Source organism: Lissotriton helveticus, chromosome 4_1 (assembly GCF_964261635.1).
Source record: "Lissotriton helveticus chromosome 4_1, aLisHel1.1, whole genome shotgun sequence".
NCBI lineage: Eukaryota > Metazoa > Chordata > Amphibia > Caudata > Salamandridae > Lissotriton > Lissotriton helveticus.
Window position 1 is genome coordinate 2,081,581,115 of NC_136063.1, and position 72,089 is coordinate 2,081,653,203.

Below are 72,089 nucleotides of genomic sequence, written 5' to 3' on the forward strand. Positions count from 1 at the left end.
TTACAGGAAGCCCAGTGCAGGGAACACTATTTTACATTCTAATAGCCAACATCCGGCTCACTTGATTCGGAGCATTCCGTTTGGAGAAATGCTCCGAATCAAAAGAATCTGCAGCACGGATGCCGAATGTGCGGCTGCACAGGAGGCATGCAGGTTACGTTTCCTGGCTAGGGGCTATTCAACTGAAAATCTCACCAAAGCGAACAGGCATTCTAACTCAGTTAGCAGACAGGAGGCATTGATTCCTAAAACTAGAAACATCCATTTGGAAGTTTCCTTGGCAGGGGAGGTTCAAACCAGTTCCCCACGTGTCATTTTGACATATAATCGCCAACATGGGGCTCTTCGGAAAATCCTAAACAATAACTGGAATCTGGTTCGAAGTGACCCAGTGATTGGTCACAAGATGGACATCAAACCAGTACTGACATTTAGAAGATCCCCTTCGATGTCCAAGGCCCTAGTTAGCAATACCTTGGAGCCTAAAGCCTCAACCACTTGGTCGGCATTAAAGAGGGATTTCAAGGCGTGTCCACAATGTAAAGCCTGTCGTTTTGGCAGCAATAGGACGCACTTTAGAAGTCCCTTTCATGAACATCCTATTGCCATTTGCAAGTGGCTTACCTGCAAAACTGATTATGCCATTTATGTGTTGGAGTGTCCGTGTGGGCTTCAATACGTGGGCAGTACCAAACTGCCCGCCCACAAACGGACACTCCAACACATACGCGCAATATCAGGGCACGATCAGAATTATCCGGTTGCCAGGCATTTTCAAGACAAACATCTAGGCATAGCTGATAAGCTCCAATATTTTTTAATTGATTGTGTTGAAGTCTCAAGGAGAGGAGGTGACCGTGAGGCCAAACTCCGTCTTCTTCAGACGAGATACATTTTGGAGCTCAATACAAAAAATCCTAATGGTCTTAATGACAGGGAAGATCTCTATACTTGTCTCTAGGATTAATCAGTATGCCCATAAGACCTGTCCGGATTTATTAAGTAATTTCTGTTCCCCGTATGTTGTTTCCATTCTGTATATAGTATTGAATAATTTTTAAACAACAATAGTATGAACTTTTATGAGAAAAATCTTTTTTTAAGATTGTATTTTGGAATCATCTGTCTCAACACTTGCACTTTATTGCTAATTTTGCACCATCACTATATGCACTTTCTATATTTTTGGCAGACATTGTGACTGGCCCACTTGGGCTCTATTCAGACTCTCTGTACATGCTGTCTCATGAATTTGGACTGACGCTGCTGTTTTGAATATGAGCATATTATTTTGATTATCTACACAAACTGGATATCTAGATTATGGGCCAACGCTCTTGTACATAGATGAAATTATTTGTCGTGTATATACATTGTTTTTTCAACCGGTTTGTGTCTTGTCAATATGCTCTTTTATTCATCAATTATATATCTGATTTTATTAATTCTGAAACATTATTGAACAAAAACTTGATGTTTTCATTATAGGCATTCTTTGTTGATTGCATAAACGCAGCGTTTCAATGCAAAGTATTTTTTCCATTTTCATGATACGTTTCCATGCACTGTCACTTTAAAAACTCTGCTCACTGTCATGCAGCTTGTCATGTGATCAAGCCTTCTCGAAGGCGAAACGCGTTATGGCGGCAGCGCTGGCTTTATTGAATTAAACCACCCTTGCACCAGCACTATTGGGTCGACTCTCTGTTGCTGTTTATTCGACATTCTTTGTCTTATAAGTGACAAGCTTCGCTATATATATATATATATATATATATATATTCACTGAAAAAACCATAGGTTATAGACCATATATAGTTAGGAATTAGCATTTAGAAAACCTTATTTTACTCACACAAAACCATTGAAATTCCATATATAGTTAGTTGCACTAACTATATATCGCGCACCCGCAATCCACTGCTGATGATGTCACATATTACATCATTCATGACATGGTCAGTGACATCACTGATGACATCACTGATGACATCTCAAATGACATCACTGATGACATCACTGATGACATCTCATTTGACATCATTCTTGTGCTAATACGATAAACCTCTTCAGACTCTAATATAACCTTAGATACACTCAGTGTATACAGACACTCACACACTGTCACTCATCCATGGAGTTACTCACACACCTAGTCAGTCATGCAAAGAAACAATCTCACCTCCATTTCCTCAACTATACAGTTATACACACCTTACTTATTCAAACATATACTAACACATATTTACTCTCTTATACAATCCCTGATACAAGTTCACAATGATCCATACAGCCACTCACACATTCAGTGGCTCTCATGCACAGTTATTTATATATGCCAACTCTCACATGTACTGTGTTTTACATATGTACTTACTATGACATGTAGCATTGAGATATCCATTCACTCATCAATACACTCATGCACACAGTCAACCGCCCATGTAGCTTTTTCCACATGCACTCTTGAACTCATACACCTAGTGAATCAACTGCTCACACATCTATGCACAGAGTCACACACCTCCCAGCCACCCCCACACAAACTCAATCTCCCATAGAAATACTTGGGCAACCAATTAATAACACATATAGCCTCTCGTATAGCTAATGATCAACACATGCAGCAGTTTACATCACAACAGACATAATGATGCACAAATTAAGACAGTTTAGTCACTAACCCATGCATTCAGTGAGACACATTTAATCACTCACTCATACAGTCAGTCACGCACCTACTAAATCCTTCATCCAGACACTTATACATCCACTCATTCTTCAATATCTAAGACATATTTTAACTTTACAGAAACATACAGTCACTGGATGTTGTCATCAGTGATGTCATTTGAGATGTCATCAGTGATGTCATCAGTGATGTCACTGACCATGTCATGAATGATGTAATATGTGACATCATCAGCAGTGGATTGCGGGTGCGCGATATATAGTTAGTGCAACTAACTATATATGGAATTTCAATGGTTTTGTGTGAGTAAAATAAGGTTTTCTAAATGCTAATTCCTAACTATATATGGTCTATAACCTATGGTTTTTTCAGTGAATTTTCAAGGTTTTGTAAATGCTAATTCCTAACTATATATGGTCTATAACCTATGGTTTTTTCTGTGAATTTCATTGGTTTTTTAACAGCTAATATCTGTAGCTGTAAAATGTATTCTTCTTTAAATCCAAAAATATATTTTATATGTTTATGAATAATTTTTTTTTTAAATATTTTTTTTTCTTCGTTCCCGCTTCGCGAATCGGGAAGCTTCCCGTTAGCTGACCTTGATGCCGCGAAATAGACCGCGAGCCGGTAAACGTTTCTTTACCGCAAGTGCCGCGTTAGAAAACAACATCGTGACGCCTCCCGTCCGCATGACGTTCCACGTTGTCGCGTGATACGTCATATGACGTGCTACGTTAGCGAACTGGTACGCGAAGCGAGTGCCAAAGCGCAGGTTTCTGGAAGCAAACCGGGAGGCCCTGCAAAGCGCTTAACGTAAACACAGCAAGTCATGTGACTTGGTAATAACACTTTTCATTGGTTCATTTCACTTTTGGTTTCCTAATGATGTAAGACTAGGTCATATAATCTAAAATGAACACTTTTGATTGGTTGAGAACTCTTGTTTTTCCCAAATGATGAAAATCCCTCCTTCTTTCCTCACTCTGACTTTCATCATTGTGAGAGAAAGACCCTTTGTGATCACTGAGCAATGGCTTCTTTAGTAGCTTCAGCTGGTGCTTCCCCACCACCTCCACCACCTCCAAGGAAGAGAGGACCACCTGCTCAAGTTGTAATTCAACAAGAAGAAGAAGAAGAGGAACAGGAGGACGAGCACGAAGAGAGGCAGTTTTTGCCTGAGCAGCCCAAGACGTCTCACCGGAAAGAAAACTTCATTTGGCAATTTTTTAAAATTCCCAAAGGTCAGAAAAAAGTAAATGCAAGATACGTAACTTGCCTTATATGTCAAGATAGACTGTCCAGAGGGACCGACAAAAAATACAGTTTCGGAAACTACACAATGCATCGCCATATGACTAGGTGGCATCCTAACAACTACAGTGCTGCACAGTTTCGGAACGACCTAGATAATCTCCCTATTATGGCCAGAAGATCTGTTGTACCGGAAGTAACGGGACCAGAGGGCAGGGAGATGGTGCCAAATATACAAATGAGATTTGGTGAAGTAAAACACACCTGCGTATTTTGCGATGGATTCATTTCCTACGGAGAAAGAAGCATCACTCTGATCAACAGAGCTATTGACTATCATATGCAAGTTTGTCCGAAACGCCCAAAATAATAAATACTTCTTTTTTTTGTTTTGTTGCTCCTGTTGAGCCCTTTACAATGAATCGTTTTCATTGCCCCCTCCAAGAAAAACCCAAAAAAATATAAAACTGTTCCGAAAAATTCAAAAACATTAAAAAAATGTTCAGAAAAATAAAAAAAAAAGTTCTTTTCAGAACTACCTCCCCGTTATTAAAAAATTGGTACAATATTTGGAACTGTGCCAACCTCTATTTCTCTTAGTTCGCTTCCTAGTTCGCTCGCTGGTACGCGAACTGGAAGCGAACCAAAAACAGTAAGTATAAGGGAAGGAAACACACACTTATGTTAAAAGAAAGACAGCTATAGGGGAGTAAACTAGAGATACTATTACCCATAATCCACTACTGATGATGTCACATATTACATCATTCATGACATGCTCAGTGACATCATCAGCAGAGGATTGCGGGTTTTTTGGCAACATGCCTTATCCACGGTTTAATAACGCTGCCTTTTGCTTTATATAAGTTTTCAAATTGTATGAAATATATACCAATAGGTCTTTATGAACCTTTAGGTAGTGCTTTTGTTCATGAGGTCTGGTCGCTTCCATACACATACAGATGTTTCAAAGATGATCAAGAAGTTTATCTGAATGGAGAGGAATGCACTGAGACGCCAGATCATTCACTAATGTGTAGGCACATACAGTTACACGATTCATGCAACAAACACCGACCAAATATGGCTTGCGTGTTGCAAGGCACGCCAGTTCCTGCTATCATCCCCACGTTCAAGTTGTTGGAAAATGGTAGTTATTTGATGCTCAATAATGAAGATTGTTCTGAGTTAATTAAAAGTATTCCTTTTATCGTAACAGTAAGTGAACGGGTTATTTGCTGCAGAAATGTTCTATTTCCTCCCACACATGAACATAGGGAGTTTTCAATCTGGCCACAAATACCAACCTTGGGACACGTTTCAACGGCATGACAAGAATAAGAGCTCTTTTGTCTCAGAGAGAGGTGGCCTTGAGTTCGGCCCGTGAAACTTTCGTACTTCACATAGCGAACACCCGTACACAGGTTTGCCTTTCAATTTCAGCAACATGTTTCCGACTATCTTTAACGCATCCTCCACAAAATCCCTGGCACACTTTTTTAAAGTTGTTACCAGTGGTCTCGTGACTTCATTTGAGAAAATCTTTGGAGTCATCCCTGCTCCCTTTCATTCCATTTTCTCCACTCTGGTTCGTGGATTGCATTTTTACTTGCATTACCAGCGGACGCTCTTGTGCTTTTTTACATTTTTAAATATGGATGTCCCTCCTATGCAACCTCCGACCCTGCAGCTGCTGACACTGTTCCGCAATCGCATGCTAGAATATTATGGCACAATGCCGTTGGCGATATTAAGCACGGCATATGGATTATCTTTTCGGTTCTCCTACTTCACCTGTGTCCAGCCTGTATTTCACTGCCTGACCTGTGATTTCGATTGGGCCATTGATTTGTGTCTCTGCGGACCGGTTTCTCCTGACGTCGACTTTAATCAGCTGATGACTCCTATCATTACTCACGAGTTGGTTTGTCCTGGCGAAAGGATTATGGCTGTGGCATTGATGCATGGACTACTTGGTCCCTGGAATTTACTGGCGGCAGCACAGTCTTTCTTGGAACACAGCTTTCTTGAAAACCCACCGAGCTGTCCTCTGATGGTGATAGAGGATCCGGTGCTGGGAGAGCACGTATGTTCTTTTCCGCTTTTAAATTGGATGGCTGAACTGTTTTCGGATGAAGACGGTGACTTCCTGTTGGAGGCTGTTGCAGCTTATTTTGCATACACAGTTATGTCATAGACCTTTTTCATGTTTCATATGCTGAGTACTAGCATTTCATTGACAATTCATTGACTTAATTGTCAAGTTTTTATTATTTACCTTGCCTATTGGCTTAAGACTCGATAAAGTACTTGGCTGTTTTATTTTTCTTTAGCATTGAATTTTCCTAGTTTTTAATGCTTTACCTTGCGGACCGTCCACATATAAACTTGCAATCTGCTCTCATGAGATGGCACTTCTATTATCTTATTCAGTTCGTTTCCGGATCATGGGGAGGTGTCATCTAGGTCCTGGATATCTTTACACCGTGTTAAGTTAGCATGGGCTCATTACCGGTTTAAACGCCATTTTTCCTTTTTTGCAACTTCTGCACACGACATTTAGTTGTTGCTTTAGCTTTCCACCTAGTAGTTCATCGTGGTTTACATGAGAATAATATGTTATTGGTCTACTATCTGCTTTACTTGTTAAACTATATCTGTACAGCGAGTGCTAAAGTTTCAAGAACAACACGATACAGAATTGTTATGAGGTCTGATCTCCACGACTTCATACTCATAACATAAGTGCAACTTCTGCCAATTCTGGGCATGAGGCGGGTTTTATATTGCTTTGCCGAACACACATACACAACAGTTGATGCGGTTCACATGAAGAGAGAGCTGGTGTATGCTGATGTGATTCCTTCAAATCTAAGACACTAAAGTATGGGCACGCCCTAAACCAACACAAAGAGACCTTCTTAGCAAATAATATAATATGTGTATTAGGGAGGGTGAGATATAAGCAGCCGCGGGCCGTGGAGGGAGTTACGGTGAGGCAGGGAGGCGGGGAGGGGGAGAAGCAGGGTGGAGCCCTCTCTACCTTGCCCCTCCCCCTCCCCGCCTCCCTGCCCCACCGTAACTCCCTCCACGGCCCGCGGCTGCTTATAAGTGTTGCTAACTCTTATTCATTTACAGCATGTTAACATACTGTCACCATTCGCTTTTTATGTACTAGTAACTATGCTGGTAATTTTGCTACTGATAATATGTGTACTTGTATTCTCCACCCTGCTTCTCCCCCTCCCCGCCTCCCTGCCTCACCGTAACTCCCTCCACGGCCCGCGGCTGCTTATAAGTGTTGCTAACTCTTATTCATTTACAGCATGTTAACATACTATCACCATTCACTTTTTATGTACTAGTAACTATGCTGGTAATTTTGCTACTGATAATATGTGTACTTTTATTATCTAAGGTACTACGCCTGAGAAGACGGCATTAGTAAATAAACATTTCAAATACACATGTGTTCTTCTTAACTCCATGTTCTGGTTTCTAAGAAATATATAACGACCGACTGTTCATGAGTTCCACGTATCCTGAGGTACTATAAGTTCATATTCTGGATTGTCTAAACATTGAGAGTTTGTTATATCCAATGTGACACTGTACCTAGCTTGCTAAATAGTTTTTGATTACTAACGTGAGTTTTGGGACACCCTAATTCGCCGAGGTTCCAATCCTCTGTCCACAGTTCTGTGTGAGAACAGAAACCCTGCGACAGGGGCACCCCCGACCCTTGCTGGAGCTTCATCACACTTGCGATACAACTCCAGCAATGCGCCACCTTTACGGCACAGATACATCACGCATCTGTGCTGTTTTTGCCCCGTGATGCGCCGCATTGTAAATGCAGCACACCATAGGTGACGGAACAGCGGCACAGAATGACTAACACATCCCTGGTGATGCGCCAGTCATCATAAATCTATCCCTATGCTTCTTATCTTGTTAGAGATGAACCGCCATATGTATCATCAAAGTTATTTGCATTTCCTAAATAGCGAACTTTAAGGAATAAATAGCGATTCTTTACCATTCCTAGTTTGCGATGAGCTATTTGCTAATTAGCCGAATGTAGCCCAATGAAGCCCAATGTAGCCCAATGTAGCCCAAAGATGGCCGCCAGACACACAAAAAAACAAATGTAGCCCAAATATCAGCCAGATGTAGCCCAACTATAGCCCAGTGACAGAATGACCAATCAGCTTCGCAAACCTCCGTTACGCGAAGCGGAGCGCTGTTACAGATATATATCTTTTTTTGAACGTTAATTTCTCAAAATCCACTGGAGCACATATATTGAGACCTAGCAAAGGCACATCGGGCTACCAGTCCCTAATATTTTGCCAAGTTTCGTGCAAATCCATTCAGCCGTTCAATTATTATTTTTATTATTTTTTTTTGCCCCGCGGGGCCCTTTTAAAACCTCCACATCAAACCTAGGGGGTCAGCGAGGATCTACTATGCCCCCTTATAGTTATTTCCCCCTTTGTTTTGACCTCCTCTTGTCTCTCGATCCTACCGAGAGACAAGATGGCGGCCGCTACGGACTGTTTGGAATGTTGACAGACGCCGGAGAACCAATCAGCTTCGCTTCACAAAGCTCCGTTGCGCGAAAAGTCCGCGAACCAGAGCGCTAACCGGTCCGCTGTTACAGATATATATCTTTTTTTAAACGTTAATTTCTCAAAATCCACTGGAGCACATATATTGAGACCTACAAAAGGCACATCGGGCTACCAGTCCCTACAATTTTGCCAAGTTTCGTGCAAATCCATTCAGCCGTTCGGGCTAAAAGTGAGGCCAACCGCCCTATGGAAAACTCAATGTTAAAAACACGTTTTGGGACCCCCTTTTTTCTCGGCCCCCACTGGACGAACCCCCCCCAAATTTTCAAGGGCTGCTCAGAAACAAAATGTGCCATTTTCCTGAAAATTTCAGCCGATTCCGTCCACAAACGCCAAAGTTATTAGACATAGAATTTTCAAAAAACCCATAGAGAAAAAATCCTAACTATATATACCTACTGGCGACCGCCAGTAGGTAATATATAATCATATATATATATATATATATATGTATATACATATATATATATATATATATATATATATATATATATATATATATATATATATATATATATATATATATATATTTATATTTAAATAGAATGCTGGAAGGGGTTATGATAGTTATTGTATTATTCTGGAAGAGTATTACTACCTTTTCTTTTCTATTCACAGGTCTCCCTCCCCGCTTTCCCCTATCCTTCCCTTCCCCCGCTTGACCATCCTAACGTCTGCGTATTTCTTGAACCAGACGTACGGCTGTTGAGAAGTGGATCCCTTTGAGCATTGGTTTGATCCTGAGGATAGGATTAGTCTGGGACAGAAACAGCTCATCACCTTGCTCACCCACAAGGTAGGACACACCCTCAACCCCATCTTCGCAGGAGGTAACAACAGCATCCATTTCGGCCACACCACATAACCCCCCTGGACACACCACCTTTGTGTACACTTCATCGTCCACAAACCCACCACCCCAAAACCTGCACCGAGCCCCCCACAATGGAGCAAAATCCCTGAGGAGCAGCTCAACTCCAGCCTCAACCGTGATGCCCCCACCATCTCGACCAACGCTAACCTTGCAGACAAAGAAGTCCATAGATGGGTCTCCAACTGTACAGACGATCTTGCACCCCTACGCAACTCCGACAGAGAGCACCCCAGGAAGGCCACCCGGTTCACCACTTACCTCCAAGAATTGAGAGGCTCCTGCAGATGTCTCAAGAAGAACTGGAGAAACAGCAAAACGCCAGACGACTGCACCACCTACACGAACGCCATGACAGAATACCACCAACGCATCAGATCCACCAAAAGGACTTTCATCCAAAACGAGATCCTCACCAACTCCAGCAACTCCAAGGAACTCTTTAGCATCATCCAGGAATTCACCAAGTCCCCCAGCGAAACCACGGACATCACCCCCTCGCAGGACCTGTGCGACAAGCTCGGATTCTACTTCCACCTGAAAATTAAGGGCCTCTACGACAACTTCAACGACCAGACACCTGATGCCGAAATCACCTCCCTCTCCAGCAACGCCAGCAAGCCTACTGTCTCCTCCTGGTCCCCAGTCACAACCAAAGACACCACCTTGACCATGAAAAGCATCCACTCAGGGGTCCCACGGACCCCTGCCCACCACACATCTACCACAGGGCCACCGTAACCACCATCACTCCAGAACTACTATGCACCATCAACACCACGTTCAAGACCGGCACCTTTCCCAATGACTGGAAACGCGCAGAAGTTTTACCCCTGCTCAAGAAGCCCTCAGCAGACCCCACGGACCTTAAGAACTACCAACCCATCTCCCTCCTCCCCTTTGTGGCCAAAGTCACAGAGATCGCTAATGCCCAGCTAAAAAAATTCATTGACGAAAACCCCATCCTCGACCCCTCCCAATCCGGATTCCGCAGCAACCACATCACCAAGACTGCTCTACTTGCCACCACAGATGACATCCGCACCCTCCTCAACCAAGGACACAACGCTGCTCTGACTTATTTGACCACTCTGCAGCATTCAACACCATCTCCCACCACAAACTAACCACCAGACTCCATGACGCCGGCATATAGGGATCCTCCCTCGACTGGATCAGCTCATTCCTCACAGGCAGAACCCAAAGGATCAGACTGCCACCCTTCTTTTCCGAACCCCTGGAAACCAACTGTGGAGTACCCCAAGGTTCGTCGCTCAGCTCCACGCTCTGAAACTTCTACATTGCCCCCCTAAAACCATCGTCAGACAGCACGGACTCAACATAGTATCCCATGCCAATGACACCTAGCTCATCCTCTCCCTCACCAAAGAGCCGGTCACCACCAGACTAAATATCAGGGAAGGAATGAAGGACGTCGCAGCCTGGATGAGCAGCAGCTGCCTGAAGTTCAACTTTGAGAAGACAGAGGTCCTCATCCTCGGACCCTCCCCCTCCACATGGGACAACACCTGGTGGCTCACTGCCCTCGGTAGCCCTCCCACCCGCACAGAATATGCCCCAAACCTCAGCATCATACTCAACTCCTCCCTCTCCATGACCCAACAAGTCAATCCCGTCGCCTCCAGCTGCTTCAACAACCTCAGCATCCTCAGACAGACCTTCAAATGGACCCCCCCATATCGCGGAAGACTGTCATCCAGGCACTCATTAACCAGCAGACTAGGCTACGGAAATGCCCTCTACACCGGGATCAACAAGTCTCTGCTCCACAAGCTCCATACCATACAGAACACCGCAGCCAGACTTGTCCTCGGCATCCCTCGACACAAACACATCACCCAACACCTGCTTACTCTCCACTGGCTCCCCATTGAGAAGGGAGTCACTTTCGAGATACTCACCCACGCCTACAAATGCCTCCACAACACTGGCCCCCAATACCTCATTGAGAGAATCTCCATCTACACACCCAGGAGAAACATCCAACCCAACAACCTTGCCCTTGCCAAAACCTTGCACATCCACAAAGCCAGAACAGGCGGGAGAGCCTTCTCCTACTTTGTGGGTAAGACCTGGAACGAGCACCCGATCAACAGAATCGCCCCCTCCCTGAGCATCTTCAGGAAGACACTCAAGACCTGGCTCTTCGACTGATCTGACCTTCTTATCCCCCCGCGCCTTAAGTCCCCCATAGGGGAGTAGCATGCTTACAATTCCCTGATTAATTACAATCCCCTGATTGAGGTAGTGTTTCAGACTGCCTTAATAGGACAGTGTAAAGAAGATATCTTCAATCCAAGTTTGTTAGTTGAAGAAGTATTTATTAGTCAGAAATAAAGAGACCTCCAGCTCCTTCCACAGCTTCCTCTGTACTGTCTGCTATTCACATCATAACATTCTAATCTCTTAGCAACATCCCCATAATTCTACTAAGCATAGATCCTAACATATCTCCCCCCATTTCAATATTAGAAGAAAATATATAAATGAAATATCTAAAGAAAATAAAGTATACAGGAATAATTAAAAAATTTATGGAGCATTACATTTTGCAACATTTCCACAGCTCCAAGCAGAACCATCGTTTAGAATGAGAACATTTTTCTTTACAACTTTTACTTTTTTAGGTTGAGAATATTTACTTTCTCCCTTAGCAACAATTCCACATTTCTTTGTCACAACCCAATCACCAACACATATATTTGGATCTTTTACCCTCATCCTGAGATTGTAAGAATGTGTTGAATTACGTTGCTTACTAAGAACACAATTCTTTACACTTGATCGGTCAACCCACACACATTCCTTGTTCTTGAGCCAACCTGGAACTTCTTTCAAACCTGGTTCACGCCCCTTTAGAGAGACAAACGGAGAGATACCAGTGACTGAATGTGGAGTAATCCTGTAAGACCAGATCATCTTCTTAAGTTCCTCAGACCACAATAAACCATTCGCTAATGACAATTGTATGTTCTCCATCAACAACCTATTGATTCTTTCCACAAGGCCATTGGCCTGTGGCCTAAACAATGCCACCTTCTCATGACAAATTCCCAAACCATCTAAAAATTCCTTCATTTGTCTCGACACCAGCTGCACACCATTATCAGAAACCAAAGTTTTTGGAATACCTTCGTTTAAAAATGTTCTTTCCAAAAAATGTATCACTCTTTTTGTGTCAATATTTTCAGTGGACTCCATTACGAACCACTTAGAATGATAGTCTACAAGAACCATTATGAACCTATTCCGAGTACCCAATTTGGAAATTGGTCCTAAAAAATCAATCGCTAATTTCTCCCAGGGCCGTACTGGAAATTCAACACAGGAAAGAGAAGGCTGTCTAACAACTTTTGTTTTATCGCTAGCAGCACACGCTTGACAATGCCTAACCAACTCATCAATTTCTCCATCCATTCTTGGCCACCAATAGGATTCGCGAATCCTCCTCTTGGTCATGTTCCTCCCTAAATGGCCTTCGTGTGCTATATTCATAATCTTTGATCTAAGATTGCACGGTGGCACTAATCTGTTTCTCCTCCACAACTTCCCTTCAGATACACTCAATTCAGTTTCTACATTAGAAAAACTCTTCAAGCGAGTGTCATTGAGGGATTCTTTAGGCCATCCCTCGGAAACATGTTTCATAACCAAAGGAATTAATTGATCATCTGCCATGGCAGATTCCCAATCATTTTTATCAAAAGCAAGAATCTCATTGCAATTAATTACAGGGTCTTCCATATCTATCTGATCTACTAAGTCTATAGGCATTCTAGATAAACAATCCGCAATAACATTTTTTTCTCCTTTCACATATTCCAACTGAAAATTGTACTCAAGTACTGATAAGATCCATTTCGATATTCTAGGAGTGACATTACCTTCCAAACCTCTACCTCCTTTAAATAAATGCACAAGAGGCTTATGGTCTGTGCGCATCTTGAAGGGTAGACCCCAAAGAAAATATCTAAAGTGTTTGATCCCCCACGTGCAAGCGAGAGCTTCTCTTTCTATTACTGAGTAAGATACTTCTGCCCCCTGTAGTCTTCTGGAGGCGAAACCTATTATTCTTTCTGCACCATCAGATATTTGAGAGAGCACAGCCCCAAGTCCCACAGCACTCGCATCAGTGGTTAAAAAGGTTTTGGCCTTAATGTTAAAATGACCTAAGGTAGGTGCATGAATAATCCCTTCTTTCACACACTTGAAAGCATCTTCACATACTTGATTCCATTCAAAAACCACACCATTCTTCATTAAGCATCTTAAAGGTTCGACAACATCTGAAAAATATCTAATGAATTTTGAGCAATATTCAGCTAAGCCTAAAAAGGACCTTAGCTGATCTTTAGTTGTTGGTGTGGGAGCATCCTTAATTGCAGAAATTATACTTTTTTTTGGTTTAATACCTAGCCCTGATATCTCATGACCCAGATATGTTACACAATCTCTCTTCAGTTGACATGTTTCCTTTTTTATGGTCAGACCATTAAGTTCCATACGCTCCAAAACTTGTGTTAAAATTCTATCATGATGTTGACAATCCTTTCCAATTATCAACACGTCATCCTGAAAACATAATACATTCTCAATCCCTTTTAAAATTTTCTCCATTACTCTCTGAAATACTGCTGATGCCGAAGCCAATCCAAATGGCATCCTGCAATATCGAAATGCCTCCAGTGGTGTTACAAATGAAGTAAGGTGTCTTGATTCTTCATCTAAGTCAATTTGGTGGTAGGCTGCAGACATATCAATTACACTGAATATTACACCACCACCCATGGCACTTAGCATCTCAGAGATATTAGGCAGTGGTTGCCTATCAACCCATATATTCTTATTTAAATCTCGCAAGTCTACAAAGAGACGAATTTTGGTTCCACCATCTTTGGGCGCGACCACAATTGTTGCGAGCCATTCAGATGCCTCAATAGGTTCTATAATCTTTAGGTCTAATAGTTTGTCTAATTCCTTTTTTAGGGGTTCTCTCATCAAGTGTGGTAAATTCCTTACTTTATGAACCACGGCCACTGCATTTTTCTTAAGAATGATTTTATGAGAGAATCCTTTTAACTTTCCTAATTTTTCTGTAAAAACATTAGGAAACTTTTTCATCACATCTGTTTCAAAAGTATCTACACTAAGAACTGAGAATAAAGAAACTGGTTCAGGAGCATTGGGATTCAGTACAATTCCTAGATCTTTATGGTGACGCCAACCAAGTAGGTTAGACCCCTGCTTAGTGAGGTATACTCTCCCAAATACTTTTTTACTTTGAAATGTGATTATCATCCATTTAAGACCCAAGATGTCAATGGTCTTTCCACCATAACCCACAGCTCTTATATCTGGAGAGGTCCAAGAGTTGAGATCTATGTCATCTTTCCAAATCTCAACATACATATCTTTGGACAGCAGGGTATAGAGGCTTCCAGAATCTACTAGCATGTTAACATTTCTGGTTTGAACATGCCTAGGATCTCTAGAATCAAAGTTGATCAGACAGTGAGGTTTCTCAAGCTTATCAGTACTCTCAGTAGCCACATCAATAAGACAGGTAGGGTCTTGTACGCAAGGACAATTTTCACTTAAAACTAGTCCATCTACACACAGCATTAAATTATCAATATTTTCACAGGAGTCATCAATTTCATTAACATATTGAGTCTTAGCATTGCAAGCTTTAACTACATGACCCCTCTTTCCACATCCTCTGCAAATAGCATTCCTAGCTGTACAACGAGGACTCGATGCAATGTGTCCCGGAGATCCGCATCTGTAACATTTCACAAGACGTGAATTCCCTTGTTGTACAAAGTTTGGAGGACGATAAATTGGAGAGTGGTAGTTGGACAACTTATTGCTTTTAGAATCAACTTTCTTAACAACTTTAGTTTCATCAACAGATGCTTGTGTTTGAGGTTTTACACTGAACTCTGGTTCTTTTGCCACACTATCTTTAGATAAGGAACTAGAACATTTATCCATTTCTTTTATCCATAAGTTAGTATTTTCTATAGCTTTGACGATTTCAATAGCTTCTTCTAAGTTACAGTCTTTACCAAGCAACTTCTCTCGCACTCTTTTATTATTAGTGCACCTGACGATTTGATCACGGATCAGAGAATCTGTCAAATCTTTAAATTGACAATTAATTGACAGTCCTCGTAAGGCTGCTACATAAGTTGCAACATCCTCATCTGTTTTTTGAACTCTACAAAAGAATTTGTGCCTTTCTAAAAGAGTATTAATCTTTGTGACGAACCTCTTTTCTAACATTAACATACTCATGTCATAGACATTTGCAACATGACCATCACCTACACCCAAAGATATTTCAGGCAAATTTTCGTAAAGTCTTCTACCTTCCACCCCCAAATTGTGAAGAAGAATGGCTTGTTTGCGAACAGGACCATATTTGTCCGCACCAGACGCTAAAACATGCGTGAGGAACAATTTCTTCCATTCTTTCCAAGGTATTGAGGGTTCACCAGGAGTAGGGAGGAAGGAAGGGGGGGTAGAAAAGGTTTGATCACCCATGACAAACAATTAACAGCACCTTTGTTAATTTGGGATAATGTATACAATATTCAGTTTAGTATTTGAAAATAAAGTATCACTAACTTTGCTTTTATGTCATTAAAATGACAAAAATACACTCTCTGTTATAAAATATCCGTTGGGCGAATTTTCGCTATTTATTTTAAGTTCTTTCCGACGTTGCTGACTCCTTGCCGAGAATTTAGGATGGCAGGTACGTTTGTTTATGTTCGTGTGATGATTTGACCAATCCAAGATGGCCGCCGTACTTTTTTGGCGCTGCGTGAAAGTCAATCCAATCCAAGATGGCCGCCGAGTGTTTCGACGCTGCGTGATGACGTTTCACAGGACATCACGGGAACCCAGGAGAAGGAGGAATGTCGGACGCGAGCAGCCCTCAATGCTTGGCAACAGCGCGATGCAGATAACGATGGCAAACAGCGCGCAGGTAGGCGGTTGAAGGGTTTAAATGATGCAGAAGAAGCGCTGATTGCGTATGAAAGTAAAATTGGTGACTTTTTCCTTTTTTCAAGTAAAATAAAAATCGCTAGCAAAGTCTCATAAGGTCTATAAGCCAAGGGTAATTTTAAACAAATCCACAAGCAGAGTAGACAATGATGCTTAAGCTGTCCGCTTAAGATAGTGCAAGAAAATATAGCTGTAGGTTCATGCAGCAATTGTAAGGTTTTCACCAAAGCGCAAAGGTGAGAATCTAATGAATTGAAAATCTTGTTGTACAGTTGCCAATTAGAGAATTCGAAAGTTGAACTCAATCTATCTATTCACTTCCAGGATCTAGATAGAGAGCAGTATTTAAGCAGAAATGTACATACCATAGAGTTGCTGCTGCCTTGTAGAAGAAATGCAGGAAACAAGTTGGAGGAGTAAACTGTATACTACAGTCCAATTCAGCTGTAGTACCATCCAGGGGTGGAGGTCAATTCTAGTCTCTGCCCTTGCCAGAGTATAGGGTTCCCTCGTCGCCAATGTAAAGAAGATATCTTCAATCCAAGTTTGTTAGTTGAAGAAGTATTTATTAGTCAGAAATAAAGAGACCTCCAGCTCCTTCCACAGCTTCCTCTGTACTGTCTGCTATTCACATCATAACATTCTAATCTCTTAGCAACATCCCCATAATTCTACTAAGCATAGATCCTAACAGACAGGTTTCAGTTAAATAAAGTGGTAGAGCAGACACACTGATTGCATGTAGAATTTACTAATCTATATCTACATCACACTTAATCTTAGTAATCACTAACTTTGGCTAGCTGCTCCTTTATTTTCTTTTTACCTACAACATCTAGCCTCACCATACCCCCATTCTGTGTATTGTTTGAAAGGATTACGAGTCTCAGTTACAATGAGAATCTGTCTGCATATAAGCTTACAATTCAGGAAAAGGACAACACAGAAATACACTGTGGTTCAGAATTTATAAATATTTGCAATGTCCTAGTTTTACTACAGTCCTTTAAATCAATAACTTAAATAACAAAGTGCTTAGGGAGTGATTCCTACAAACCATTGTAATAAAGCATGGCATGTGTAAGTACCATGAACTACGACCACAGAATATGCATGCATGTCTGTAATGTAATGTAATGTAAAAAGAACTTATAAAGCGCAACTAACACCGGACGGTTTCTTGGCGCTGGGACATAGAGAAAAACAGACAATCCATGGGGGCAGAAAGGGATTAGTTATAGGCGTCGCGAAACAGGTGGGTTTTTAGGAGAGACCTGAAGTGGGTTAGGGGGGAGGCCAATCTCACGCCTAGCGGGAGGGCATTCCAGAAGGACGGGGCAAGGAATGAGAACCTCAGACCTCCCTGTCTTTTACGTTTAAAAGTCAGGATCTGGAGTAAGGCTAAGTGGGCGGAGCGGAGATTGCGGGATGGAACGTAGGGGTGCAGTAGTGAGGAGATGAACAAAGGGCCTATGCCGACAAAGGACTTAAAATAATGCAGCCCAGTTTGAACTTACACCGCTCAGAGACAGGGAGCCAGTGAAGAGATTTTAGGAGAGGACGTGCGTGTTGGTGCTTGGGTTGGTGATGAATGAGCCGTGCTGCCTGGTTCTGAACCAGTTGAAGCCTCTTTAGTTGGTACGCCGGTATGCCAACATAGAGAGAGTTGGCATAATCTAGCCTGGAGATGACCAACGCCAATAGGGCCAGGTTGAGTGCTTCGGTGGTCAGGAAGCGGGCAATCTTTCGGATTTTTCTCAGCTGGAAGAAGCTAGAGGACACCACGGCGTTAATCTGGGATTTCATCGCAAGGTCATTACTAATGATGATCCCAAGGCTTTTTACTGAGCTGACGGGTTTAGGGGGGAGGCCCAGCCTGGAGGGCCAGAAGGTGGAATTCCAGGGGTTGGCCACACCCCCGACAAGCAGCAGTTCTGTCTTGTCGGGGTTAAGTTTCAGATGGTTCGCCCCCATCCAGTCGCTGATGTGGCAAAGAATGGTTTGGAAGTTGTCGATTGACCGGTCCGTGGAATTGTTATCAAAGACCAGCTGAATGTCATCCGCGTAGTTGAACGCGGTGACACAGCTGCTTTGCAAAGAACGAATAAGGGGGGGTGAGATATAAATTAAAAAGAAGGGGGGATAAAGAGGAGCCCTGTGAGACGCCGCAGGTAAGCTCAACCTCGTCAGCAGAGAACTGAGAGAGTCGAACCCCCTGGCGGCGGTTGCTCAAGAAGGAGCGGACCCAGGCCAGGGCAGAGCCCCGGATGCCGGCCTCTCCGACACGGGCGACCAGGATATCATGGTCGACCGTGTCGAAGGCGGCCGACAGATCTAGGAGCACCTGTGTTAGAGAATTTCACCTACGTTTATACCACTTCAAGAATCACATAGTGGTCAAATCTCATCATCATAAAGGTTTTCAACTCATAAAATGTAATTGACAAGTAATCTGATGCTAGATATCTGCTATTGTGTTATTGGATTGGATTTTTCATCATATCAATTGCTCCTGATAGACATTTTCCAGCTCTGAATTTATTTAAATAACTCACACAATATTATAAAATCCATATCAGAACCCTTTATTGAAATCTTACAATGTGTTGCCAATCTATGTGATAAGTTGATACCCAAGAGATTTCAATTCAGAATGGAGGGAAGATCATTAATAAAATGACTTTCAGAGCCACCTCCAAACTTGCTATGCAATCCTAATAGCTCACTGTATCACAGAAACAAGGCCAATATTGATCTGCGTCTCCTGCTGCACAGCACAGCAGATAACTGCTATCAAATAGTCCATTTAATCTTACCAATGTAAGGTACCATACTTACTTGCATTTCTACTTAATCCAAACTCTTTACTAATTGGTACATTCATTGGTTAAACAAACAAAAAATGCATTAATTGCAATGAAATTCCAGGGGCAATGGACAGGAGTCTAATGGGGAATAGATGTGGTTTTATGGTCAGAGTAGCTGAATTTGGAACCAGGTTGCGTTCCCAGCATCAACACATCCTGTGATTCTGGGTAAATCCCTACCTGTCCCAAAAAAAACCTTGTGTAATTTAATCTAGTGTTCACGTAAAGAGTTCCAGTGCCTTTGAGCCAAGTGTGCCCCATTAAAAAAACTACAAAAAATAGAAATAAATCGAAATAAACCAGTATGGGTAATATGTTTAATTAAGCCCTAAAGTTAAGAAAACCACCAGAAAAATATACCATTACCTCTGGATAGCAGCGTCAAATCCAAAAAGCATTTTAATTTGAGAAAACTCTGAAAATAATATTAAAACTGAATACAATAAACACATGTAGTAAAGGCCTGATTAGGAGTTTGGCTGTCAGGTTACTCTATCACAAATGTAACGGATATCCTCTACACCTTATTACACATAGCGTTATAGATGGGTAGCCGTAAATGACCACAATCTTTTTCATGTAGGTGTTCTCAGTTAGATAAAATAGACAACAAAAGTGAAGCTCAAGTGAGCTCTGATGTCACTCAGAACACAAGGTGAAAAATGTCCCTGCAATTCACAATTCGCACATTGGAGAGGCTACCTTAACTGATCCTGCTTTTCTTGGCATTAGGACTCCAGTGGTATGGTGTTTGTATTCTCCAAACTTGGTATCATTGGTATACACCTGACTCATACTTTCAATGTACTTATATGTCCCTAGTATATGGTACTACAAGTACATATGGCGAAGTACCAAAAAATAAATAAAACCATATAGAGCTATCTTACTAATAGCCCCCAATACCAATTACCAGTAACCAGTCAGTTGGCAGTTAAGAAAGTTCAATCATTTATTATACAACAAACTCTGCCAGAGGAGCCCCTCGCGACTTAACCCCTCGAGGTCCGCCGAGAAAACTGCTGGCACATTATCAAGAGATCACATATATACTGTTACATTTCGAAACCGTTACCTAAGAAGGAAAAATACAAGTTGGTACAGGTTGCTGCAAAGGAAAGATCATATATGGCATACAAAGCAACTTCATTTCAGCTCAGCTCGTTATAGCAAGGTCGATGAGGGTAACTCCCTTCTGCCTGTCTCAGGAGGGTTCGCACAGCGTCTCCTGGAATGTGCTTATCCGACCTACCCCCACCTATAACCTTGACAGGCCTAACATGCAGGAGCAGCAGTTTGTTACAGTTGTCATGCTATTTCTCAAGAGAACGACCCTTACCGACTATAATGGTTGGATTCTACTAGTGCTACAAGCAAGCTATGCCACAAAATGGCGCTGGTCGGGTTAAGTTATAATACCCGTCAGAAGGCAGAAACTGATATAGGGTGAGTAGCAACCACTAAATTACTATGTAGGGAAAAACCCACTAATGCACGGATACCTATACTAAACTGAATAGGTACATCACGCTAATTTTCAAATGATACTGTGTGTCTTCAGTTTACTCACTGGGCCTAATTCAGATTTCAGTTCCTCAATGGACTGTAATCTAAAATTGGGCTGTGATACAGTACTACCAAAGTAGTACTGTAAAGCATGTCACAGGCATGCCATTGCAACCTGTAGTGCAGTTTTAAATTTCCATTGGGGCATGGCTAAAATAAGTGTTTTGCCAGGCCTAAAATGTAATGTTTTCATGCCCTGGCAGTGAAAAATCCCCAATGTAATTTTTCACTGTGGCAAGGCTAGCCTTCCACTAGTTTACATTATTACACTCAATAGGTGCTAAAACCAGTTTGGGAACAGATAGAACATTACTTTTTCCACATATTTCAATTGTAATTTAAATCCTCTTTAATGGTAAAGTCAGATTTTTAATTTCTACTTTGAAAATGTCACTGTTAGAAAGTTGGCCTCTGCCAAATGTGCCTTTTCTGCCAGTGCAAACACAACAAGATGATGGACGGAGTTCTGAATCTTTTCAACTATTCACCTCCAGTCCCAGATCTGGATTTAATCCTGTCTTCGCCCTAATTGGCCAGACATGGGTTCCTTGCTTGCTGTGCCGCTGGATTCAAGCTAGCCTGGCTGATGAGGGGTGAAACCCCAAAACCAGTCCCAGGATGCTTGTTTCTGGTCTAGGGGGTACCTGGCCTGATAGTTTGGGACGGACTGTTCCTATGAGGAATAGCGTCAAGACTGATTTGCATATGGATGGGTCTAAACTGGGGTGGCATACTGAGCAAAAAAAAAGATCTGTGACTGGGGGTGAGTGGTTGAAAAGTGTCAGCTTGTTGTGTTTGCCCCTTCCTGCCAGTGTCCATCATCTTCTTGTGTTTGCAAATGTCACCCTAATTGGCCAAGGGTATACCCGGACATGGGTCCCTTGCTTGCTGTGCCACTGGATTCAAGCTAGCCTGACTGATGAGGGGTGACACACCAAAACCAGTCTCAGGATGCTTGTTTCCAGTCCAGGAAGGAACTGACCTGGAAGTTTAGGCTGACTGAGGCCATGAGGAACATGGTCAAGACTGATTTGTCTGTTGCTGGGTCCAAACTGGGGTGGCATAGTGAGCAAAAGAACGATGGATTAAAGCCAGATCTGTGACTGGGGGAGAGTGATTTAAAAGTATCAGCACTCCCACTATAATCTTGTTGTATCTGCACCTTTCTGTCAGTGCCCAGGATCTGCTGATGTTTAATGGCTGTCCTCTGTTGTAATTTGTATTCTTCCCAGACTGTGGACAAAGAGCCTAGGTGTGAAGCGGAGAGGGTCTTCCTGGCAGGATGGCTGAGGAGGAGCTGTGCTGCTGCCCGAATTGCACTTCAAAGGGTAGCCTGGCTGGCGGCTGTACACAGCCCTCCATTACTTCAGAAGAAGGCTACCCTGTCATTGACAGATGTATCTAACAATGGGCTTGCCTGCCCCTAATTTCACTAGGCAGGCTGAGGCCCAAACCCAGGGGAAAATAGGAAGAACCAACAAGAACCTTGTTTAGGGTTGGACAAAGGGATTGCTCCCCACCCACAGGCTGGCACTAGGGTAAAATGAGAAAACTCCTAGACCTGTGTGGACTGAGAGAAACAACTGACCTACTGTGTGACCTGATGAAGACTGTACCTGCTTACCATCTACCCAGAAACCCGAAAGTGATACAACAGGTCTGTTGGCTGACCTTAATGTGTGAGCTAACTCGATACAACAAGCTTCCAGAGACCTTTCTTATTTTCCAGCTGATGAGACTCAAATGTACCTGACCTGGTTCCCTCACTGGCTTTGTGCTGTCTTTTCGGTCCTGAGCCCCTGGCTGGAGTCAGAGTGTACTTCTCCCTGCCCAACTGAATGTTTTACCGGATCTGACTTGGAGTAGTGCAGAGCGACACATGGCCTCTCCTCGTAACACCACAGAGCCCCTGATCAGTGGCCTCACCGAATCTGACGAAGAGCGATGTAGAGCCTCAATCACAGCACCATCTAACCCCAGCACTGAGGACTAAAATTATAACTCCTAGATGGCTAAACCTGGTCCCATGTCCAGCCCTCAATCCATCCAGCCTGAACTTGTGACTTTGTCCTGGTTTGGTGTGTTGTCACTCAGCACATTTTTGTGGTATTTTCCCCTAAAATCTCCAAAACGCATGATTCTGGTTGTATTTTTATTGTTTGGGTATCGTTGTATGTATTACAGTTTAAGCCTGACACTTTATGCCAAGCTACCAGAGAGTTAAGGAGTTAGGCACAGGTTTATTTAGTGCCTTTTATGATTATTATGAGTATTATGATTATTGTTTAAGGTGGAATCTCACTCCATTTAGCTAAAACCCCAATCTGTTACACGAGCCAGCTCTAATTGTATATTATATTTGACCCCCCTCAAATCATTCATGTCTGCTTTTAATTTCTACGTAGGACAGAGGAGTAATGTTGGAGCAATACATACCATAGCGATACAAAAGGGGATGATGGACGGAGCGTTGAACAAATCAAACACTCACCCCCAGTCAACTGATCTGGGTTTAATCCATCACCATTCTTTTGTTCACTCAGCCACCCCAGTTCAGACATGGCTATATGCAAATCAGTCTGACCCTGTGCCTTATGGGAACAGTCCAGCCCGAACTGCCAAGCCATGTCTTCCCTGGACCGGAAACAAGCATCCTGGGACCGGTTTCGGATTCATAATCCTCATCAGCCAGGCTAGCTTGAATCCAGTGGCCAAGTGAACAAGGGACTCACGTCTGAGTATACCCTGCCACACTTAGGGCGAACAAAGTATACCCTGCCACACTTAGGGCGAACAAAGCGATACAAAAGGGGATGATGGACGGAGCGTTTGAACAAATCAAACACTCACCCCCAGTCAACTGATCTGGGTTTAATCCATTACCATTCTTTAGTTCACTCAGCCAGCCCAGTTCAGACATGGCTATATGCAAATCAGTCTGACCCTGTGCCTTATGGGAACAGTCCAGCCCAAACTGCCAAGCCATGTCTTCCCTGGACCGGAAACAAGCATCCTGGGACCGGTTTCGGATTCATAATCCTGATCAGCCAGGCTATCTTGAATCCAGTGGTCAAGTGAACAAGGGACTCACGTCTGAGTATACCCTGCCACTCTTAGGGCGAACAAAGCGATACAAAGGCAATACATACCATAGCCACTCCATCCCATCCCACATTTAAAAAAACAATTCTCCTGCCACCCAATACAAACACTCACCATGCCTTTGCTTCCCATCCTCCCGAGGCTGTGCTCCTTGCTCTTCGTACTGCACTGACAGCCTCTTTGAGAGCCAAACCAGAGCAGTCTCCTTTATGATGTAGCAACAGTAGGTAACAGCTTTTGATAACAACTATTGCTAAGTCAATTCAATTCAATTTCAAAGCTTTTATTCGATTTGTTAGTACAAATCATACAAGCAAAATTGATATAACAATTCATTACATACTAGATTATAAAAGAGAACTCCAAAAATATGGGGAGAGGACATAATAGATAATAGCAAATCTAGGAATTAATTCATATTTGTAGATATGATAATACTAAAAACGCAGGGATTCACATATAACAAAAGTTGTAATCAGCTCCTAAGGTGCATATCCTGGCAACTAAAAATTTTTTTTTAGGAAGAAATGCAGGCCTAGGACATGAAACTTTGTAAATAACAAAAATAGGTTTAAAACAAAATAAGTACAGACAGGTCGGTGTGAAATATGGCAACTCTAAACACTTCCTGGCAGCTGTACTTGTCCAAAAAAGTAATAATTAATTAAACATTAGGGGCTAGGTAACGGGGGAATATACTATGAAAACAAGGCCAAGAAATAGTTGTCACAGAAGAAACTCTTCCTCACACTATACAATTTAAGTCGGGCCGAGGGTAAAAGAGCAATTTGCGTAGTTATTTGTACATACAATATATAAAAGCATAAAGTACAGACAGGAACATATAAGAATTAAGACAATACAATACATTTCCTGGCAGCTGTACATTTCAAAATAAAAGTAGCAGTAAAGAAACAAATATCCTCATTCTCTAGTGCTGATAATAGTGCAAGGGCATTCTTATAGGACCGTATGTTATATTTGATAAAAATAGGTTTTAAATACCTAATTCTTAAAAAGTGATACAATTTGCAGAAGAGTAAAAAATGGCAGCAACTCTGGCGTGAAATATTATCACATGGGCAAGGAGTTTCTGATTTAAGTTTCTGTACTGGAAATGCCACAAGGTGGTGTACGATGCCCAACCTAACACGAGTTAGGACAAATTGATGAGAGGGGCGGTTGACCACTGAAAGATAGACTTGGAACCCTGATGGTAAGCTGAGTTCCTTATAAAATTTCACAGTAGCCAACTTGCCAAACACCTCAGCGCGCCCTTTCTTTTTATACTTTAAGAAGGTTTGTTTAATTTCTTTTTTGGGTATGTCAACCACCAGTTCGGGGTCAAGGAAAACATCAATGTCAAACATCTTTTTATACCAAAAGTGGATATATTCCAACCAAAGGATGCGAGATGAGAAGTCCAGGCCTATGCAATCAAGAATAATTTCTTGAGTAAAACGAGTCTCTGGCTTAGCCCAAATAGAACGCCATAATAAAAGTGGGCGAACGGCTGCTAAGTCAGAAATGAACTCGACCCCAACCTCATCATGGATTAATTGGACAGAAGCGGAAGGGGGGAGGCACAACACTCTTTTTAAAAACTTATTTTCATCTTTTTGTAAAAGTAAGCCATCTATGTGGCCCCACACACCCGCTCCATACAATACAGAAGGGACGCAACGTATATTATATATATTAATCATATCTCGGATGCTTCTAGATCCAAGTTTAGAAGCAAAGCGAAATACGCTGCTTGTAGTTCGCAACATTTTTAACCTAATGTTATCGAGCTCAGATTTCCAGGATCCGTCATTAGCATAGGTGATACCTAAGTAACAAAATGTTTTGACTTGGAGCATTTTGTCATTGTCTAAATAAAAACTGGACTTCAATTTATTAGCTGACTGACCACACAGCATAACAAAGGTCTTTGATTTGTTGACACAGAGTCTCCTATTTTTAATAAACAGCATAAAACTGTTTATGAGACGTTGTAAGCCTATCTGGGTGCGAGATAAAAGAACAGCGTCATCCGCATATAATAAGATTGTGACAGGAATGCCACCAATCAGCGGAGCGTCTGCCGGTATGGTAGCTAGGGTGCGATCAACACAATTAATAAAAAGAGAAAATAAAAGAGGGGCTAATACGCATCCTTGCCGGATGCCCCTTGACACTTTAAAAAATGGTGTGCATTCACCAAGAGTACCATATCGAACTTTACAAGAAAGTTTCTCATAAAGCCGTGCCAAAAAATGGACTATTTCTGACGGTGCTCCTAACTCCAATAAAACCTGCCAAAGAATACTATGATCAACTAAGTCGAATGCGCTGCTCAAGTCAGCAAAACATAAAAATAAATTGCCCTTTTTAGCTACAGTATATTTATTAATTAAAAGATCCAGGTTTACGCATTGCTCTAAAGTGCCCATGCCTTTCCTGAATCCATATTGTACCTTAGATAAAATATTCATATCTTCGGCCCAGGTTTCTAACCTTATGAGCAGGATTCTGCTCATAACCTTTACTGAGGCGTCCAATAAAGAAATAGGTCGATAGTTGGCAGCCTCGGATTTGCTTCCTTTTTTAAATAAAGGTATAATAACCGATTGGCCCCAGGAAGGGGGGATGTTACCTTCAGCTGCGCAATTGAAGGTCCTCACTAAAATGGGGGCCCACAAGTCAGGTGCTGCTTTTAGTAAGTCCATCGGGACCCCGTCGGGGCCCGGAGCCTTCCCTCCTTTGCTGTTAGTAAGGCCTTCCAATCCCTCTCCCAGGGTAATCCCCAGGGGTAGAGGTGTCCATATGGTCGATTCAACAAGGGGTGTTGTTAGTGATATCCCCGCAGGGTTAAAAAATTTTGTAAAATGGGTAATCCACTCTATTGCTAAGTCATATCAGTGAGTTACGGGATTGGATTCCAGTTGTTCTTACTAGTGGCTCTCTACCAGTGCCATGCATAACAAGTGCATTATATCCTATGGCACTTATAATAAAGGCTTGCACGATGTCAGTCATGTTTGTGAGAGTGTCCCCCATCCGTCAAACTTTAAATCATCCCATCATCTTTTGCAATATAAATGTGTAAGTGTAAACATTTGCATTTGAGACAAGAAAAGCAGAAAACTCACAAATTCAGCTCAACATAGTTGAGCTAGTTCTCAGCTATTCACAATCTCATGTTTGTAAAATTGTGATCATTATTGTTTGCTTTTGAGAACTGTGCAAGCTGCCCTATGTATAAAGACAGATGAATCATAACCAAAACAATGTATTTATTAACTAAAACACAACTGGGGCACAGAGGAGATTACATTCATATGTCTGCTGGCAATGGGATATAATGAATGTAAAGTGCTGGGTAAACAAGGAATCACTTGGGCCTCGATTTACTACCATTTGGCACAACACAGCCAGGAAACTTGAGATTTTAGAAAGAGAAACATATTTCTCCTTAGTATGTCTCAGTTGGGATGGTGTGGCATGTTGATACACTCACAGGTTTACCATTCTTAGTAAATCTAGGGACATGCCAAAATCCATGGGTGGATGCATGGGAAGACCCACACTCCATCCATGGAAAGCCTTCCCAAAGTAGAGGAATGCAAGGCAGTGCCTTGTCCTGTCTTGCGTTACATTGCACACAAGCCAGAATCAGGGGTGCAACAGGGTGTCAAAGTGACACCTTGTCCCCCTTGTAAATTCGGTAATTTTACCGAATCGGTTGAGGCCCATAGGAATCAATGTCAATTACCGAATCGGTAAATACCGATTCGGTAATTACCGAATCTTACCGATTCGGCAATTGATTCGGTAAATATACCTACATCCCGATTGCCAGTTCTTAAATACCGAATCGGTATGATTCGGTATTTAAGAATTGGTAATCGGGGATTACCTACATCTGGCCCTAGGAGTGCACACTTCTGTAGATTGTGCATCAGTTATTCGTCAGGCAATTACGATTCACATTTGAATTAAAGTTTCCAGTCCAGAGACTCAGACATCATTGATCCTATATACATTTTCAAAATGTCATCATGACTGCAGTTGTGGCTGCCACTGGACCCGGCTGGTGATGCTGGGAAAGGGGGCCGAGTGGGGGACGAAGACAAAGAAAGTACAAAAAAAACACTTACATAGAACAGTCGGCCGCCACCTTTCCTCCATCATCTTCCTTCTTCTCAGCAGCCCTGGCGGGCAGCAGGAATCAACGGCTACCAGGCTCCGCTGAGCCAATCACAACGCTGCAATGTAGACCACTCCTCCCTCTGCTCTGGTCAGCCCCGTCCCACCCAAGAGCACCTGACTGCAATAGGAAAATGAAAATGATAATAACAATAGGTATTATCAATTTATTTTGACTTTTGTTCACGGGCGAAACCTTAGCGGTGGAGCTGCCCCTGTATCATCCTAAGAAATCGGTATTGAAAATAGCTATTGAGTAGGTGAGCAGAGAGCACAAATGGATTCTTATCATAGTGTACAGATTGCTTTCTTATTGTTATAATAGTGCAAGAATTTTAAATCTCTGACATGGCAGAGCATGTAAGTTATTTCATTAAAACTATTCATTTGGCTGGGCTAAGCCTTTAAAGTTTCACCAACGTTTTCATTAATAGGATTATTTACAAAACTTGATGCACACATCAGGAATGTTGTTTTTTTCTGCTGTTGTCTTCTTCGGGTATACCAACCAAAATGGCCAACATTTGCAGTATCAGTAAATGCCTGGTTTTACCTACTCCCATTGGCTAAATGACAGCTTAATTCTTGAATGCAATGCGTTCCTGATCAGGCCTTCCATATCGAGGGTAGATGGCTATTTAATTTGTCTTCACAAACTTCATTTAATTTGAAGGATTAGCCCTGTTTTAAGATTATGACTTACAACTTCTGAGATGGTGGAAAATGAAGGACCCTGCAGAGACATTGAAGGTTGTGTGATGGGGCTCTTGCATTTTCATTTTATGAACAGTGGCTTATCATCGCCCCAAGAATGCTGCATTACTCTTTACTCTCCATGTATATCTATCTACCAATTTTCTGGGCTCCTTGTGAGTGTTTTTAGTAAATAAATAACAAGCCTTCAGCATAGCTTTGCTCTTAGATTCACTTTACCAACTTTCTGTCAGGTATTGCTTTTACGTTTAGGTGTTGGCCATTGTGGAAGAAAATATACATCCTGGTGTATCATCTATATCATTTACTGATCGTAAAAACTCTCATATATTAAACACATTTTTACTTCTGTTCTGTTTACTTTTACTTTCGCCTAGATACAGGGGATTGCTTCTGCTTAAGGAAGCATTGTAACCGTCAAAGATAGAGTGGGAAAGATTTAGCTATAAAAGGTTTTCCTAAAGACCCTCAGAGGTGGTGTGTGCCTTGGTTTCCAAGGATGGAATTCTTTTGTCCAGGTCTGCATACTTCAAGTGGTAAACTGTGTTGTTCTTACTTACTAACTAAAAGCAGGGCTGCCCCTATGGCATAATCAGAGCTTAAATCAATATGTTAAGCTGACCAATGCTTGGAGTATACTCATCGATGAGAGCACTTCTTCATGCTATTGAGTCCTTCTTCATACTGATGTAAGGACAAAGGGCCAGATGTAGGTAATTTTAATTTACCACCCCTTAAATACCGATTCATACTGAATCAGTATTTAAGAGGTGGTAAAATAGAGGGGGGGAGATGTAGGTATTTCAGATTCGGTAATTACCGAATCGTTAAGATTCGGTATTTACTGATTCTGTAAATACCGATTCGGTATTGCCCATTGATTCCTATGGACCTTGCAGCCCATAGGAATCAATGGGCAATACCGATTCTGTAATTACAGAATCGGTAAATACCGATTTTAGCAAGGGTGCAGGGGGTGTCACTTTGACACCCTCTGGCACCCCAAAAATAGGCATGTGCGCCATGTGGCACACAGACAAGGGCATGTCTGTGTGTCACATGGCACATGGCACATGTGCATGCACACCTGGATTCGGTATTTTACCACCCAATTGGATTGGGTGGTAAAATACCGATTCTTAACCCCTTCGACGCTCATGACGAGCTCAGCTCGTCATGAGGTACACCTCTCGTACGCTCATGACGAGCTGAGCTCGTCATGAACCCATAGGTTTCCGGTCAGCGCACCGCGGAAATCTGCACCGCGTTGATGCGGTTAAAGCCCTGTGGCACTCTGACATGTGCCAGCTACATCTGCATTTACAGAATCGGTATTTTACCGAGTCTGTATTTACAGATTCGGTAATTTTACCGAATCTGTAAATACAGAATCGGTAAAATACCGATTCTGTAAATGCATGCCCTACATCTCCAAATCCAATTACCGGTCGGTAACAGCCGAATTCGGCCGTTACCGACCGGTAATTGGCCACCTACATCTGGCCCAAAGACTTTACAGACAGATCTCAGTGTTTGTCAAAGTGTCTTCTTCTCTGGAAAGACATGCTGCACTTCAATTACTTTTTTTCAGAGAGCTCCTGCCAATTGGTAGTTTGGCAAATAAACCTACTCTTCTAGCTGCATAAATTACCAATCTGCCGTACTTCTCTTTGCCTCCCTAGTTGGCTTACAACACAAGTATCAATATTGTAGGGGAGTGGCCTTGTCAGCTGTATAAAGCTACAATGCAATACAATAGTTCAGAGGCTCTGGGCATCAGATGTTTTGCCTGCATTTCTTTCATTTTCAATATCCTGGTGATAAACCTTTTTGCAAAATTCTACCTTTTGCACTTATTGTGCCACCCACTAAAGTAGCACCATAAAACATGTCCCAGGCCTGCCACTGCAGCCTGCATTGCAATTGTAAAGTGCCATTTCCACCTGGCAAAATAAACCTTTTACCAGGCCTCAACCTTCCTTCTTAATTCATATGTCATCCCTAGGGTATGCCCTAAGGCACATGGGTATGACGCATTGTATTTAAAAAAGTTGAACTGCATATTTAAGTTTTATATGTCCTGACAGTGAAAAACTCGTTAAGAGATTTTTCATTGATGTAAGACTTAGATCTCCCATTAAATAATACTAAGGGGCATATTTAAAAGCTCTAACATCACCTTTTACAATGTTCCTATGGTGATAGGGGTTTCACCTTATTTATAAGACAGCGCTAAGCCGCTTAACACTGCCCTGTAAATAAGGCCCCCTTTCACGCTATAGTTACTGTGAAAATGGAAGGTAATGGGTGTTGCTCTGGGCATTCTACTGCAATGCCCATTGATTCTGACGCTGTCCCCTATTTACAAGGTAGGCGTAAATAGGAGGCAGCACCAGAATTAGGAACAGGGAAAACCTGGCCTTACCCTGCACATAAACAAACATTTTTTTAATGGCATTTTGCAACTTCTATGTGTGTTGCATTAAGCAGCACACATATAAATTACAAAACAGCATTTAAAGATTATTTATGTGCAAGAAGGGGGATCTTCCTGCACATAAACAATCTTGCCCTGCACGCAGAAAACCTTGCACTATGATGTAAGGGTGCCTGCATTGGTGCTAGGCCGCTAAGTGTAGCGCAAGCGCAGTGGGAAACGCAGGGCTGCACCATATTCTTGTAAATATAGTGCAGCCCTGAGTTTCTGAAGTGGTGGAGTGAGGCGTTAAGCCAGGAAGGCTAACGCCTCACTCTGCCACTTCACTCGTAAATATGCCCTTGAGTTACCCTATTACATTTAATAAGTGATACATTTTGATAGGGAGCAAACTGAGATATGCTGTGTGCACTCACAGAAATGTCAATCCACTTTTATGGTAAAGTCGTATTTTAAGTCACAGTTCTAAAAATGCCACTTTTAGAAACTTGAAAGGCACGAGTTGCCTCTTCACAGTGCTAGACGGCATTTAACTCAGATAGAGGGGATGCATGCATGGGTAGGCACAATATCTCATGATGGGAGACTGATCACAGTGAGTCTCAGGGAGACAAGTGGACAACGTGTTTTTTTTACAGTTCCAAGAGCCCGTTGGATGAGGTCTTAGGAGCGTTGCTCTATTGTCTTTCTTCAACTGCTGTTTTCACCACATTTTCTCTACATTTTCACTTATGCCATTTTTACCTTTTCTTGCTATCCTCACATTAAATTGAAGTAGAGCTGTATTTCTGTGTTTAAGGCAGGATATTTATGCATTTTTTTAGTTAATTGTCCACCTCATTTGAAGATGACGGCCATTTGCAACAATAAAATGTTTCTGAGCAGTTGCTCAATAGGCATGCTTACTATTGTTATTGTAATTCATTTATAGATTCCCCTGGAGAAGGGCTCTTTTGTTGCCCGAAATGCATTGGGACTTGTATAAGATTACATGGAAATCGTTTGAATATCGTCTAAACGCTGAAGAAAAAGTCTTTCCATGAAGTACTATAGGTTGAACAATGAACAATGTATACGTTGAAGAATCATTTGTGTCGGAGATGACTCATTGAAGAAATATTATTAATTATAATGTTCCTTGTGATTCATCTTTTGTTTGTACATTTATTGGAATTATTTTACTAAAATTATAAAAAGTGGTTGACACTCTTTAGAGTGCAAAATAGTAGTGCACCTTCTGTCTAAGACGGTCCTAGTTTCTCTTTTCACTTTTGAATCAGGTGGTGGGGTGGAATCATCACAGAGGGTGCACACATAATTACCAATTTTGTTTTCTATTGAATACAGTAGTAAAATTCTGTTTACTTGAGTGCAACAAAGCTGTCGTTTTGCTTTTCACTTTTTGAAACTTGGTATTTTCTTCTTCAAAACATTTCTGCCTTATGCCAGTGTCCAGGGTCAAATGAATGTCAATGGTTCTCCTGATGGAGTTTTTGTACTGTTCCCAGACAGTAAAACAAAGGGGGGCAAGTGTGGACAGGATCGGCCACCCTGGTAGGATGAATAGGAGGGGCTGTACCCAGCTACATTTACACTTCGAAGGACTTTTCCTTGTATCCACACAAAAGAACTTGACACCAGCTTCTTGTCACTCCAGACTTCTTGGAGCTTTGACAGGGGAAGGGAAGAACATGTTAAAACCAGATGCGGAGGTAGGACAGGCAGCCCCCCAAAACAAAGGCTGGCACCAGGTATAAATATTGGACCTCCACAGCTACTCAGTGCAACACTCCTGGACTAGTGGACTTTACAGAAGGATGGCCATGTTGTAAGAGGACTGCCCTGCTACTTGAGGTCTGCTTTGCTGTGTGAGAAGGAAGAAAGGACTTGCTTACCTTCACCTCATGCTAACCTGAGTGATTTCAAGAGGCAGGTGGCTGACTTCCTGTTTGAGCTACAGAGACATATCAAACTCCAGAAGTCTCCCTGCAATTTCCCAGGTGACCTATGGCAACTGGACCTGCCTGCACCTACAACTGATCCTGCTTGAGCCCTCCTGCCCTCTGGTGGAGTGAGTTCCTAATTCTCACAGGTGCCATCCTGGTCTTGGACCCTTGGCTGGCATCAGTCTGATCTCCTCCCAAAGGAAAAGGAGAGAACTCCTAACGTTTAGGCTCTTGGTAACTGTGAGAAGTTGGCCTGGTATATGATGCTCACTAGTTCTAGTGATCACCTTGTACCATGCCAAGCAAACCTTATGATGATTGGTTGTAAGTCACCCTTATAGACCAGCTATCCTAGTAGCGTGGACAAAGCAGTCTTAGGCTAAACTCTGTAAAGGTATGTGAAGCAAGCTGTTTTACCATACACAATCCCCTTGAATACCAAATGAAAGGACACCACACAGATATATATTGAAAATATATATATATTTACTTACTACAAATATCCCCTATACTCTTTATGAGCACAGAAGCAAATGCGTTAAAACAAAACACAGTTTAAATACACAAAAGTTGCACACTATGGATGAGCCCTAGGGGCCACTTAAACCATATACTAAATAGTGGTATAAGAACCACCAATCTGAAAGGAAATAGGCCTAGGGCCTGGGGAATCGCTGGAGCTGTTCGGGACTAACAGTGAAGAAGTCTGGAAAGGCCCGCGGGACTCGGGTGCAGTGCTTAAAGTGCACGCATGCACCAATGCCTGTTTTCACAGCGTGGTCACTCCTTGGCCACAAGGGAGATTCTCTTCAGTCTTCTGTGCAGCAGAATGTCGAAGTCCAGTTTTCTTCTTAGTTTCAAGTCGAGTTCAGGATGATCTGAAGTCTTGGGACACAGCTCCTACTCTTATTCCAAATCTAGGGGCCGGACTACCTGCTAGGTCCCTCCTTTGTCCAGTTTCGCACCAAGACTGGGGCTGGAGAGCCCCAGCACCAGTTTAAACTGGCATATGCACAGGGACACCTTGTGTGCCCCAGGCATGTCTCATTCTATTCAGCCCTGTCCTACCCAATACACAAAATCCTGTCTGGGGTGTTGCTAGCACCTCCCAAGGCAGGAAACCCTTTGTCCAAGCCTCCCTCGCTGGAAGGACACCCAGCAGGAGGTCAGACTTGTGTCTGTGGTGGCAGCATCCATTTTGTGATGCTGAAGCTCTAGTTTAATTTTAACCGGGGTTCAGGTTATGTACATGTCGTGTCCCTCTAGAATGGTGGAATGCTACCCCCGTCGCCAGAACTGGTGAGGGGGGTAGTATTCCAATTTGTATGACACCTTACTCGACATGTTTTGATAAAGCCAAACCAAAGTTAGCAAATAACCGTGAGGATTATAATGCACTTAAGAGTATATGGTATGGCAGTATCATGGAACAGCTACAGGAAGTGGTTCCGAAAGCTGCAGACAGGCTCAGCTCATGCTAGAGCACCATCTCACATATTTCCAAGCACTCTGCCTCCAGGATTGATGAGGCCTTCCATAGGAGTGGCTGATAGGAACATATGTGTCCATTTTAGGTTAGGTATAGGCATACTATACCTAAGTAAGGGGTGATTACACCGACTTACCCCAGCTGAGTGTTCAGCCAGTTGTGTCAAATATGGAGGCCAGGCCAGGGGTGGCACAATACGTGCTGCAGCCCCTGGCAGGCCTTGGAAACACCTATGCCCTGGGTACCTGGTGTACACTGTTACAGGGGCCAATAATCGTGAACCAGTTCCAATTCGTAATGCACCTAGTGTGCATTGGCATTAATTTAGAGAGAGAACAGCAGGCTGTGGGTCTGATTAGCAGGCCCACAGCCACATTAAGTCGTAAACCAGTGAAGCAAAAAGCAAAAATTTGGGGTGACCATAGGATAGCAGACCCTACTCTCCTACAGTGACCATCAGCAGTCTACTTTGTGCTGAAACTCTGCTGCCTGTGATGACCACCAACACAGAGATCTGGTGAATACCTGCTCTTCGAGCTACAGCAACAGTCATCGATGAGCACCAACGCAAGATCTGCACTTCATGCTATAGCAAAGATAGCTCATGGTGACTGACAATTACAAAGCTCCAACACAATCAACCATGACAGCAACAACTGTCTGAACTGGCTAGCCTGCTCTTTGCGCTTCAGAGAGAACCATCGGTGACGCTCTCCCTGCTACTCACGCCGTCTTCCAACACGAATGGAACCTATTCTACTTGACATTCAGAAGGTAACTTTTTAAGCGGTACTAACATGGTCCCTGTATCCAACCAGTTTTCATGGTTGGCCTGAATTTGTGACTTTCCCCCAGTCTAGCATGGCCAGATGTCTGCAAGTGATGCTTTATGCTATTATGCGCTATGCTAACTAAAAACTTTCAAACTGCATCTCTCTGGTTCTAATGACTCAATTTGTGCCATGCTGGTCTCATCTTTTTTTATATTAGGTTTTTCTTGTGTCATGTCATCACTTTATTACTGGTTGTGTGCTGCATCAATATTTTACACTATGGGCCAGATTCCCAATTGTGGCAGAGGCCTCGCAGTCATGGGGGAGACAACTCACTCGGGGAACAATTCTCTTTCCGGAGATCCTCCCCGAGTAAGGAGAATCCCCTTTAAGTGCGAGGTCCTTTGTGAATCAGTGTGACTGCTTTGTGCCAATCTACCAGAGGGTTAAGCACAGGTTAATTTTGTGACATTTGTGGTTCACACTGAAAAGGATTGTGGTTGTTCCCTGCATGGGGCTTCCACCCTTCCCTCAATCAGTAATCAACCTTCTTATACTTGTTTTCACAATAAAGTACATATACAACTAACTGCAAGTCTATGGACTTGGTAGATTGATGACTTTTGGAATTCATCAAACTGAGACAGTGGCAGCTTTCCAGGAATAATACTGGGAAAGTCACAGGAATTTCTCTTTTTTTGGAACTGACACTTCACCTCTTCGCATTATGAAGCACTAGCAGTTCTAAGTAATGGCACACTTTTTTCATGTTCCCCTACTCTTTCAGTGTGAAAAATGTTCCTACAGAAAAAACGACTGTACATAAAATCCCATGAACTCTAGGTGTGTTCTCTTCCCATTTATGCATTGGAAAGGGATCTACTCCAGTCCTTGATTGGGTTATCTCCAACCATTTTCAGGAAGGAAAGGAGTATTTGATTTTTTTAAAAACATACCTTTGTAGTCTCCTGCAATATAGTAGACACATAAAATGATGCAAGATGAAAGAGAGTTGCAATTACATAATTTGTAGATACCTTGAAATCATTAATCAAGATATTTACTTTTGTTAATCAGATTTATTAATACAAATGGAATTTGGGCAAAATCAATATCTTTTCATTTTCTTGGAATTCTGAAGTGAAGAGCTCAATAAGCAAACTTCTCATGGACTGGGAATCAAACAGCCAGAGATGCAGGGGGCCAAAAATAGGCCAGGGTGACAAAGTACAAGTGGCCCATCTTAACTAATCATATAGCCCCATATTTGGAAATCGGGTAGTTTTCAACTAGTAAAGACATGGCACTCGATTTACTGAGGGCTTGCAATGCCCTTGTGTGATTCAATTCAGCACAAGGCAACACAAGTCCGTAAGTAGGATTTAATAAGCCATGCAAAGTCACCTTGCACGGCACTGGAAGGTTTAATAAACCCAAAGTAACATAAGGCAGCACATGTCACTGCCTTGCATTACTTTGCGACACCCTATGGCAGTGAGGCATTCCATGGGTGGAGTATGGGCATTCCTACACATCCCCCAATGGTTTTTGACCCAATCTAATATTTACAAAGATCCCTGAGCCTGAGACTGCTCCTAAATGGTGAACTACCTTGAAGTAGACATAACAAGGGGAAATACCTACATTTCTCCTGGTTACTTCCTCTTTGTACGCATGCTGCATTCAAAGAGGAAAATGCCCTTAAGGATTGTTAATGTGCAGGAAGGTCTCCCTTTCTGTAGAAAAATAATATTGCTTGTTTTGCAGGGGTTCCTGCGTTGGTAAAAGTGCACCAGTGCTCGTAGACAGTAGAAATATCTCATATTTTTGTAAATTTGGTGCATTTCTGTTCTCACCCTTTCACATAACGCAGAGCAGAAGGATGTCTTGCTCTGCTGTGTTGCCTGAAATACCAGTTAATCTACCCTACTCTGTATCAGTGTTTTACAATTATGGGAGGCTCCATGCAACTGTTTCTGGTATTAATCAGGAAAACCAGCCCTCAAGATCAGAAATCATTCCTACAAACAGTAAAAAAGACTGTCCCACACACTGACTGTGAGACCAGCCCTTCTGGCACTTTCAGGTTGTCTTTTAGGTTAGCTCGACCTGGCTAACAGCCATCATACAGGACTGTATTAGTCTCTCCTGAATAATAAGTACAATTATTTTCTAGACTGGTAACTTTAAAATCAAGTACTTTTAAATGTATAATAGTTTTTTAAATTGTTTTACTTCTTTCACAATTCAAGAAATAATTTTTACTGCCCTCCACTAAATAAAGACTATGCACTGCAGCAAAACAGCTGTTTGGGTGAATTCTATGTCTCGGAAATTTCGAAGCCAGATTTTGAACACCTTTATAGAGCTATCTGCAGGACACTTGACCTAAACTAGGATGCAATGAATATTATGGGGCAGATTTATGAGGCCCTTGCGCCTCTTTGTGCTGCAATTGCATGACTTAATTTGACGCAACGGCGGCACAAACAATGTGCCCTATTTACAACGTGACGCATCTAGGAAATGCGTCACGTTGGAAAGCCCTGCGCCATAAGGAGGCGTTCCTGCGCAGGGGGGGGCGTTCCTGCGCAGGAACGCCTCCTAAAAGTGGCTGAGTGAAATCTATGAGATTTCACTCAGTCACTTTCTACGTCAATTCCTTACGCCTGCTTGAAGCAAGCGTAAGGGTGACGCACCATGCATTGTAGGGGTGGCCCCTGTGCATTGCTGGAGTCATGTCGCACTTGCGACATGACTCCAGCAATGCACCACCCGTACGCCGAAAGATGCGTCACGCATCTTCCGTGCCTTGCACCATGGTGCGCCGCATTGTAAATGCGGCGAACCATGGGTGGCGGAGCTGTGGCGCAATGTGGCGCACATTAACTGGCGCATCCCTGGGGATGCGCCAGTTAACATAAATCTGCCCCTATATGTCTCCAATCGAAGGTTTTTTCTGTCATATTTCTAAGTCAATCACCTTTGACATGATTTTTAATAAGCCTAGTTATTTTTTTATTTAAATATATTATATTATAAATTGCCTTATGTGATTTGTGTATGTAAACTGGACTATGCGGCCTGCGTGAATTTTCAGTATATTCGTTTAAACATGTAATATATTAGTAATTGATCAAATTTAACTAAAACCTACTTTAATACAAATGTTTTTGTGCTCTTGAGAAGCTAAATTGTTTTCCATATCCTCTAACCTTTTTCATTTATTGGCTTCCTGCCACTTGAAACCGGGTTCTGTCATTCACCTACAATTTCCGAGCATGTATGTCAAAAGCCAATATGTGCTGCAATAGAATGCTATGAACTCAATTTCCAATATAATATCCACGTTTTAGCTTAGAGCAAGCAACTCTTAATTTGTTCTTCAGCACACTTTTATTCCAATCTCCTCTTTTGTAGGAATTCTCCCTGGAGCAAGCAATATTTGCCATTTGTGCTTTTCTTCTTTCCTTCATAACAGATCCGTAAAAGCATGGCTGCATCAAGAGCTTTTAAATATGCTCCTCGTTCCGCTTATTCTTTCTACCATTCCTGGATCACCTGCACTCACCTATCTTGTATGCCTACTAAAATATGTCATTTTGTAAGTATTAATTGTGGGAATATGTATTTAACTAAATTAAGCAGGGTAGATACAGTTATCCTAAATTATCAAAGGCCACAAACAAGTCCCAACTACATCTGCCTGCATGATACAGAGTCACATATGCATATCCCATGTTCAAGGGTCACAGGTCCATTGCATTTACCCTTCTGCATACTCTTTATAACGTTGGTATTCGTCACAAACATAACCACTATCCTGTCTCCCTCATTACAAGTGCATTATAGCCTGTAACATATGTAACTATAAGTGTATTTTTGCATGGCTTTCAATGCATTTTAAAATAAAGCCTATTTGTAACTGATAGCGTGAAAGATTTGTATCCTACATGTACCTATTAGGAGGGCAATGTAATTGTTTCTAAAATGCACACACATACTTACGAAAGAATTGAAAAATGGGATTCAACTACCATGTTACTGTAAAATTAACAGAACCCAATGTAAGGTTTAATGTTTATTAGAACATTGGAATGTTGGGAGCTCCATTGAAAACAATGGAGTGCTCTGGGCTTATAATGGCTTGTATAAGCCTGGAGCTCCAACATTCCAATGCTTCTTTCTTCACAGCTCTGGCTGTGAACAAAGGCTTCAGGGAACCTGAGGCGATTCCAATCCCCTTACGCTCCCAAAAGGCTTTGTTTTTTTTGTTAGAACATGTTGTCCTCTAGTGACAGAATGTTCTAATAGCCTTATAGCCCTTCGTAGATGGGCTATACCGCTATTAAAGTCCCTCTCCCTTGTTAAAGGCCCTCGAGAGGGCCTTTAATAGCCGGTATAGCCCTCTACGGCGGGCTATAAGGCTATAGTGTTTAGAGCGTATAATTATCATGGTAATCAATGTAACTCGTTTTAGGTTTCCTTAACACATGTCATTCATTGGTGCATTAATGACAATAAGTGCTTTTCTAAGTTAAAGAATAATACAATACTATAGCCTTATAGCCCGCCGTAGCGGGCTATACTGGCTGTTAAAGGCCCGCTGGCTCGTTAAAGGCACGAGGATAACAGTATCTACCCTGGTTAATTCAGTTAAATACATATTCCCACAAATAATACTTACAAAATGACATATTTTAGTAGGCATACAAGATAGGTGAGTGCAGGTGATCCAGGAATGGTAGAAATAATAAGTGGAACGAGGAGCATATTTAAAAGCTCTTGATGCAGCCATGCTTTTACGGATCTGTTATGAAGGAAAGAAGAAAAGCACAAATGGCAAATATTGCTTGCTCCAGTAACGAGCCAGCGGGACTTTAACAGCCGGTATAGCCCGCTACGGCGGGCTATAAGGCCATTAGAGCATTGGCCCGTGGTAGGCATTACCTGACACGTAATTTTAAAACAGTAGCAGCAAAGTCTGCACATCGTGCGCGCGTGCAAAAGAAAATGAATAAAACCTACCTTTCAAATGGTGAGTATTTTGCGCATGCGCCTGGTACGAAGTTAAAAAGGAAGAGCACACCCCTTGATGTAGAAATCCGGAAGCTAGAAAGAGCGCCGGTTTTACTTTCGTTTTATGTCAGAAGGGGCTTTGCCAATCGTTAAGTTTAGTATTCTTCAGCTGCAGACGATGCTTCGCACATGGAAGGTAAATACCGAACAAGTGCTTAATTTTTAACTTGGGCTCTCGTCTGTGAAAACATCATGCCACCACCAATAAAGGCGGCTTGAAATGTGCAACAAATTATTTTAATAATTTTAAATGTGTCGCAGACCTTCCCAGGTTGCATATTTGTTTAAACCTTGTCTTAGATCTAGATGAAAAACCATACGTGTGTTGGCAGTCTCTTAGAAACTGTATATTTCAATGTATTTATATTTGGAATTTATAGGGGAATGTGAGACATTAGGCTACATAACAAGCCCTATGCCTGACCTACATATCCAACTGTGAAAAAAATAAAACATAATCTTGAAGTTGGAAAGTAGACTGGAGGTTTAAAATACTGAGGGGCATTTGACCAAAGAAGACATTTAACCTGTATATTACCATAATGGCAACTGAGCTGGCTAAGGGAGGGTTCAAATCTCAGCAACGACGCTTAGCATCCTGTGATTCTGGGCAAATCACTTAAACTTCCTGTGTCTTACAACAATGAATGTGTCCATCTGTAAAAGAAACTGGTGCTCATGTAAAGCACTCTGATACCTGATATTTTCGGGTCTAGTTTGCGCTATATAAAACTGTATTCAAATAAGGAGAATAAAAAACAACAGACCGTTAAGTTTGTGAAAAAATATTATTTATTACACCATTAACATCACCTTGTACTACAATTTCAGTACTAAATCATGGAATAACAAGTTTCAAATTTAGGAGTTATACATGCACACTAATACTTTTGGAAAAGAAGGAACTTTGCAAAGCATGACAACCATTAGAAATAATTTGTTACAGAAAGTTTTCAATTATAAGGTTTCATTTCATTACAAATTGTACATTGCCATTAAATGTGATGTTACAGTGAGAAAAAACATCTTTAATAATTTTTTCCTTATTGTGATCTGCTCTGCTCCCTGGCATCTTCAAAGAAGGATTGGCTTCTATTTCTGCACAAGTTTCTGGCCCATTTATGTTTTTGACAGATATTTATTTCTTGGTATTGTCACCTGCATTTGCTAGTACAGTGGACCATATATTTCGATCTTCAGAAAAAGCTTTCCAGTAACTCTGTACACTCGTTTCGCTTTTGTGGCCAGTGACTGCCATAATCTGTCGAGCTTTTAGACCATTATCTGCAAGCAGTTGCACAGCTGTAGCGCGCTGACAATGGTTTGTGTAAATGCGACTTAAACTTGCTTTTCTGCTGATTTCTTTCATTAGTCCTCCAATTGTGTTTTTTCCTAGTGGCTTTTTGAAATACCAAACAGAGGCACATGCAGCATCCTCCACAGTAAGTTTAATTGGTTGAACATAGAAGTATGTGCAATCTCTGGGCAATTTTGAAGTATAAAATTTCAAAGATTTCACAGGACACATATCATTGCCTGTCTGGGCATAGATGCGACCTCTGTTTTGGTATCCTAATTTCTCATCTATTTCTTTGTGTTTTTTTGTTTGTTCGTTAAAAGTTAAGGTTGCATACTCTTGGGGCCTCATTTATGAGGCCTTGCGTCAGTTTTGCGCTTCCGATGCGTCACTTTTTGTGACGCATCGGCGGCGTAAAACATGCCTCCTGATGCGCACTATTAACAAAGTGACGCATCTAAGCAGATGCATCACTTTGTAAACCCCTGCGCTACATTATACCTGCGTCAGGTATAATGTATGAAGAGAGGGGGCGTTCACCCGCAAAAAGCCTCATAATAGTGACGCAGTGAAATCTATGAGATTTCACTGCGTCACTTTTAGGACGCTGTTGCGTCAAAATCTTGCGCCTGCCTCACAGCAGGCGTAAGACTGACGCAAGCCCTTTCACATGGGGCTTTCCCCATGTGAAAGGAAGCATTGCTGGAGTTGCGTCACTTTTGTGACACACTCCAGCAATGCGTCACTTTTGCGCATACAGATACGTCAGAAATACTGACGTATCTGTAACTCCTTGCGACATAATGCGTCATATTATAAATATGACGCATCAATCATGTCGCAAGGAGGGCGCAGTGAAAAGTGACGCATCGCTGTTTTCACGCAGCGATGCGTCACTTTTCATAAATGAGGCCCTTGGTTGTTTTCATCTATTTGGAAGGTGAAAGCATTTTTAGGCAACTCCCGTAATCCTTCCCTGCCACGTCTTGCAAGGTGTAGTTGGGTATCAAAAAAAACTTTGTACTGCAGTGAAATAGGTTCATCACATTTCAAGATACCACAGTGTTTTATCAATGACAAGTCCTGTGCTGAGATAAATTCTTTTCTTAAACTGATATCTCTTCCTTCTCTACGTTGTTTTTTTAAAATTGCTACTAACACATTGTCAGTGGGTGCAAATACAGCATCATGCATGATATTAACAGCTCTGCTAAAAGGAGGATTATTAATTTGTCTATTTAGTCCAGCCCTTGCTGATATAAGGCTTTGATTACTGTAACATTCCCCCTTAGCATTTCTTACCTCTGCATAAAAATGTCTCAGAAGGCTACAGAGTTCAGGCAGTCTTTTCATCTCAAAGTCCGGCTGATACCCATTTTCTACTAACCAGTCTCTGAATATTTGAGTCGCCCATTTTGTTGCTGTTCTAGTGCTGGTTTCAGCCCTCTGCTCTTCAAGTATATCCAGTTCATGTGCAGCAAAGTTTTGGTGACGTTTTCCAGTCTTCTCCATTTGAACTCCAGCAGATTTATTTACCCATTCTTCAATGGAAAGATGTCCAAATAAATTGAAAGATATTTGTTGAGGTTTTTCACAAAACTGTCCATATCTTAGAGGATTTGCCATTGCTACTGCTCAGCTCTTCACCTTGGCTTGACTGTTGAGCTAACTGTGATTTTAAACAATAGAATGGATTGCTCTTGGCAGCTTGTGGAGTTTAGAACACTCAGATAAGAGGGCCTTTACCAGTGAATATAGATCTCTGGAGCTGCATTGTCTTCAATGGAGCTCCCAACATTCCAATGCTCTAATATGTATTAATGCAGTTGGTTGAAGTATTTGCTAAACAAGAACACAATATAGAGCCCTACTCTAAACAAGTGAACAAAAGAAGAGTAAACACCTACTGGTGGAGTCTCTTAAGTCCTTAGGGGAGTCCCTTTATTAGGACGAAATCCCTCACCCACCGAGGGTGGCATGCTTCATCTTTGGGATTCTCCTCGTGATGGTAAAACCTAGTCCCACCACGGGCTACAACCCCCTCTCTGAGAGGGAGGAGCTGAGGGATGTTTTTATTCCTAATTATAGGATATACTAAGTCTAGCAATGAATGTGGGGAGCAAACCTTTGCTGGTGTATAAACATTTTCACCTTAGGCCCTCCCTTCCCTTTGTTGTGTGAGTAAAGTATTTGCTAGCCTACCTTGTATGGTGAATTCATCTACTTAGCTAGCTTCCTAGGCCCCGATTTGTATTGCATTAGAAGAGTATTCTTTGCTAGCAATGATTTTTTAACTTCGTGTGTGAAATTTGCAGAATGTTCCTGTCTCACTGCATTGCATTGCAGATGGACAACATTTCCTAGACAAGAATAGGGGTATTGTTTCATTAGGCAATGTTGCAGACCGGAGGAGTTATAGTTTGCTTGGTCACAGGAGATAAGATGGAGAGAGGTGTTTTCACACAGGAGGCAAAGAGAAGACCAAGGATGAGCTGCTACAAGGGAACATGTGCGTGGAGAAGGCTGTGCAGGGAGTGAACCTCATGGAAAGGGTTTTGGCTGAGCCCAGAGTACAGTCTGTGAGAAGAAAAGCTTATGAAACATTTGATGAATAATATCTTATGTATATGATGCCTTGTGAGGAGAGACAGTTACCCTCCATTACCGCTTGAACTCCTGACAGAGTGCACCTTCGTGCTGATGTGTTCTTTCTGTTGCTTGTGGCTTCTTGCCTCTGTCCCATCTACTAGCGAAGTGATTTATAAGAAAAGCTTTGTCTAGTGACACCTTTTCCTTCTTCTATATCTCTCCTGCTGGTGATTACTCTAGGGATGCCACGTTACTGTTAAAATAGGGATGTTTAGATTGCAATGCTGCTTCTAGAAGACGTGCCGATGCAAGGAAACTTGAACTTCTGTTTTCTCATCTCATTTATAATCGTAATTGATCTTTTTGTTCTTCTTAGTTCTTTAGTGAGTCAACCTTTTCATAAGGATCGGCTTCCTTCTATTTCCTTTGTATTTCTGTACCCTTATGCTGTGATGTGTATATGTCCAACTATGTTTTAATTTGTAATAAGTTGACTAACCTTCATTTGGTTGTCTGTTTGTGTTCTTGTGTAGCTGTTGGTTTTACACAGAAATTCAGCTGAATTATGACATTTTCTTCCCTCTACGCATTCATGCTGCTAAAAAGATCCATTGGAGAACCTACATTGAACTGAGCTAAGAAGGTAAGTCCATGCTCCTTCATAACTGTTACGCTTTAGGAAGAATCCCTCAATGCAGTTTGTTTCTTGTAGTTTGACCTAGTGTTCTGCCTTTGTATTTAGTAATAATAGGATGCATTGTAGATGGCACAAGTGATCATATGCATATTTCCTAAATTCATAGTTAAAACAGCTCCAGTTATTAGGTGCAAGATTGAGCCATAGTGCTGCATTTAAAGGATACCACTTGCTTATATTTGTTGAAACCAAGTAATTACCTATCCAAGTAAGTAGGTCATTTATACAGTGAAAATTTAGATTTTTCACAGCCTGCTGGGCAGAAAATCTGGATTTTATTAAGGACACGGAGGCTAATATTATGCAAATCTCCTTTATTACCACAGCTCAGTAGCAACAATAGAAGAATGTAGAACATCAATAACATTCTGAGAAGGAATAAAGTCTCTTAGAAACCATGTCTCAGCCTTCTTTGTTCAAGAACTGCGAAGAAAGATCAGCATGAGGTAAACTTGAGGATCCAAAACTTGAAGATCCAAAAACTCCATAGATAAAAATCCAAGATCAGGTTATTCTGAAAGAAAAAGGTATACATGGTAATGTAATACAAATGGGAGGGTATGAAGAAAGAGGTGGGATAATATTAGCCTCCGTGTCCTTAATAAAATCCAGATTTTCTGCCCAGCAGGCTGTGAAAAATCTAAATTTTATGGCACGACACGGAGGCCATATTATGCAAGTTTAAAGTGCATTAAGAACATTATCAATCACATTAGAAATTGGTTTGAAGTAACATGCTCTAAACATAGTATCATTAGACCAATCTGCAGCCCTAAGGATGTCTTGTAATCCTCCTCCTAAGCAGAAGGCTTTAGAGGCTGAAGCACCTCTTAAAGAGTGAGCGCCAAAAACAGAAATATCAACACCACTTTCATGCATGACATTTTTAACCCACCTGGCTAAAGTGGGAGAAGAGACTCCTTTATGAGGAGATCTATAAGAAATTATTAGTTGTGATTCATTCATTCTAAGATATTTAGTTCTTTTTTCATATTCCTTTAAACATTTAACCACACAAAGTCTATCATTTTCAGGGAAAAAGGGATAGAAGATTGAAGATGATAAGGTTTTCGTTCTTTTCTTGAGGAAGAAACAAACTCCTTCGGGTTGAAAGGCCCTACTAGAAATGTCTAAAGCCTTAACGTCAGAAGTTCTACGAAAGGACACCAGACACAATAAGACAGTAATTTTAAAAGAGATGCGTTTGAGCGATAGAGAGGAGTTATCTCCCCATGACGCTAAAGTCCTAAGAACAAGAGTGACGTCCCACAGGGTGGTATATTTAGGGCCAGGAGGGTTTAAAACTCTCATGCTTCTCATTATCTTTTTAGTAAGAAGATTTTGTCCAACTGATGTTTCGTTAATTAAAGAATGACCGGCTGAAATTGCGGATCTATAAACGTTAACAGTTCTGTAAGAGAGACCTGAAGTAAAAAGGTCCGAAAGGTAGTTGATAACATTGACTAGATCAGTTGAAACGGGATCGTAACGCCGTTGAAGGCACCAGCGAACCCATTTGTTCCATGCCAGTCTATAAGCTTTCCTTGTTCCGGGTGCCCAAGACTCTGAAATGAGTCTGAAAGCATTTGACGAAAGTCCAGGGACATTCCATTGTCTCCTGAAATCTTCCATGCCGTCAGAATTAGAAGGCCCTGCTCTATCAGGGGATGTGTATGACCTTCCGAATCTAGAAGGATTTCCGAGAAGGAAGGAATTAAAATTGGGAAATCTATGCTCATTTCTAGGATGATGGGAAACCATGCTTGGGACCTCCAGAGAGGGGCTATCACTACCATGCTCTGACTGTAACGTCGAGCGTGGAGAAGGAGACGAGGGAGCATTGAAAAAGGGGGAAAGGCATAAGGTGCTAGGTTGGTCCAATCTTGTAGGAAGGCATCTACTTTCATGGCTTGAGGGTCCGGCCTCCAACTGAAGAATTGTTTCAGCTGGGTGTTTATACGGTCTGCAAATAGATCTGTTTTGAATGGGCCCCATTTCGTTTGAATGGACAGAAATACATCTCTGTTCAATTTCCAGTTGCTGGAGTCCTTGAAATTTCTGGAACACCAATCGGCAACTTCGTTTTTCAGTCCGGGAATGTGTTCCGCTACGACTGAAATACCTTTGTTCAAACAGTAGTTCCATAGGCCTTTCGCCAGGTCTGTCAGGTCTTTGGAATGAGGGCCGCCCAGCTTGCTGACATAGCGAACTGCAGACACGTTGTCCATTCGTAAAGTTACGCAGCATTTCATTGAGTCCTGAGTAAAACAGCGAACCGCAAACGAGCCTGCTAGTAACTCTAAGCAATTGATATGCAATTCTTTTTCTTGTTGGGTCCAGCGACCCCCAGTGGATAAGTTCCCGCATCTTGCACCCCAGCCTTCTAAACTCGCATCGGATTCTATTATTAGATCTGGGAGATCTCCAAAGATGGCTCTGCCATTCCAAGCTTCTAGATTTCTGAGCCACCAGAGTAGCTCGGTTTTGGATTCTTGATCTAGTGAGATTAGTTGGGAGTACGAGCCGTTGGCTCTCAGATGTCTCGATTTCAGTCTCTGTAGAGCCCGATAATGGAGGGGGCCCGGGAATATAGCTTGAATTGTGGAGGAAAGAAGGCCCAGGATTTTGGCTAGGTATCTCAGGGGAAAGACTTTCATAAGAAGTGTTCTCCTCAGTTCTTTCCTGACTTTTCTCACTTTGTCGCTGGGGAGACGGAGTTCTGTCTTTATAGTATCTACCAGGAAACCTAGGAATTGGGTTTGTTGAGAGGGGGTCGTACAAGACTTTTTTAGGTTTATGATAAACCCTAGGTGTTGTAGAAGACGTATCGTGAGGTCTGTATGAGAGGAAACAATCTCTCTTGACTGTGCCATTATAAGGATATCGTCGAGGTAAATGATCATCCTGATTCCCCTTTGTCTCAACCAGGATGCGATGGGTCGAAGTACTTTGGTGAAGCACCAAGGGGAGGACGAGAGGCCGAAGGGCAGGCTGCAAAATTGGTATAGGTGGCCTTGCCATGTGAATTGTAGAAACCTTTGATGAGGTTCCCAGATAGGTATCGTCAGGTAGGCGTCTTTCAGGTCGAGTCTTGTCAACCAGTCTCCTTTCCTTAACACGTCCCTTAGGAGGTGGATTCCCTCCATTTTGAAGTGTTGATAAACTACCCATTGATTTAGTTCCTTGAGGTTTATCACTGGTCTCTGCTCTTTGTTTTTCTTTTCCACCAGAAATATGTTGCTGAGGAACCCCGGGGAAAAGGATTCGACTATTGCGCCTTTTTTTAGGAGTTCTTGGACTTCTTGAGAGACTAACATTTGGTCCTTGGCCGAGAACGTTATTTCTCTGGGGGTTCTTTTTTGACGGGGAGTGGCTATGAAGTCTATTTTGTAGCCCTTTACTGTGTTGAGTACCCACGGGTCTTTTGTTACCAATTCCCAGTTTCCAGCGAACTGGAGTAGTCTCCCTCCCACCTTTGGAGGGGTATCTGAAGGGTCTGGTAAGGTTCTTACCTGTGGAAAAGGAGCGTTGTCTCCTCTCGCCTCTGAAGTTTCTACCACGAGGTCTTTGCCTTTGGGGATAAAATTGTCCAAAGTTGTTGGAATTGTTGAAGTTGAATCTGCCACCACCACGAGACATGAAGGGTCTTGAGTTTGAGTTTCCTCGGCCGGGAAAACGACCCCGCATTCTCCCGGCCCGGGTAAAAACCCGATCTTGGAATACTCTTTTGATGTCTTTTTGGGATTTTTGGATGGAGTTAAAGGCTCCTACATATCTAGCCATATCTTTGATGAATTCCTCCCCAAAGAGGAAGCCTTGAGTAGCTTGACCTCCATCGTTCTTAGCTAGTTCGATTAATTTGGGGTCGATTTTAAACAGGACTCCCTTTTTTCTCTCAATGGATAAGGCGGTATTGGCGTTTCCAATTAAACATATAGCCCTTTGAACCCATTCCCTCAGTTCCTTAGGGTCGACCTGTCGGTCCTCGAGGTAGGCTGTTTCTGCCATCTCAAAAATCTTTGTTATAGGACCAATAGAATCTAGTAGGCGATCCTGGCAAGATCTAAGGCCCTTATCTAGTCCTTTTCTAGGGTCTCTGGATGTTTTAGAGATAAAGGCCACCACTTTGGGATCAAGTTCGGGGGTAGTGGTTACTTTATTGGGTAGGGCGGGTCTAGGGCATTCAGATCGAAGTCTTGCCCTGACTTCCTGTGGAATCTCCCTCCGAAGCCAAAAGGTTAAGTAGTCGGCGATGTGTTGGGAGGGGGTCCACTCGGGTGACAAGGGGTGTTTAATTAGGAGTGGGTCGAACATAGGGTCTCCAAAGGGGTCTAGTAGGGCTATGTTTTTCTCCGGGACCTTAAATGTCCCCTCTGAGCTCCCCGTTCTTCTTTTTTGGTAGTCATCTTCATCGGTGTCGAATTCAGATGAACAGGACAGGTCTATTTCAGGTTCTGAGATATCCTCGATATCCATATTAGTAGGGGGCTCTGGGCCTTCATTTCGCCCATATGGGGTGCCCGGGGCACCATTCTTGTCACCACCCCGAGGGCGTGAAGGGGCGGAGGTTGCCTTATGCTTCTTAGGGTCTTCGTGATCTGTACCTCCTAATGCCCTCTTTTTGGGAGCCTTACCTTTTGCTCCGGATTGAGTCCCACTGGTAGATGGGAGGGGGGAGTGTAAGGCCTCAAGCCTTTTATTAATGTTATCGTCGATTGAGTCAAGGACCTTTTCAAAGGCCTTGTTAACCAGTTTTTCTAGGTGACTCTCGATATTAGGGATAGGTTCTGACATGTTTAGTTGAGAAAAGAGGGGTTAAATATTAGTTATATTAGTTATGGTCGAATAAGGGTTAATTATTAGGCAGATCGGTGAAGGGATCTCTCGTAGTTGAAGCGCTGTGAAAAAACGTTGTTGATTTGTGAAAAGGCACGTTATGTGTGTCGGTAAACTGTCATTGTATCGACATTAAAGTGAACCATCGTTTTAAGATGGAGGTTTAATGCAAAGTAATAGGACTTGCCCAAGGTCCTAAAATGGCCGCCACGCACGTTTTACGCGTGCGTCTGCCGTTTCTAGTTGTATTCCTCTAATCCGGCCCCTCTCGAGTAACGTTAACGAGGGGGCCGGAGAAGTCCGTGAAAAGGTGCAGAGCGGCTTGCGAGCGGAAGCGGAGAGTTGTCTACGCTTGGAGAGGGCGTTGGGGAAAATCACGGAGGTAAGCCCATGTAGTCAGGATACGACTTATGGGCGGCGCGCGCGCGTGTATTTAAAGGACAACAGAGCTTGCGAAGCGGTAAAAGGGATGAAACCGGTCCGAAATAGAACCGGAGGGGGACATAGTTAACAAAATGAAGAAGGTACAAGTTACCAGACAAAGCGCAATATTAATATGTAAGCATATCAAAGGTTAATGTTATACAACGAAATAAAGCAAGGTATATAAGAGAAGCAACAGAAAAGGACATGTAGTAATCATCTACAATGATATTACCAGTAAAGGTACAATTATTAGTTAAAATCTAGTTAAAATCACCAAGTAAGTGAGAGGTTATAGTAAGAGCTACTTATCTTTCTGAGCAGCAGCAACAAAGAAGGCTGAGACATGGTTTCTAAGAGACTTTATTCCTTCTCAGAATGTTATTGATGTTCTACATTCTTCTATTGTTGCTACTGAGCTGTGGTAATAAAGGAGATTTGCATAATATGGCCTCCGTGTCGTGCCATAAAATCTAGCTTTGAAGCAATCTTCCACTGTGCCTGGGCGTATTCGAGTGTGTGTAAAATCGGTGAATGTGAAAGTGATACATTTAATGGCCTGCTGTAGGAACTAGAGCATATGTGAAATCGGCAAGGCCAGGGCTACAGGTGTGAAATTAGAATCAGTATGTGAAAGGTGTGGTACACTTTGAGTGTCTAGGAGAGGATTACCCTTTATAAAGGGGTACGTATTGAACTATTTAGAAAGGGTTTGGACACTGGTGTTTGCTTTACAGCAGGATTGTGGGCGATGAGAGTGGGAAAAGGAGTGAGAGATTACAGATCATCGTTGTAGCGTTTTACCCAGCCTGGATGCCTGCCAATGACTATGCCATGCATGGTGTTTTGCTTTCTTGGGCCCGCGTCAGGAGGACCGCAGAACTTATGCCTTATGCAGAAGCCCTATCAGAGGTCATTAAGCTGGACACATGCAGTAAAGTGGGCTGGATTGCCAATGTAAAAAAATGTATGACAGCCATAGGCCTTAGAGCTTAATGGGATAATCAGGAACCACCGAGGAAAGACGTGTTGAAGGGCTCATATTGGAATTGGGTGGACCAGCAATAGTTCAGCAACCGTAACCCTTAACCACCAAATTCCTTCTTCATAAGCAGGAAAGATATTTGGAGCCCCTTCTAGACATAATCCAGGTCCCACAGGAGAGGCTCTTATATATTCATTTTAGGTTTGGTACACTTCCCGCCACAGTAACCATAGATAAATGGCACTCAAGCAACTTAACCTCTAAGGAATGTCCATGGTGCAAGGCCCCTAAAGAAAGTGTCACCCACGTCATGTTTGCATGTCAAGCGTATTCCACTCCCAGGGCCAAGTGGCTAAAACCAGTTTGACGGCAATTTGGCCTCCGGGAGCATCATGTTGCCTTGCGTATTCTCAGGTCGGACCCAAGACCACTTTTTGTCTGCATTGTAGCCAAGTTTCTAAGCCACATATGGGTAATTAGAAGGAAGGCCTTGAAGCAGAAGCCACAGCCACATGAGGCCTATGAGCTGTTGACTTTGGGCTTCCAAGATAGCACACCAAGGCATTTTTTTTTATTTTGTATGTGTCCTACTTTGTTACCATTCTAATGGCAGTACCTTCCGGCTGGTCATTCGTAAGATAGGCCCATTAGAAATAGGACCATCTAATGGATGTTATGCTACCATGTTTTATCCTTATTTTAATATTCCAATCATGTTATCTTGTCTCCTATTTGCACTATTGATGGCCTGGCCATGATGTGCTGATAGCACGTTAGATGAAGGCCTAAGTATTGTATCAGTGTCCCCGGGTAGCATGCAATTGTTATAGCACGTATAGGATGTTGGAACCATTTTATACTGCTTCATCTATCAAAAACTATGTTTTTTCCTATTATCTACAATGACATGAGCGGCCGTATTAGCAGTAGTACTGACGTTTATACAATGGCAACACTTCCCAGTGGGTGACTAAACGCAGCAAAAAGGGGATTTTAGGATGGCCGTGCTATTAATATTCATTTTAGCTGTAACTTTGATTGTTTGATTGTCTTCTTATCTGGAAATCAACTTTTATTAATGTTATTAGAACTAACTTTAGAGGATATTTCCTTTTTTTGTTGTATATTCAAACTTGAAGCTTTGCCTTCTATGCACTTGCACTTTTTTGGGGTTGATTGTGGCACATTTAAAGTTCTTTGATACAATCTCAGTCTCCCAAAGTTGTATTAGTTGCATTGCACTTTTATCGTCGTAAATGACCGAAATAAAGTTCGAAATGAAATGATTATTCTTCATATAATTGAGAACATAACATTCTAAACTAGCATTCATTGCATTTCGCTCTAACACATCACAGCTCTATGGTGTCATTCATGAGCCAAAAGGGTTCCATTATAGCTAACTCGCAAGACACTACAGGTGTCAGTGTTGTTGGCGAAAACGTGTGGCGCATCAGCCAGGGCGACTTACTCCGGGAACCCGGGGCTCACGGTTCAATCCCCTGGACCAGAGGCATATCAGCACAGCACCATGTGACTCTGGGCAATAGCTCACTTAATCTTCCCGAGGGCCCCCCGCACATTGGCACCTTCGGGTAATTGTTCGCGCCTTACAAATACTAGACATTTACATTTCAGGTCAGAGCCAGTAGATAGTTAGTTCGACTCTTAACAAAGGCATCAGTGAATTAGCACTTCCTTGCCTTTTATTTTCTGGGAAACCATTACATCATATATTATACTACCCTGACTGGATTATGGGAAATCCTTCTGTCTGGACCTACCCCAATAGCTCACCTGTCTGAACTTTTCAGCTCCCCTGCTCCTTCGTCTTCCTTTTAGGCAGAATCTTTGTAATCCGCAATGGCTTCTTTATTGTAAGAATTCCATTTTGATGTCCTTTGTGTGGTTCATCAAGCCTATCACAAGAAATAGCTGCTTAGCGTACAATATTTCCTACATTAGTCAAGAACAACCTGGTCTCTGTGCGCTGCCATATTTCTTCTTTTGTGATGCCTAAGATCCCTAAAATGGCATCAAAGATTACTTGGCCCCTAAAATATTGTAATCAGCACTCCTTAGCACTACTTCTGCAATCGCATATTCTTCCTTTTTTCCGAGCAGCTGAAGGCTTATTTTTTCTCTCTACACTAAGCAATCTCATAAACTCCACCTGCTTTCCATAACCTTTGATTATCACAGGACACACTAGTAGATAGCAGATAACTCTATAAATTCTCTTCATCATAACCCTGTACATACAACAAACAAAGAGAGGTGGATTTGCTTTTAGAGGCCTGCACATCAGATAGTGTCCCCTTATTATGTTCAATTCTTCTGAATACTGAGTTGAAAGCATTATATATTGAGTGCAGCTTTGGTGTTTGATGCTCATCCACCTAAGGCATCAAATAAAGACTTTCCGCCCACAAGAAGTGTAGCAAATAATCACATCAACAGTAACAAAACACCACCGCACATCACATATGTTAACTTTTCTCCTCTTTGTAGTCAGAACTTTTCCTCAATTAGTATTCTTGTCAGAACACTCTATTCCAAACCAAGAGAGTCACGTTGCGTAGAAAATTCTAACGCGCATTTCCCCCTATGCGGGCTTCCTCAAGGCTGTAAATCATATACAAAAAACCATACTGTAACCTATATGTCCTGGTCATTGCCCATTGGACACATCAACTACTTTACAGGTGTGTTTATACATCACAGCGTCAGGCAGTGTGATATATACATACAAGCTGACCACCATATCATTATGTGAATGTGTCATGCTTCTTACAGCAATTTATCAACAACAACCTTTCTTGCGGTTGTCGTCGTGAAACACACAAACAAGAAGATAGGACAGTCACCATGTGATGTTGCCAATATATAGTCCAAAGATTGGCTCAGAAGGCCCATGTGTAGATAAAGGATGAGTCCCTTGATTAAAAACCACACGTGCACACGTGTAAAACACCGTATAAAATACCATCAAAAAGCGCTGCTCGGCCTGCTCACCTTTTTCACAATGTATTGAGCACTAAAGTCATGCAATCACAGGTTAGCTAATGTGCGAAATTCTGTGAAAGGAATATATGAATATATACTTAGACATCATTCTATTTGGTCACCGACATACCTCTTGACCACTGCAAGTAGGTAACACCGGAAAAGCACTTTCTTGAATCTTACCTTTGTATATGATTCACCGTAAATGTAATCACATTCAGTCGAGAAAGTGAAATAGAAGTCGTCAAATTCCCTTTAATTTCAATGATCCTGGAGCCATGATAAGTTCCATCTGTTACATAAAAAAAATCCATGAAAACCTACAATTATTTAATACCTTATCTCAAACAAATAGGTGACCATACCATCAAGCAAGAAAACTCCAATGTACTTACACCCAACTGTCTTAACTATAGAGTACATACACCCCAATGAAAACATAAATCTTTGGTGAGGTAGGTGTCTTCTTAGGTTTCATAGTGCATAGATCCTATATTTATAAATGTTAGACATAATTTAAAACATCGCCTTAGGTAGCTCGACTCATTATGTCCATTTATCCCTTCCTTCTCACACTTGAGTATGTTAAAACAGTTTTTTTGTGCTGAGCATGCACCATTTTGGGGAATCAAAAATAACCCCCACTTGTTCTGTCAAACATGAAATTGATGCCAGGCATAGCTGTCATTACTGGCAAGCAGGCCGATATCCCCTTTCTCATATTGTTATCCCATGCACATTGTCATGTAATGTTTTCAACCTTAGGATGCACAGATGCCACCTGGACCTCTTAAGTCCGTAGGGCATATTTGCTGAAAAAAACAAACAGAACCAGTAACTGTTACTTCTAAAAATCCACGTTCAGCACTGGACATTCACCGTATGTTTGCCTGTGCACCCCGCTTGTTGTCTAAACTCAATTAGATTGCCGAGCAGTACCGGCCGACCCTGTTATCATTGACACTTGTATTAAACCTTTCCCAGACCTGTTGACCCATCACGGCAGATTGGTTTGGGCCATTTTTTGTTAAACGCGAATACACTGGCAATAATGTGCAGCGCCACACACGTTGTCCCGTGACTACAAAATCGTTTGGCCATATTTACTTGAATAAAACTCTTAAACTCCAATACAACAGTGCGAAAACACATAATATAAATCATTATATAAATTGTAATACCACACATACACTTTACTGCCTTAAATGTATTTGTAATCAAATCTATATCGGAAGCATGATAAGGCCCTTGAAGGAAAGAGTACAAGAACATATAAGGGCCATACGCAACAACAACATACAATACCCTTTTGAAGTACATTTTAACACCGTACATGCTGACACTGATATTTATAAAATAGGGTTTCATGGTATAGCTGTGGCAGTGGTGGAGAATATAGGCGGTAACAGAACTTCCAAACTACGCCAAATGGAGAGCAAATGGATCATATCACTCCGAGCAGTGGTACAGGGTATCAACATAGATAAAGAGCTGTTTGAATTCTTATGATTTAAGAAACGGGATTGACTACGGTTCTTGTTGAAAACACATGGGCACTTAGATCTGCCTCGGTTTTGTATAACTGTAATGAAAATGTGCAATGCAACCGAAATAGAGGCCATAAGAACTGCCTTGGAAGAGCAATACGAGAATGAAAACTTATAGTTAAGTGGAAATGAAATGAGAATATGCAATGTAGCATTAAAAAAGAGGCTAAAAGATCAGCCTTTATTTATGGGCTTGTATCGTGCTAGAATCCACTCCCGGAGGAGTATCTCTGTGCCAAAAAGAAACACCAGTAGCAAGGGAGGAAGAAATAGCCGGTGATGAGGGATGGAATTTGGAGAAAATATTTAAGAGCCATGTCACATTTTAAATAAAAAGGTTTTTAGCTTTTTCCTAAAGATCAAATGAGCTGGACATTGCCTCAGTAGAAATGGGAGCTTGTTCCATAGTACAGGCCCAACCACTGATAGAGCTTTGCCTCCCTGTCTTGCCTTTCTAATCCTGGGAACTCGCAGGAGCAGCTGCTCACTAGACCTGAGGGTGCGAACAGGAACATATGGAACAAATTTCTCAGCCAGATAGAAGGGTCCCGGTCCATATACGCTTTTGTGAACTACACAGCAGGTCTTGAATTTCACTCTCTGCCGGACTGACAGCCAGTGCAACTTTTCCAAAAGCGGTTTGGAGGGAGACCTGGGGGGGGGCATTCAGAACCAGTCAGGCAGCAGTGTTTTGTATTACTTGAAGTTTATCCAAGATGCCAGCAGTCCATTGCAGTAGTCAAGCCGACTAAGCACTAAAGCCTGCACCACAGTTTTTCGTGTGGAATCTGGAAGTAGCGGAAATACTTTGCGCAGGAGTTCTATTACATGGAAACAGGATCCCACTATGGTATTCCCGTGTTGTTTCAAAGATAGCTCATGGTCCAGCCGGACCCCCAGATTCTTTACTACCTGTTTTGGTTCAGGAACTGGCCCAAGATCTAACGGCCAACAGTCTGGGTCCCATTGTAGTTTAGCCTCTCCAAACAGCATGACCTCCGTCTTGCCTACGTTGCACTGAAGTAGGTTCGATGACATCCATTGAGAAACCGCCTTCATACCTTCGGAGAAAGATTGTTTAACCTCCGAAGTGAGAGATTTGAACGGGAAGAGGAGCTGGGTGTCATCAACGTAGGACACTGGGATGAATCCGAAGGCTCTCATAATTTTTGCCAGGAGAGCCACATAGATATTAAAAAGAGTTGGGCTCAGACAAGAGCCCTGTGACACCCCCTTGGTGATCTTAACCTCTGCTGACCGAAACTCACCCATGTTCACACATTGAGTGCGTTCGGACAGAAAGCTCTTCAGCCAACCAGTGCCCTGTCCTCTAGTCCAATCTCTGCAAGACGTCTGGTCAAGATGTTGTGCGATATTGTATTGAACGCTGCCGATAAGTCTAACAATACCAGGACAACCGAAAAACCCCTGTCCTGGTACATGCGAAGATCATCCATTACCGACAGCAAGGCCGATTCTGTGCTGGATAAGGCCTAATGCCAGATTGAGAGGGGTCTAGGCTTCCGGTTTGTTCAATGAAACTTGAAAGGTGTATGTTCACCCAGCCTTGGGTGAGCAAGCAGTGAATGAAAATATATAGTTAAGAGAAATAATAAAGACATGAAGATATGATTGTGTGATCTTGACAGGTACATTGATATGGCTGCCGTGAGAGGGTTTGGGTTAACTAAGATGATAATGAAATATAATGCTGACCAACTGAGCTTTTCTACGTGTCGGTGAATAGAAAAACATGGTGCTAATGAACACCTCATTAGGGATTGTGTTGGGATTTTACAATGACATACTAGTTGGATTTTCTGTCCAATTTTGCTAGTAGCAGAAAAGGGGAAAGTGGGTTGAGCTAATACGGGGTTTTCTTTTAAATCCTAAATATATCTACTTACATATTGTGATTTGTTCAACCATTATTATGTTGAGGGAATTATTTTTCGTCACTTGTTCAATAACTATTATGCTGATGGATAAATTCTAGTTATTTGTATAGGAATTATCATGTTGGGAGAGAATTCTATATTTGTACAGAGCCAACGGAATGTAAATCTGTGTTTTAATCGTTTTTTATAATATGGAATCATAGTTGTGGAATGTTTAGTTTGTAAATGATGTTTCACATATGCAGAGAGGAGGACAGTTACCAGGTGAAATGCCAAGGCAGGATAATGAACATTGTTGCCAAACGAGGGTCTCAGATGTACTTTAGAGTGATTTTAGATTTGATTATAGCGAGCTTAAGATGGTCGCTACAGAACATTGAACTCTCATGAATTGAAATGAATATGATAGAGCATGGAGACAGGACTACTCCCAAACTAGGAAGAATGAATATAGAGCCAATATCAGGCTCTACAAACAAGAGTTAAAGGCGGCACAAACCTCCTTCTATGGTAGTAAAATTCATGCAGCCGCCAATGCTCCCAGGGAAATTTTTAAGATTGTGAAATCCCTTATTTCCCCTCCTACCGAACGCCCCAACATTGAGGGTGCTCAAAACCGCTGTGACGACCTGGCCAATTTTTTCTCCCAAAAAATTCTAACCATTTACTCTTCATTTAGGGATACCAGTAATGATTTGGAACCCTGTACCTCCCCAACTCCTGACATTTTGGATTCCTGTAGGCTAGACACTATTCCACTCTTGGATGTCCCAGCACTAGATAAATTGACTGCTAAAGTCACCTCTGGATCCCCCAACGACCCAGTACCCCCACAAACCCTCAAACTGGCTATGGACTTGATCCGCCCTATCATATTGGACGTTCTTAACACTTCCATCTCCTCTAATTCTGTCCCCCCGTCATGGAAGTGCGCGATGGTGGGAGCGTTGCTGAAAAAGCCCAATCTTGATCAAAACAACCTCGCGAATTATCGTCCTATTTCCTTGCTCCCCTGGATGAGCAAACTGCTTGAGAGGCACGTAAACAACACCTTGACGAACTACCTGGAGTCAAATAATCTCGTGCGTGCTTCTCAGACAGGGTTTCGTCCGTCACATGGGACAGAAACTGCTCTTCTAGCGGTCACGGAAGAAGCAAGAGCTTTGTTGGACCAGGGTGGGAGAGTCGCCATTATCCTGTTGGACCTGAGCGCCGCGTTCGACGCGGTCAACCATGTCACGTTGTTGCAACGACTGACGGACATGGGCGTGTCGGGCGCGGCCCTGGAATGGCTGACGTCTTTCCTGGCCGACCGGTTCTTCCAGGTTTTTGAGGGTGATGCAGTATCCCTTATACATCCACTCAGGTGTGGGGTCCCTCAGGGCTCCTCCCTGAGCCCCACCCTGTTTAATGCCTACATGAAGCCTCTAGACAGGATAGTCCAACCCTTCGGTGTGCGTATTGTCACCTACGCGGACGATACCCAACTGGTGGTCTCCTTAGACCACGTGGAGGGATCGTCCCACACCTTAGGCCCCTGTCTGGAGGCGGTCGCCAGATGGATGCAATCTTCCTGTTTAAAACTTAATGGGGAGAAGACGGATGTCATCCTGCTGGGTAACTCCTCCCCCCTCGCTTTTGCATCCATCTGGCCACCATGTCTGGGTGCGCCCCCCACTCCTAAGCCCCAGATAAAAAGTTTGGGGATTTGGTTCGACTCAGCCTTGAACTTTTCGGTACAAGCCACCAAGATTGCAGCCACCTGTTTCGGGTTGATGAGGATGCTGCGGAAGGTGCTCCCCCTGCTTCCATTCCAGGCTAGGAGGATCCTGGTCCAGGCCCTTATACTATCGCGCCTGGACTATGGGAACGCTCTTTTTATGGGAGCCCCCGCCTTTGTCATCCAAAAGCTCCAAGTCACCCAAAACAGTGCGGCCCGTCTACTCTACAATCTTCCCGGTGGCAGTCAGCTAGGAATGCCTTAAGAGAACTCCACTGGCTCCCTATTGCAGCGAGAGTACAGTTCAAGGCGATGTGTATCCTACACAAGGCCTTTCATCACACTGGCCCCGCAATCCTACAGACCTTGGTCACTCCCTATGTTCCCTCGCGCTCCCTCCGCTCTGGTTCCCTCCAGTTGGCCACCTCCATCAGAGTTAGGAAAACCCGCTGGGGCGGCCGCTCTTTTTCATACACTGCGGCCAAGTTCTGGAACACCCTTCCTTTACCCCTCCGGGACACTGCTAATCATCTCTCCTTCAGGAAAGCCCTGAAAACACACTTGTATGGGAAGTCATGCTGATCTGCCCTGAGCCCGCGCTAATAAAGTTTCAGTCATAAGCGCTACGAGGCCTCCGGGTAGAGAGCGCTATACAAGTGTAATTTAATAATAATAATAATAAGGAATTGAGAATTCCTTTTTTGCTGTCAGGCCGGGATGCAAGCCCGTTTAAAAACACGCGAGAAGTAACAATGGCGGAAACGTTTTCAGACCTGGCAAGTGAGCAGACCACCCATCATCATCCGAATAACCCCAAAATGTCACATTAGAGTCTTATCTTCCTTAACAACCTTACTTATACTGTTGTATTAGTGGATGCCAACATAGTAACTCAAATACCCAACAACGCAATTTTGGAACTCCATACCGATAAGCAAATAACACATAGGTCAGGACATTTTTATACTATTTAAACATTACTCCCTCACATATACAGTGAATTTCTAAAAGAATTTGGAAGCCTGCAAATGCCAGGAGGGACACCAATGTGTGGCAATTGAGTTAGGCAGGGCAAGGGCCAGAGATATATGTATTAATACATTGTAATATTTTGCTCTCTAAAGAGGTCTGTCATCAACTCTTCCCTAAATTGGAGCAGCATTGGGCAGTCCTGATGGATGCAGGGATGTTATTCAGAGATCCTGGCTGAATGGATGAAAAAGGCTAATTGTCTTGTTATTCCTTTTAACTCTTCTCAGACGGCAGTCTGATTGTGTCCTCGCTGTGGGTATGCCAAAAACTACCAAAGATAGTGAGCCTGTCTACATGATAAATGGGGGTGCTGGTCATAATGACTTTATAAATAGTTTTTGAACATGGTGTGGGTTAGCAAGGGGAGCCTATTGTATTTTATCATGATGGTGATGTGACATGATCATAACTCATTAGGCCCTGGATTAGATGAGCTGTGGCATGTAGGATGCCCTTAAGGGGTTCCAGTGTGGAAAATATGGAGAAGAGCATTACCACTATTGGGATACAACAGTAAGAGGACTTAAACAGCAGTTTAAAGGCATTTTCTAGAAAAATAGTTTCCCTTTCTGTAGAAGATAGACCTGGTAAAAGGCTAACTTTGCTCTCTTTGGCACTGCTGTTTAGGGTGACATACAGTACTGTGGAATTTGGTAAAAGTAAGACCAAATTTGTGGAATAGAAATTACACTATCATGCTAGTTAACATTTCCAAGTGAACATGTAAATATGAGTGTAGACTTACAGTGCTCCATCCCCATAAAGGAAGGGTTGGAGACATCTAAAAGTAAATTCAAAAGTACTAATATTACCTTTTCTCACATAGGCCCCATTTGCGATGGTGTACTACCCTGAGTCCATCCGATATAGTTTGGGAACTGGGACCAAATTACATCCTGTCGTCAGTCCCAACCCAGCAATTAGGATGCGACTGAACACTGTTCAGTCGCATCCCCATTCTTTGCAACTGGAGCATGCCTACCAGCCGGAATGCATACTCTCATTGTAAACAACTGAGGTGCAGTTCATCCAAGCAACCCGTGGCAGGCACCTCAAGGTGCCTGCCAGCGGTTACAGGTATCAACAGGGGGCACCATGGGTACCCTATACTCCGCCACCCGGCATCCTTGCACTCAAGGGGCTAGTGCAGGGGGTCCCCAAAGTGGTATTCCCACAGCCTTTCTGTGTTGGAAAGAGCTCCACATAAAGGCTGTGGCAATGTGTCATTGTAATCACAAGGGATTACTAGAGGCTTTCCGAATGGCAGACGAGCTCTTCGAGCCCGTCGGGGGCCATTCAAAAATCTGGTTTGGATTCCTTTCCTTCTGACCCCATCAAAATGGGCCGGTTGGAAAGAAATCCGAACAGCCAATTACGATACAGTAGGAACAGTTCCGGCCTAGGGTGAGCCAATAGGGCAGACATCTCCCTATGGAAAATATATATGGATAAATAATAAAATGCATTAGGTAATTGAAAATATAATAAATATTTTAATGCAAAATAAAATTGTAAATTCATTTAAAATAATCGTGAAAATTCTATAACAAATTAAATACAATCCTACAATACATTAATGCAACAAATTAAAGTTTTATGAAATGTTAAAATTATTAAAATATTCAAATTGTTTCATCAATATATTTTTAAAGAAACATAGAAACAACCACACTAGTACATTATGTATTACTATTTACAAAAACAATAAGCTAATTAATAATTTTCCAAAGTTTTAATAATTTTACATGGTAACAATTATAGGTATGTTTTTATTATGAAATTTAAAACAATTTAATTCACTAAACCTCGTTTTTAAAGGGTTTTATTCAAACATGGGCCTCCATTATTTTCTGTGGGAGTGTGCTGCCTCTTGAACAATCAGAGGTTCTTTATAGCGTATCATTCTATTTAAGCCATGGTGAAAGTTTAATTTTCATTTTGCTGGTGAAATTCACATAATTCCAGAAAATGATGTTCCAGGACATTCACAAACTTACTTAGAATTTTGAATTAATCAATTTCACATAATTTTCCCAAAAAGAGATTTTTTTTATGACTATATATCACCTGCACTTCTTCTGCTCTAGCACATCCACTAGCCCAAGGGTAATGCAACTGACATCATGATCCACAAAAGGGCACATTTGACAAACACACTGGATGATTCACAAAACAGATTTCATTAACGTTCACAGGTATAATAACCTTGTTGTAAACTGGCCTTGTTGAAATTTGGTATCAGTGAGGCCCTGTACAGGGCCATTTGGGAAAAAAAAACCTACTGTGTTATGTTTATGTAGATTCTCATTGTGTTTGGCAATATAAGTATAAACATTCCTACTTGTAAAGAGCAAACATATTAACTCCCTAGGAGTCAAGGCACTTGGGGCCGTCGGGGAGATTAAGTGAGCTTTTGCCCAGAGTCATATGATACTGAGTGGAGGTGCCGCTGGTGATCAAACCATGAACCCCTGCGCTCCGGAGTCAGTCTCTCTTGCCACTGCGCCACACCTCTCCATCATGCAATGCAAAGAGCCAGCTGTATGTTCAGGATTGTAAACATTATGAAAAATGCACAACTTTAGTGTAACTCATTTACATGCCTATGTACACTTGGCAGTATGTTACATCACACAGTTCACTGATGCCTGCTTACTATTGGCTCATTGTGGCACAAAACACTCTTTACGCTTGACACTGAGGACATCTGAAAAATGAAACTTTCACAATATTCCCCTTGGTGAACAACATGTTAAAAACAAATTGTAGTTTTAGATTTTTTAATTATAATCATTGTACTATTTCCTTGAACAATCTTTTCTCTGTTCATGCCAGCACACCCTACTACACTGTGAACACAAACTCACAGGATTGCTTCATTATTACAATAAAGTCCACGTAGGTGATTATAAAATGTATTAGTACTGAGTGATTTAGCTTCCTCATTAGATGCAGAACTCACTGCCCCCTTCTAACAGGGAATACGTTGTTTACAGAAACGCAAGGGGTTTGTAAGGGCCATTCTCCGTGTCCTTCAAAGGATGCGACAAACAAATTACCACATTTTATGTATTTTATTCTGAGTGTTTGGGGCGTATGGAAAGGCCATGAAATGTGCATAGAATGAAATGGTTGCATTATGTTATGAAGTGTTAGGCATTCACGGCAATGCTAGGCACCGTTGTCTAACCTTCTAAAACATGCAGCTTAACTATAAAATGCAACTATACAATGCTGTTATTTAGCGATTATCCATTCTCTTAAAATATTAATTTGCTCAAACCTATTTCTATGAAATATTTAAAAGAAAAATTCATATTCAGTAATCAAAACAGCGGAAGCTATATGCAGATAATGCCGTGTTTGCATAAGGATAGCATAATGTTCAATTCAGTGTAGGTTTCTAGAGTTTGCAAAATTTGGCTGGCGTATTATACTCTAATTAATTTTTAAGCAAACTTTGTTCTATGGCGTTTTCTTAACGGATATCAAATTGCTGCAATGCAGTATATTTTGGGCTGGTATTCTTGGGATACTTTTAATGAAACGTCAAAGAAGAAAGCTTGCAAGTTGTAAAGTTCAAAGCCAAAGCTATATTGATTTTTTGTATGGAGTTATTTCGCAATTCGAGCATACATTTATAAATTTCTTTTGGCCAAACTCATAAATGATTTAGTGGCCAGCTGGGGCTGAATTAAACATAGTAGTAGAGTTCGCGTCATGACAATGTAACAATTGATGTTAAAATAGAGAATTTCATGTTACCAGTGTTGGATTGTCATACATTTTGAGTAAGGGCCCTTTGCTGCTTTATTCTAATTTCACGTCAGGAGCAATGGGTCTGATTATGAGTCTGGTGGTCCTGGCTTGCAGTGGTGGTGATCCGAACGTCAAATTATGGCTAACCCTGTTGTTCCGGCGGTGGACCGCCGGCTGTGCCAGGGAACTGCCATACCCTGGCAGTGGCATGGGGGAGGGTGACTACAATATTGGGAACATCACTTACAACGCAATTTTTACCACGCAGTGCTTTTACATCGCAGCTTTTACAACGCAAACCATTACAACGCATTGCGCTGGGGGGCGCTCTAGGATAGGGAATATATTTAATTTACTATCCAACACCTTCCCTACTATCCACGGGGACTGGAGTTGGAATAGTAAATTAAATAAATCACTATCCAGCGCCTAAAAGCACTATGCGTTGTAATGGTATGCGTTGTAAAACTTGCGTTGTAAAAGCATGCGATGTAAAAGCATGCGTTGTAATGTCGTACATCCCTACAATATGCTTAGTGGGACTGGCGCAGTCCCGCCAAGCATATTTCGAGTTCCTCCACAACCAGCCTTTTCATGGTGGGGAGCCCGCCATGAAAAGGCTGGCGCTGGGAAAACCATGTCCCAGTTATGGAGATGCCATTAGGGCGGCACATGTGCCCACCTGTCTGCTTCAACCCCCAGATCCAGCAGGGCAAGGACTCCAAAGCCCTGCCTTGCTGAAACAGTTTGGTCATTCTCATGGAAAGCCAAAAGGACCATCTGCCTGCACAACTTGAATTCATGTTCAGACGGGCGGTCTTTGAGCAGCTTAGGCTGTGCTGTGCCGGCACATAGCTGGAACAGCTTCGACAAAGTCAAAATCTGCCCATTTATAGGTGCAAGAGTCCATGTGCAAGTACTCAATTCAAGCGAAAACGCAAATGCCTCAAGAAGGAATCCCGTATGTGCACTCAGCCATTGCTGCTATTGACTCTAACCTTTTATTGCCAAAAATAGAGAGAACACACAGAGCCCCCTATAACATCACCCTCAGGCCTCTCAAGCTACAGGTCATGGCCCCTCCCATTGCCATAAAATACAGAAGCATGAGCGGCATGATATCTGACTGTCCAATCCAAAGAACTCTTGATCATAGCATTCTGGCCAAAATTAAAAGTTATTTGTAAATGTTTGTTAAATTGTTGTTATTTAAAACTGTATTGTTTTACATTTTTAATTTATAATTTTTTTATTTAATTGTATTTGTATTTTATTCACTGATAAGAAGATTATTAATTTGTGCTTTTTAAATATGTTATATATGTTTTATAGGGTAGAGCCTGTGGTATATTTCTTTTGTTTTTTGTTATATATTAATGCAAGTTATATGGTTAAATTAAATAGTTAATATTTTAAATATTTATTAATATGTTATTAATTATTAAACCTTGTGGTCTATTGCATTTCATTAAAATATTTCACAAAAGGGTTAATACATTCTTGGGGGACACCGATTGAGTACTTATTTCAATTACTTATATTAATGTATAAATATAGCTTTATTTTGTTGGATATTAGCGAAATCATTTTTTTGTTAAAATTTACCAATTGTAATTTTAATAAGATATTGGATAGAAGTTTGTTTAAATTCATGTATTTGTATGTAAAAAAATGCAATGGCAAAAAATTATATTGGGTTTAACCCTGATTTGTAATTATCAATATTTTCATTTCGTTATTTTAAAAAATACTTGAGCGACTATTTTGTATATTGACTTTAATAAATAGTTTGATAAAATGACATTCATTTTTATGCCCACCCACACTAATACATTATTCTTTTCACAATATTTATGGGCCTGGAGTCAGAATAGTAATGTTGACTCTCCCTCCCAATACACTGTGACTGTTGCTTGGTTTTCGTTTGTTTAATAGTTATTGGATTTTAGAGGTTTGTTTTGCACTATTGAGGTAAACTTCCTCCAGGTGTTTTTTTCAATTGCATGAAACCACATCCCCCAAAGACTCTAAGAAAAATATGAGAGTATTTTTGGGTTATTTTCCTGTGTTATAGATACTGTTATATTTACCTGTTTCTACAACTTATAACTGTTATGCAAGATTCTAACTCTGCTTCTTTTGGGGTTCCCAGAGATTATTGGAACACTCTTTACATTGAATTGCTGAAATCTTTATTATATAAATGTAAGAAAACTGATTATTAGTTGCCGATTGTTGGACTTGCCGTTTTCTGCAGGGTCAACACTAAACTTTTTGCCTTTCCCTCATGTTTTTATGAACTCGTTTTTATTTGCTTTTAGGACTATGTACAATCAGTGCTAAAATGTGTGTACTCTCTTCCTACAACTTGGTAAAATGGGCTAATAACCAATTGGAGCATTTAGGGGCCGATGGTCGGAGCCTTCCGGGGTGCATCGTAATCAGCCCCTCGGTTTACTTTCCGACTACCGCTTTACAATGCTGGCGATCAGAAACTAAACTGTCTGGTTATTCTGGCTGGCCTCCGATGGGCAGTCGGAAAGGGCTTGTAATCCGAAGGGGCGGGTCATTTTGCCCTTGTTATTATGGTGCACGGTTTCCAGCATGGTTTTCATGCCTGCCTGTCTGACATGGAAACGATGTCCAAAAGCATGTTTGGGGCCTTAAGCAAGGCCCCCTTAGGTGCTTGGCCTCTGGTTGCTGGCCGCGCGGGCACCAGGTGCCTCTATGATATTCTCTAGACCCCATGGCAGGCTCCCATTTCCCTATGTGAGCAGTTATATGCCGGTTTATGGCAGTAAATCATGCTCCAATAGGGAAATGCAGTAATGCGACTGAAAAGTGTTCGGTCGCATCCTAATGAGGTGGTCGGTACCGCAGACCAGATTTCTGTTGGTCCCAGGACCAAGACGGTCCAACATCATAATTAGTCCCTAAATTTAATTGTAAGTCTCTAATAAAGGTATTCAGAATAATATTGTGTAAAAAAAGCGCACCCCAAAATATTGAGTCTAAAATATTGTGGTATGGAAATATTGGCAGCAGGAATATAGATGTAAAAAATATCGATTTAAGGTAAGCAATAGCTATTTTTAAAATATCACAGTCATTAATATAGTTTGCATGAAAATATCTTTTTTTAAATATTGCTATGTTTTAGTATATATTTTAAATATATATGATGCATTTTTTGGTATAATTATGTTTTTCAGTATACTTTTTCAATGTTTTGAAGTTATTCCATTTAATGTAATTCGATTTAGAGTTTTTTTGTTCTGTAGTGGGTTGTGGACTTATAGGGTTGTTGGGCGGGAAGTAATTTAATTATAATACATTAATAATTAATATGTTCAAATTATGTATTTGCTTGATATGTAATGATGTTATTTGTGCTAATAGTTTTTGTTATTGGAAATGTATGTGCGGGTTGTGGGGTGCATAGGGGTGAAGAAGGGGAAGTAATTTAAAAAAATTATGAATAATTAGTTGATAATTGATATCAATTAATTATGTTAATTGTGTCATTTCCTTATTTTTTTAGGTGTGGGGCTTTAGGGGTAAACAGTGAGAAGTAATTTATTTTTAGTTAATTAATAATTAGTTGTTAATTTATATGAAGGGCCTCATTTGGATGTCAGTCGGAAAGCCTCCACCCACAGGCTTTCCGACCAACATTCATGGTTTAAACTCTGACCGTCTTATTGCAACGAAGGTGGTAGGATTTTAAATTGGCTCCAGACAGACTCGAGCAGCCCATCGACCTGTCGTAAACCGCACATAATTCCGAACCAATGGCATTTCTGCAATCAGGATTATGAGGTTAGTTTCAGACAGACGTTTCATGTCAGGCTTTCCGACATGAAAGCCTGTCAAAATCCAATGTTTGTGGCCCCTAACAGGGCCCTTTACCTCTGCAGCCTCTGGTTGATGACCTCGGGGGCACCTAAGGTGCCCCCCTGAAAATTGGTTTCTGCCACACGGTGCAGGGATTTGCACAAACTCCCTTCCGCACCACAAGGTCCCATAGGGAAATGAGAGTTTGTGACCATACCATGTGTGGTTGCATCGTAGTTGTGGTTTCGGACCACAGACCCTAGGTCGGTTGAATCTGAAACCACACAGATGTCAGTCGAAGGCACCTCTGACCGACATCATAATCGGCCCATAGGTAATTCATTGATAATTAATAATGTTAATTGTGTAATTATATTTTTTATATGTGGGTTGTGGGGTTTATAGGTGTAAAGGGTGGTACAAAATGTATTTTAAGTTACTTGTTATTAAATAATAATTCATGAATTGATCATTCATTATGTTAATTATGTAATTTCTTTTTTTAGGTGTGGGATGTGGGGTTGATAGGGGTAAAGGGTGGCGAGTAAATTAATTTGAATTAATAAATACTTAGTTGTTAAATACTAATAATTATTTAATCGACAATGAATTATTTTAATTTTGTAATGCATTTTTTTTGCAGTTTAATTTATGTGTGGGTTGTGAGGTTTATAGGGTTAAAAGGGTGGGAACGGAATTAACTATAATTAATTAATATTTAGGGGGTCATTAAAATGTGTCTGCTTTTATTTATTTTCATGCATATTCGTTTTGGTCCCTCTGCAGCAAAGTTTTATGGAAAGACTAAAGAGAAAGGACAGAAACAGCAGCAAACTCGTTTCCCTGTGTTTTCCCAATAGACACTTCTTTCTCTAGCCGCCTATTTCTTTTTTTTTAACTGGAGGAGCCGTGCTGCTGTTATTTGGCCCCTGGCAAGCGGATAGCTTCTTCATGAGGAATTCAGGAGGTTTGCATAGAATGTGGCAAGAAGGCCAGGCAAAAGTAGGCATTTATTATAAGTGGATAGCCTATTAATTTGGAATTCAGCTTGGGTGGCGGTGAATGACTGTTACAACGTGAGCTTTCCCTTGTCATGCATAATGCATGGCACTACTTGCTGCTGCATTTTTTCATAAGCTGATGACACCAAATTGAAAGTACATATCACAAAATGTTGAAACTCCAAGAGATTCCCAGCATTAACCTGAACCAACCTTGTTGAAACACTTCAGCAAAAAAACCAAGTAAGCGTTCAAAGTGAACTGCATTTAACATAATGCTAAGGGGTGAACTGGCTGGGAGGTGAAGCCCTGTACTTTTTTTTTACATTTATGTGTGTGTTGTGTGTTTTGTCTGGTATATTGTGGGAAGTAAATTAGTTATAATTCATTAATACTTAATATTTAATTAATGATAATTGGTGTGTTGAGAAATATTACAATTATAAGTGTAAGCTGCAGGTTTTTGGAGGTTGTAGGGTGAGAATGTAATAAATTGTTATATGGCGTTTTAGGTTCCGATGGAATTTTCCCGATTCATGCCCTTATAAGGTACAATTCACGTTGCCTTTGTATAGGCATAGAAATCAAGCCCTTATTTAGGCATTGCCCATGCTTCCCAAATACAATCATGGCTACTTCCATCCGTTCATTAAACGTCACAACGATTTCTTGGAAAACCAGCTGAAGCCGTTAGGGACTTCCCCTTGCTTGAATATTGATTTCTCCAAGAACTCAGTTAGTTTTACAATGAACAACTAGTCCCTAGGGGTTCATTCATGACGTTCATATGCCTGACTTACGTCAAACATGGCATTCCCAAACACCTTCACGGTAGAAATACACCTTCACTTGCTATAGCAAGGCACGGTGATTCAGAGCAGTTCGAAGACCTACTTGCCCGACGCAGCTCGCTACAGCAAGTGCAGAAGGAAGCCGATTCTCAAGCTGATGCACTGATCAGGAAGCTGCCCTCCTCTGCCGAGAATCCAGCTCCAGTGTTTCTGACTCCCCTTGCGGGGTGTTGGGCACTCGAGTCTCCCGAGAAAGAGATACCAGACCTCCTTCATTCCAAGGTATGGAGCTGATTAGATCCTAGGGAAACCTTTGGCAATTCTTGGCGGAACTAAAACTTATGCTAAACAATACTTACTTCTTCCCTCGTACTAGACCTAGGTTAGGTACATTGGGGCAGGAGTATTATAGAAGCACCAGTTGAGTATTTTAGTCTATGCTATTTATGTATGTATTTTATATGGCTTAGAAACCATACAATGCTCTTACAGTATTCTTTCATATTACCATTCTCGCTGTACGCATTATACTTTGCATTCTGTCTAATGATTGTAGCAGTTCACCTCTCTTGCATGAGAAATAAACCTTTTATTGAAAACGCCTGTCTCTCTATTTCTCTGCAACTCTATAGAAACGTAGCATGCACGAGTGAACTAGTTATCTATTGTTTCCACGATTCTGAGAGATATATTCTTATTCTTGGGAAACAAAGTTGTCATGTGTATGCGGTTGTCAGAAACGAATCCCTTTGTGTGAATTCGAGAAATTTTTAGTGACCTCTTAGTTAGCCTTCACACACACAATTAAGTTTAGTATATATTCGATGGAGACCTATTGACATAAGTCCTACGTCAAATCTATAGGATATATTATTCCAATTCGCAGAGCCTATTGGGAATATAGGAACTACACTACATGGCGCTTGGTAAGGCACTAATTTAATGCTAGATACTAAAGTAACTCAGTTGTGCTTTTCTCAGAGACCCCTTTATCCGTAATTCCCCAATAGACAACTGGAGTGGGTAAAGGGAAAATATCCGCCATAGCTGAGTAGGATGAAAAATCCTATGTATTAGCTTTTTGGTTTGTTCAACGTTGAAGGATACAGTGTTCCAAAATATTGTGCACCTTATCTTTGTTTCCTTGAAACTTGCTCTGCAAACTTTCAGTCAACAAAAATGTCCCTAAACAGGGATAACAATCCCTGGACAAATGGAGCTACAGGTGACGATGCCGTACAAGCTTTAAACATTTCAGGTTTTAATGAAACCGACAATGATGCTATAAGCATTTCAGAAAATTTAAGGAAAGCCATCATTATAAAAATTATTAGAAATGGCCTATCAGCAAGAAGTGGTAGGGTAGTTTTTGTGATAGAGGCACATAAATATCACCAGACAGAGGTATTCTATTCATGGATAGTCTTCCCTGAAGCAAATCCAGAAACAAAAGTGTTTCACTTCTACAAAGAAGATGAGCCACCAGAGGAACAGATTCCTTTCGAGGATATTGAAATTTCACTAACATACCAAGAGTATGCTTTCTGGTTTAAAGGCGCCCTAAAACATACAAATCACGTTACCAGGCTCGGTCCACTAGGTAGACCAGGAGCAACATGGCCGGTATTAGCCAGCTACACACCACATCCTGAAATAATATAATGACAGATGCGGGACTACGAGCTCAAGTAAAAGAGCTAATCAAAATCTATAGACAATTGGTTCAACATGTCATGCAGACTCTTGCAGTCCAACGGGCAATAATGATTCCACAGCATCCCCCCCCCCCACCAGGGGAACACAAATAAAATTACACCACAGACTCTACATTCGGTCGTTGGTAAATTACCCGCGGAATGGGAACAATTTCCATTCTGTATAGCTCAAAAAATTACTAAAATCAAGGAAGTATTTCCTAATACTACTCCTCATGAGAAACACAGAATGTTAACAATCTGTTTACCAATGAGGATCGCACCACATCTGGAGGACTGCGACACTTGGGGTACAGTCTTTGCTTCAAT